The sequence below is a fragment of the Dermacentor silvarum genome, chromosome 3 (genome assembly GCF_013339745.2).
Source record: "Dermacentor silvarum isolate Dsil-2018 chromosome 3, BIME_Dsil_1.4, whole genome shotgun sequence".
In the NCBI taxonomy this organism is placed as follows: Eukaryota; Metazoa; Arthropoda; class Arachnida; order Ixodida; family Ixodidae; genus Dermacentor; species Dermacentor silvarum.
The window spans coordinates 88,970,774-89,042,862 of NC_051156.1; the positions used below are offsets into that span (position 1 = coordinate 88,970,774).

Consider the following 72,089-nt stretch of genomic DNA (forward strand, 5'->3'; position numbering starts at 1 on the left):
TATATATATATATATATATATATATATATATATATGCGAAGCAAGTCTTTCATCGAGCGATGTACTGTTGATCAAATCCTATACAACTAAGCGCGATGCGTGACATTGCGTTTAATTTCATGCTATAGAGTGTGCAATATCATGTAATGTTTGTTTATCTACCACGAGGTGGCAACTTTATTTTCCTGTGATCTTTTGTTTTTTTCGATTTCCGCAATACACAGCTCCCAAGCTATGCCGAAATGGGAACACCAAACCAGTCGGACGCACAGTATAAGGCGCGTGCGCAGCGGTGTCACACGTACGAATGCGATGCATGATGCTTGACGAGCAAAGAATGGTGACGACAGGGGTATGCACAGAGTATTATGTCATACATCCGGATACATTTAGGGATTCTGTACCTCTTGCGTCACAGTGACACATACTAGTTCCGGGAAATGGCCAACAATCGGCACACACCCAGCGGCGCATTGGATGGGCTAATTCAAAGAAAATCAACTAAATAAAAAGGCCGTTGAATGGAATGCGCAATTACATTAAAAAGTGTGTGCGCTTTAGAAATACCTAGTAGGAGACATTATATGTTAAAATTTTATGCAGGAATAATTTTTGTAATGCTCAACGAAGCGGCACTTACCCCTGCAACCTTGTTGGTCAGTATGCAGGTGTTATATAACGCCGTGTGCTGGTACTTGCAATCGGCACACGTAATCTTCCTATATATATATATATATATATATATATATATATATATATATATATAACTGCCGATATAATGACCTACCCAGCAGCTGCCGCTGTCCCGCAACCTGGCGGACTATGCAGAAACATTTACGCCTTAAAAGAAGCTGAAAAGGTCGCAAACAGTGTAAAATTCACCAAAGAGTCTCAGTTTCAAGAAAACATACAGGTGCTACAGATTTACCTTAGTTTCTGGGCCAGTCCGTTTCTTGTAGGCATTTAGATGAAGAGGCATCGTGTGCCTATAGTGTGTTCCATTTAGTGCCCCCACATCTCCCCTGGCCCCGCTTTCCGTCAGGATGTCGCGTAGAAGTCGGCATTGCCGTCTTCCATTGTAAGTATATCTTTCGGGCATTGCCGCGGAATATCCTTAATGTGCGTTTCGCGATGTCCAAAACTAAAGCATAATGCATAAGGCATGCAGTGTTGTTTCGTTCACTTCCGCTGGTTAGTAGACGCGTTCGCAGGGAATGCTTTCATACTTACTTTCCCTCGTATCGTTCGTTTCCACGAATACCGTTGCTAAGCTAAGCGAAACAGCTGTTGTGCTTCCATTGCCCACCATGTAGTGGTGTGTCTGTGCCAGGCTTATTCGAGAGTAAGAGACTCTCTCTAGTTCCGGCTGTAAAAAATGAGGGGGGGAGGGGGTGGCTGCACCTGCACGTTGCATGGGTACGGAACGAAACAAAAAATAAATTGTAAAACACGAAGTGCGCACGTTGCCTTTACTCGGAATGCGACCAATAAAAATCGTCCTGCTGTTTCAGATCTGATGACTGGTTCCACGGGGTAGCATCGCCACAATAATCCAGTGCAGCATTGTAGTAAGAAGACCGTGGATTCGGTTCCGGATCGCACCCGCCATGAGCGTTGTTCCTGACACGGTGTCTACTTTCAAACTAGAGCACTGCTGGAGCTGACAAAAGGTGCTATTCCTTTCTATATACGGGTGAAGCGTACGATACTGCGTCAATTTGGTTCAACGTTTATTACGGTAACAGTGGTCGCGGTTCACTGTTGCATAGTGCTCAGGGCAAAAAGGAACAGTGTACGAATGCGCCTAGAAGCTGTTGGCGCATTAAAATATTGTAGCAAAAACGCGCTGTCTAGTTGTGCACCGTACCCTACTATTTGTGCTTTTTTGACTACATTTTAACCACCGTGAAGTCGTATTTCATCCACTGTGACACAAACAAACATATGCCTCATTGTGTCCTCCAGGTGACCCTACTGAACTAATGGACTTTTAATGCATTCACCACTCCACTGACGGCCTCTAATGAGTCATCCACAGCGAAATACAGAAGCCAACGCTGGCGCAGCCGAATCCTATGGCGACTCAGTAAGTACATGCTGTCTTCTCTGCACATCATCGAAATACTTCTCATTTTCAAAAGACGATTTAACAATATCATTAAACTTCGAGCTGGGCCCCTTTAGAAAAATGATACAAGAACATTCGCAGCCAGGAAGGATGCCATAGGCCTGCAAAGGTCAAACAGAAAACACCTACGAATTCTTTATACACTTGATCCGAAACACCCATCAAATTATTTTTGATTATACCATGTGTACTGCATGTCTACATAATAAGAAATTAAAATTTTTGCCTTGATTGGCTGTCATTTGCTGTGTTATTGCAATAGAAGGCTTTAAAATTGACGCCCGTTTAAGGCGCAGGTGTCGGCGTATGCGAAACTGTTGCAGGATCATCATTGTCCTCGACTGCCGTCTTCCACACCCTTACTTAGCCCTGGGAACCCGACGCGCCAAAATTATGGTCGTTGACCTCGTTCTTTCTCTCTATCTCAATTTCTTTTTTACTTCCTAAAAGGCTGTAACATACCTTCTTTTCAGCTTGTAATTATTTTTTGCAGGGGTCGGTTAACAGAAAGCTTTTGCTCGGGGGCTCCTATCTAAATACGAGTACATAGGAAAACAGAAATAGTTCTTCTCGGCAACCACTGAACCAAATTTCATGAGGTTTGTTGCATTTAAAAGAAAAACTTAAGGTCAAATGAGTGTTTGCAGAGAATTTTTCACTTAAACCATGAATTGTTTAAGGAGACTTGTCGAAATCGCAAATTTCCAGAAAACTAATCTACCGAGTTAAAAAAAAAGATATCGCAATTCAGTAAATGGCATCTAGTAGTACACATAAACCTGGCAAAATGTTTGTATTATGCATGACTGTTGAATATGTCACTAATATGTGAGTAGCTCGTTTCGCAAAACCCTTGTTAGCAATGTAATAAATTCACGTCAGACATAAATTGAGGTATCAAATTTGTCCGCTTTCGGTGCTCTAATGGATGCAGTTTACAGAACGGCGATATCTGTTATTGGTGCAGAGCCACGAATTTATGAACGTCTTTCTTCAATTTTTTTTTCAGGAACACTAAATTCTAAAAATTACTTCTAAAAAATGCAGGCCTTAAATCGAAATTTCGCTTCCAACAGACACTAGAATTTACCTTTTTTCACTCAATTGCAACAAATCACATCAAAATCTCGGGGCAAGCTAGTTCACAGACAGGATGCGCGCTAATGAAAGCGGTGGTGGGGGCCACGATAGTGAAAAAGGCCCAGCGAGGCGACTAAGTACAAGCGCATTCTCCGGAAGGGCGTTGTGGCGTGTAGTAATAAGTACAGACACTGTCGGTAAATATACCCAGTAACGCTGGCATATGCGCGGCGTGCGCAATAGGCTAATATAAAATTTCGAGTATTTATGCCGCCAATAAATGTACTAAACATAATAAAGAATTTTCGTGTATATTTGCCAACGTTATGTATTGCTGTGCTCAGCCGCAACTTGACGTTCGAAAACGGGGCTACGGCGTGGACGTCCTAGCGTTCTCGCGAGTGTCCTGTTGTGGCCGCATCCTACTACTTTAAAGGACTCAGTGAACGTCGTGCTGCCATTCTCTTTGTAGCAGGAAATGCCTAGCTATCATGTGTGGCATGCTAGCTATGGTGCATATCATGGGTAACATTCGAGGACTACCGTCTTTTGGGGCTTTTATACGCCAAGTAGTCGCGGACTATATATTATGTACATCAGCCACAATCACGCGGCCTGTGACAGCGGCTGCGTGTGCCCTACTTTATGGTCGCCCTGAGAAACGTATGTCGGAGAGCTGGGTGCAAGATAATGCAATCTAATGACCCATGTTTTGCTCATTGAGAGATGACGTACAAGTCTTGAGCTAAACGCAATCTTCATCACGCTTTGCGGTGTAAGCAACACACGCTGTTTTTCTAGCATGTGAACATCATACTTGGTAGTGCAAAACTCGAAATAAAAGACAACAGAGAAAGACGAGAGGAAAGGAAAGACGTCTCGTCTTTCTCTCGTCTTTCTCTGTTGTGTTTTATTTCGAGTTTTGCGCTACCTAGTATCATGTTCAGTAAACACCAACTCGCCCAAGAAGAAGTTATTTTGAAGTACTTTTCTAGTATGTGGACGTCGCTTTTCGGACCAACATTTCATCCCTGGGAATCAATGGGGTAGAATGGCGGTTTGACGCACTCAATTGACGCATGTTTAGAAAGTGATAGGAACTGGCGAACGCATCCGTTGCTCATGGAATATATTAACTAGCACGTTTCACGCAGAAATAACATTCATTTTTTACTAAAGCCATTGTTTCTGATCTCCCTTCGTCACTTAATCATCAGCCACCTACCGCTGCCCCAGCATATGGCAATTGCGAACGAACATCGTACAGTACATACAGGAGGCAGCATTGCGGCCAAGTTGGTAATCCATTACTAAGGTATTATTGCGCAACAAAAGGACATGGACGGCAGAGAAGAACAAGCACACACCAAGCGCAAACTTTCAACTAAATTTATTGTGCCACTGAATCAGTTTATATGTGTGAAGCAGTATAGACTGCGCATGCGCTCACATGAACTAAAAAGGATTGCTTAGTCGTGTAACGTAGTTACGAGTCAAGTGATGCCGCCTCCAAGAAACTTAGTTCTTTTTCTGTGAGAGCCAGTGAAGGGAAACTAACACACTTATAACCCAATTTTGCAATCATTTGCGTTTCAGTTATTTCACGGATAAGCTGCGTCCTACCACGGGACACAATCGTGCACTAGTCCTCGATAGGTTTGCAGCCGTGATCGCGACAATGAATCGCCAAGAACCCACCGGTGCCATTTTTTTACATTATTGCGATGTTCGCGGAGCCGATCATTGAGGCAACGCCCAGTTTGCCCGATATATTGCTTCCCACATAAAAGCGGGAGATACTGCTTCACACATATAAACTGATTCAGTGGGACAATAACTTTAGTTGAAAGTTTGCGCTTGGTGTGTGTGTCCTTCTCTGCCGTCCATGTCCTTTTGTTGCGCAATAATACTTTAGTACATACAGGGATTACAATGAGGCTATTTAGAATTTGAAAAACAGAAACAAACAAAACATATGGTTGATTCCTTATCATATGAATCGGTCATATAAACGTGTCTTCACAGATGCTGTTGCATGCTTGCTTCGTGAACTCACGGTCCGCTGCAGTGAAAGGCGCACAATTTGCCGGTCGGCGACTGTGTTACACGTTTTGTAGGCGCGTGGCGTCCTGTTGGCGAGTGGCCTTCTGCTGCCGAGTCGTTTCGGTGAAGGTACGAACATTTTGGTTCGACTCCCTACTGTCTTAGGCAGCCAGTTGAGTTGCGACGCGCTCAGTTTCAGGGGAGGTATTCGGTAAGAGGTCATCTAGTGGACATATCCATTTTGTCTGCTCTTGAAGTTCTGATTGGCTGGGCTGGGGTGCGCGTCAGCAGGAGCCAGGCGCCACAGCCAATCAGCACTTCAGCAGCAGACGAAATGGACACGTCCACTAGGTGGACTCTTACAGAATGCGTCCCCAGGAATACGAGTGACAGAGTTCGCAGCGTGTGCCGCGAACGCGATGAAGGCGTTCTGCTTCACCGGACCAAAGCGAAATTCGCCCGTCCACGTCGTTGCCATTCTGCGCCGCTTTGCGCAGCCGTTTTCTTAGTTGGTGCCATCGCAAGCGAAGCAGTAGGCGACGTGTAAATACTGCTGATGCATTTTGAAGCTGCGCTCCGTTGGCGATGAAGCGTCATAGGCCAATCGGACGCGAAAGACAAACGATGCGCGGAAACTGCTTCGTCACCTCAGCAGAAAGCCTACACCAGCCTACAACGCGTTAGAGCCTCCGCTGCGCTGAGACTACCGAAGCACTCACTGTCGGGGGTTGCTATTGTCATGATGCAGTACTTGGCCTCACCGCTCCTAGATGGCGGCGCCATCCCTGTGAAGAGAGCATATTTCACACGTTCGTGCGGACGTCGCATCATTTACCGGAAGTTCAGGGTGGACCCCGGCGTAAAACACTTTCGTGTTAAAAAGAACAGGCCATCTCCTGAGTGCTAGTTGCATCTGGTACGTTTTCATTCAACAGCTGCCCCTTATGTAATGCCCCCAAATTGAGGGTCTTAAGGTAATAAAGTAATGTGATGTAATGTACGTCATGGTCCCGCTTACTATTTAGAGTTGCACGGGAGTTCGTTTGATGGGTCACAATAGTTCCAGGCATGCGGTGAATTCTACTGCCGTTAGAAAGGTGTAGTTACGAATGGTGTGTAGCGGCGTGTGGGCTGCAGTAACTAAAATAGGCCGATAATATTGATAAGCATAATTGTGACGGTGATAGAAATGATAAGCACGGTCTTCACTCATGTTTAGAATGCAGCTTTATGGGGCCCAATGAATACAGTCGAAACACTAACATTTTGTGCATTGCAAAATGTTTTACAGGGAAGCTATTAGGCTCTCGGTGATCAGAATTTTTCGTGTCCTCCGTGGTGGTGGAAAAGCATTTATTATCTATATATACAGAGAGAGAAGCGGGGTCAGCCTTAAGGACCGGTCCCTTGCAATATGTAGGAGGGGTCCCTAGTCTGGAGCCCCTGTGGCTTCCGCAGCAGCTCGGGCCCTAGCCACGAGGGCTCTTTGGCCCTCTGAGGTAGAGCAGCCGAGCAGGGCAGCCTCCCACCTCTCTCGGGTAGGGGGAGTGATAGGGGTGGGCGATAAGCCGGGTTAGAGGGGGATGCCCACACCATGTAGAACACATCCATGTCCGTTAGCAAAAAAATGGGGCAATCCGGCGGCAGTGCAAGGCAGCAGTGGCGGCTCATAAGGCAGATGCCCCCCTTAGGCAGATGCTCCAAGCACTCAGCAAAGCGAAGCGAAAAGTGCATTCGTTGTTTGGAAACACGCATACAACATGCAGAACAGCATTCGATTCAATGAAGAACAAGCACAAAGCAAGCATCCGAACCACATAATTGATGATAAGGTGCTCCTGCTAACAATTCGAAGTGCGTATCGCTCTCCGCAAACGTTTCCTTGTAAAGATTGCTGCTGAGCAATCTGCCGCGGTGACGCCAGCTTGTGACATGGCGAGTGACGTCTTTAGCCTTTCGTGTATGAAAGAACTAGCCTAGCATCTGTATTCATGGTTGTTGTAGCACCGCAATGGCTACCCAACGCACAGTTAGGACCCCCGAGGAGAAGGGTGAATACGAGGAGCAGTAAAGGGAAAAAAGAAACGGCAATACGACCAGCGGTGGCGTGCTGCCAAAATTACCATTCCTTCTAGTACTACAATTACTCTAAACTACCATTACCACCATTAGTGTAAAGCAATAAACCATTGCATAACCCCCTCAGCAGTTGTAGTGGTGGTTTTCAAGAGCTTCGCTGGAAATCCACTTTCGCAGGGCCAGGATGGCGAGTCAATTTTTATGACCATGTGATGTATAGCAAAAAAATCGAGGACACGTGACAAGGTAGTCCACGGGTGGAGGATTTTATTAAATATCACCGAATGGAAACATTAAAGATAGACAATGGTCGCGACAGAGAGAATCATTGAAATTTGGCTGATAAAATAATTGGCGTGAAGTAAAGCGTCGTTCGGGACAGCCTCCGCATACATGTGGACAATCTGAGCCTAACAAAAAGAAAGAAGAAATCGGTTACGAGCATTCAGAAAAAGTGAATTCTTTATGCATGCTCTAATTTTGCACAGTGCAACTGCACGGCGTAAACTAGGTGGTAAACAATGAAAGTAAGGAATGTCGGACTTCTGAATACCAGACGCTGCAGAAGAAAGCAGCTAATGCGACCAGGGACATTTATTTGATTTGAATTTTCACATAGGGGTCTATGTGAAAATACCATATTTATCGTGGAGGTGCGGGGCTTGCATCTAACGTGATGCATGGCGTGTAAACAAATGCGTTATGCAGATTGATTAAACCCTAGAAAAAAAACTCACCAATTGGGCCGCTGAACTTTGGTTCACGAGAAAACGAAGAGACAGATAAAGTATATGAGAAAATCCTGATTGGCAAAAAAATAAAAAATCACCGCCCAAGCACTCCGTACAGATGTTTACCCAGCGAAGCTGAAACGTGCGGCCTGATGTTTAGGACTGGGCTAATCCCGACTGATCATTAAAGTATTTCTCAATTATTGGTTACATCTTTGTGTTTCTTAATGAGGTTACACACACGTTCGGCTGCGACAGGAGAGAACGACGCCACTGACGACATGCCCGCTGTCTGCTGTTGTCGCTTGCGTTCGATGTCTCGAGTTTGCTTGGCGGCGTGGTTAGCAGCATTCGCACGCCATTGCCACTTGCGATTCTTCGAAATTAAATTGCTTCAAAATGAAATCTGTCCTTTACGTAAGACAATCAATGGCTCATACCCTCTTAAGCAATGGCTCATACCCCAGTAAACGCAGCCTCCCCATTACGACGGCAGAAGGCAACTGAAATTCTACGCTCAAATGATTAGCTGCAGTGGAGCCAGCCGTGGAAGAAGACGACGACGACGAACGCGGGAGCAGTAGCACGAGCGCGTGCCGTGCACGAGCATTACCCGAGGGTCAAACAAGTCAGTTGGAGCACGGCCGCTGGCACCTTTTTTTTTATCCAGCGGCCGTGGTTGGAGCAACGATCAAACGAACGATACGCACTAAAGAAACTTTTTTGCAAAACCTGAGCCGATAAATGCAAAGTTAGAGCCGCAGACTTTCTGATACATAATCTAGCTGTTTCTGTGAGAACTACATTCATGTAGCACTGATGCATTTAATCCCCAGATGAAGAATCTTTGTCGGCTCAATAATTTTTCTTGTCATTTGTTTTAGGGAACTTCGCGACCACCGTGCAGCCGAAATTGGCTGTACGGTGCGAGAGCTCCGCGCTCACGATGAAGTAATGGGGGACTCCCACACCGTGTCTCCCCCTCAAGGAGACAATATGCTGCGGTTAACGGGGCCCACGAAACAGCGCTTCACATTCTGCTCACAAAATTGATTTTTTAATTCCATTCTTTATAAAACCCATTGAATAAATCGTTACGATCTGAGTGCAGCAGTTTCACTAAATAGTTTCCATTTGTGGGCGTTCGCAAGCATTGCCGCAAGCATTGCCGTTCGCAAGCAATCTGTAATTAGTAAAACTTATTGCAATGAGTACCACGTCGATATTGAGAACACAGCAAGTGCCCAATAAAACACATCAACTCTAGAAAGGTGTAAATGTCGAAATAGGTGTACTCGTTACTTCACGAGAATCTGAAAGGCCCGGTCACTGTTCTTCGCATTTAAAACAAATGATTACTGCATAAAGCTTAGACAGCCCTAACGGTGGCTGCGTTCTATTGGACCTGCCGATTTGTCACGTAATCGTCACTACTGTGTTAACATGCCTAAACTGCGCCTCGCTTGAATTTCGTTCCTTCAAGAACATCGAACACTCAACATTTTGCAGGCGTAACAAGGGCTAAGTGTGTGTGTGCGCATGTAAATACTGTCACGTGTGTTCTTTTGAGCGGTGCTTTATTTGTAACCCTATAACTTTAGGTGAAACGCAGAACTTCAGCTATCGTCATCAGTTGTGTTGTAAATACAGTAGTAAAGTAAACGTCTTCTACGACTTACTGCTCAATTCACAGTTTATTTCGCACATGTATGGACAATAGGGATTCATCACGCCATGCTAGTTTACCGGGTGTTTCAGCGAACATTTTCAAAAACTTTTAAAAATTGCTTGTGGCAGATATCACAATTCTAGTTAATGAGCATATCTACTCCATGAGGCGGTGATAACTTGCACAAAAAATTGAAATGCATAATCACCTAATTATTAAAAATTCACCAATTAGGTTTTTAACTAATTACCTTGTGGTACATATAGCAATTTACAATTTCTAGTGGGAGAGTTCGCAAAGCGGATTCACTTGGAACAATTTCTCAGGATGACAGCAGTTTGTAGATGTTAATTCCCGAACTTTGCGGAAAAATGCATTTGCATTCAGGATACTTTGTGCTTCAATGCATAAAAGGATCTCTTGCTAAGAAAGTAAGCGGAACGAAAGTGCATTTTTACCACAAGTTTGACGGCGCATATCTCGTAAATTGTGTCAACCAAACATTTTCTTAAAGTGGATATGACTTTCAGTCTCACTCGATAGTTTATTAAATTGCAATATGTGCGATAAGGTATTTAGTTCAAAACTTAAATGGCAAATTTTCGGTAATCAGTCGATAATGCTTTTTCATTTTTTGTGCAAGTAATATCGGCTTTTTGGAGTAGACCTGCTCATGGACTACAATTGTGCTGTCTGCCGCAGGCAACTAAAAAAATTGTAAGTGTTCGCTCAAACACCCTGTGTACTATAACGTTCGAAACGACATACATAATATGAAGCTCAGTCGACAGCTTTAGTGATAAGTTAGCGACTTAGCAGCTCTATTATGCGAACGTTTAGCGACTTTAGCGAAGTTTAGTCAAATGCAAACAACGTTGGCTACACTTGGCGGCAGATTCTCTCTACAGTATTTCGGAGGCCTGGCACAGGGCAAGCGTGGACTGTGGAGTAAATTGAATGCGCCACGTTTTAGAGGGTACAGCCAGTAGAACTCGCCAGCTAAACATCCTCTTAGTTTTCTGCAAAGTGTGTATATTTCTTACGTGAAAATATCGCGTGCCCCTAAGTTTCGCGACATTTACCAATTGCTGAATTTGCTTAAACTAATGGTGCGCAAAAACAAAGCTGTACAGGATCTCGATGCAGACAGTTACTGTAGCAATGGTAACACTATGAATGGTTCACTTTTGTTCGAATTCGTTGTGTCTCGGGAGCTCTAATGAAACGCCAAATAGTTTTGTTATTTCTTCGTTGTTATTTTTCGCACCCCTATGGCCATGGCGATCGTCGTCAAGGAAAGTGCGCAGCTGCAGGAAGCATACGCAGGAAATATGACACGTGCTGAATACAATCGAAAATAGGCCGGTTCACAAAGAGCCTTTTGTGCAGATAATGGAAAAACAAATTCGTCCTCACCGCCATTCCACACCGTCTGTTCCCCAAATAACTAGCAATAGTCGCGGCATGGTTCGCTTTCGCACGGTTTTCGACCCTGTCTTCCTAATAAGGCTTGTGTAAAGCCACAGTGCCATTTAACCATTGCTATCCGGTGCCCTTTAATTAGGTCGCCTCACTTCTCGCATGACAGTTGTTTTCCGATATCGGTCACTTCCTTCCGCCACGATATAAAGCCCACGTGTATGTTACAGCAGGATGAAATGATTTGTGTTTCGTTTTTGTTTACTTTACGCCTGAATGTGAGATGGGTCATTTCAAAGAACTTCTGATGGAAAATGCTTATATTCTTCAGTAGAACTTTACCAATCGAAAATGTCTAAGGAAAGTTGCACACGTGACTCATGCGGCCCGAGCATGAGAGATGATATGGAGGTTTAAATGCGTTATTTTTTCCCGTATGGGTTGAATGCTCCATGCTGGATCACCTACGCACTATACTCCATTGTTTGCGACTATCAGTGAACGAGAGATAAGCGACGCTTTTTTTTTTGGTGTTGGGTTTGAGCCCGAGTGATAAATTAGACATTCATGCCATCTGCCAGAGCCTTACCGCTTAGGGTTCTGCCATGCTGTGGGTCGTATCTGCTCCAGGCGGGTTCCTCGCTTGCATATAACTTCGTTCTGGCCTCTAGGTGCGCCACTAACTCTTCATATCCGTTTCTTTTCACTGAGAGCGCGTATTTGTTAAGGCGCATATAAAAACCTGTCTAGGCACCTAACGGCTCTGCCATGTCACCTTTTACCTTTTATAAACTTCTTTTCCCGTTGGGGGACGATCTGACGACTGCATCTCTCCTGATGCTGGCAAGCGGATCACAGCTCTGCGGTTCCGCCTCAACTATCCAAGCTCCGTATTCACTGTAATGAACCTCGGCGTATCGTCTTAGCCGGTGACCTCCCGGTGCATCGGGGCTCGGGCAGCCAGATGTCATCTCTTTGTGACAGGATGATGGTGATCGTGTCCGTAGTCGCTGTCGAAGCCTTGTTTCTGTCAGGTGCGGTTGTGGCAGTCGTCCTTCCTCCAAGCCTTTTGGTAGACAGAATGGTGGCAGAGCGTTCCACGTATTAGCGGCAACCGGCTTCATAGCCCCCTCCCCGTCAAGAACTCATCGCTGTTCAGATGCGTCGTGCGGTAGCTAAACATAGAGAGATACGGGTCCTCTGACTTCTCCATAAGACTTTTCCGTCGTTCTGACCATTCTTTCTGCTTTCCCATTGGCTTGAGAGTAATGGGGGCTTCGGTTCAAATTAGCGACCTTGACGGAAAAACGACCGCTCACACGTTTTCATTTTGTTGTTATTCAAGAAGAACCGCTCCTTGACCGTATTATGATGACTCAAAGGACAATAACCTTCAAGCTGTTGTGCTGTACTTCAGCAGGAAGGTTTCTGAGCAGATTATCTGTTTAATCTTTTCAGAAACGGCACACTGTGGCAATACCGAGCACCACTCTAGGTTGTATCGAAGAAGGTCCCTCAGAGGTACAGTAGTTTAGGGGAACCCTGGAAGAAAGCGGGTGACATGGGTCACCAGCCCAAGAAGTCTTCGAACCGCAGAAATATTCTGCGTTGCTGGGAGGAGTTTCAATGCTTCCGTTGTTTTTGAGCCTACTATGATTCCACGTTGGGCGACCACGATTCCATGAAAAGTCACCATTGTCAAGCACAGGTACAATTTTTCTCCTTATCCAGCCTTATGCCTAGGTTCGGCAATTCTTTGAAGACGCCCTTCAGATATTCGCCAGGATCATCTTACGTCTTGCTATAAACAAGAATGCCGTTTATCATGTTCCGCACTACAAGCATGTTCTTTAGTATTTCGAGCATCTTCGTTTGAAAGAATTCAGGGACGGAATGCATTCCGAAAGGCAGGTGAAGGTAACATTATCTTCCGAAGGGGGTGATGAGTGTGGTCATCTCTTGGCAGTCCATGGTCAGCTTTATCTGGTGAAAGCCAGAGTTGGCATCAATCGTGGAGAAGTACTTGTATTCTCCCATGTTAGCCAATGCCTCTTCCACCGTTGGCAAAACATGAAATTCCCTTCGAACTGATTGGCTTACCTCGGTTAGGTCGACGCAAATGCTAATGTCACCAGACGCCTTTTGTTAAAGCACAATGGGCTCGCCCCAGTCCGTTGGGCCCTCCACTTTTCTGATAATACCTTCAGCATCCAGGAGCCTCCGCTCCTTCTGAATTGCTGGCCTCATGAGGAATAGTATGTTGTGCGGCGCTGAAACGACAAAAATCTGGACGCCCATGCACTTCCGGACAAATTCTGTATTTGCCAGGAAAACATCGTAGGCTTTCAAAACGACGGGGAAACATAGTTGCATAGCATTGCAGCCGGATGCTCTAACCATTAGGTCACTAACACACGCGTACTTGTCTCGTTGAAACACCGACTAGCTCATTGAGATGGTCGCCACGTGGTGATTACGCATGATTTTCATACTTTGACTGCGTACTCATAACGGGAGATTGACCAAGAAGGGGGTGGAACACGGAGAAAGGAAAAAAAAAACTAAGGAGAGGCTCTGACGTCACTCTTTATGAAGCCTCCGTGACGCCGGACGTTGGCGTTAGTCCGCTGCCTTGACGGGGCAGATTCTGCTCGCTTGTTTACACTTCTCGCCTTCGGCGCGCAGCCACACCGGGCCGCGCGGACGTTCACGCGTCATAGCGATCCGATCAACGGAGTCCAATCGCAATTTACCGTCGCGATACCGCTGCAAAATTAATTTCGTCCGAGTATTGTGCTCTAGCGTAGAAAGGAGTTCATAAAGAACTCCGCATGTTAGACCGTGAGACCGGTACCCGCTACTTTTGCCGGCTTTTCTGAAAATAAATCTGCTCATTCTCATTGCACTGAAAGAATGCACAGGCGATGACCGGCAGCACACTTTACGAATATCACAACACATCCCCCTATGGCTAGCTCATCTGCAGTCTATGAGAACAAACACGTATGTGCTGGTCATGCCTTGAGGAATCGTTTCGCTTTAATGAACAAGGTTCGGGCGGCCGCGCACCGCGGAGATGTAAAGAGCCTCAGCGCGTTGACGATGAGGCCAGCTGAAGAGAACGTCGTTTACCATTTAGATACACTGACTGCGGCCGGATGTACATTCTTCTCACGATAAGTAAACTTTACGAAAACAAAGTTCTCTGGTAGTCCACGCGCGATGCCGCACAGTATGCGCGTATGCGTGCGGCTAGCGCGTTGACTGGACCTACGTGCGACCGTAGCCGTTTGATGTGCCGACAGGCGTCCGTTCTTCTGTCGAGCGTTGTTCACTTTTTTTGCACCGCAACCACCAACGTTCCCTTCTCGGCGCCGTTCGGGCACACAAATAACATATCTGCGGTAAATAACCTTCTCCCCTTAATTATTCACAGCAGCCGCTTCTTTACGATCCTTCCACATGGCTGTTTTGCGTGCCACAAATGCATCGCCCGCTGTCAAAAGCAGGAACACTGTACAGTTGTCACTGTACCAGCAAGGGCTTTATCATATTCTGAAGCACTGTGGTTTCAGTCCGTGATGACACGCTAGCATGAATCAACCCGATCGCCCTTCGTCCGTGGCTTGACACGTGGTGTACGGTGTTGCATGCGCGCGCGTTTTACGCTTTTTTTTTTCTTCTTCGAGTCGCACCTGGCCGCAACAACTGCCGGGAGAGACGGTCTACATAACACAGAGGAAAAAACACAGAGGCTTGCACAAACCTGTACACATGCCTCAGACACGGTACGAGATCTACGGAACCGCACAAACATGAGCACACAATTCCATAACAAAACCGTCATTGTGACACGACAACATGGCTGTTACAGCAAAAAATTCCACGTGACTTCCTTCACACTTTTCTCCTAGCGAGCGGATTGGGAAGGGCCCCTCCTCAGTTTTCCTTCCTCCGTGGGGTGGTACACATCGCGCCACCAACGAGCCCTTTGAATTGATCTCCGTGTGTTGGTGATGATCATGATTGCCTAAGGCACCTACACACAAGGAGAGGATCGGCCAGGAAGCGTGTTCGTGTGTGAATATAATGATGATGACGATTTCCATACAATGGCACATACTTTATAGAAGCGGGCGGTACATTAGCGCATACTCACAGCGGGGGATCGGTTGAGTTGTGGCATGTATAGTTGTCGTGCCCCCGCCTAATATACCTCTGATATGATCCGTGCGTGTTGATGATTACGATTTCCATACTATACACATAGCCCCAACGGAGGACCGGCCAAGAAGGGCATCCACGTGTTGATAATTATGATAATGATTTCCATACAATCTCACATACTCGCAACGAGACATTTGTGAATGAACGGGATATACATATCGTGCCATCGCCATCTAGCTCTTTGAATTGATCGCCGCGGGTAGATAATTATTTTAATTTCCAGAATATGGTATATATACACAACGGGCGATCGGTCAAGAAGAGGCCGATACATTTGAGTCAGTGAATAGACGGCTTAATTAAAAACAATAAAATGAAAATAAATACTATTCATATGGCTTCAGGGCCTCCTATCCCTAATGAACTTACAAAGAGCGTTGTTCTTTATAAACCTTAAAAGTCTTGTGTAACATAAAGAACGAAAAATACAAGCCAATGTAAGATTTGTCACATTGCGTACCACTGGTGGGCGAGATCCCACACGCACGCTAGTTTCCGTTACGCGAAAGATACAGAACCGAAATGGGCAAATTTGCAGCATTTCATTACGCGCTTCATGACAGCTTCGCTTCAAATAAATTCCAAATGTGCGTTGCATCTGCATATTTTCTTTTTCCACAAATATAAAGCATCCGCTTTGTATAGGCCGGCATACTCACTCACTAGCACTGCCCCCGCCCTCCCTCCTCCCCTCACTCATACTCACTCCGCACTCATTCCACAGACTTAAGATAGAGCGTCAGTGAGTGAAGAAAGACGTGAGTAATAACGATAGTATTAGCAGGAGTGAGTACCGGTTAACGTGAGTACGAATGAAAGTCAATGACGGGGACATTGGGTTGACGTGAGTATGCATATGAATGTGAGTGATTGTCGGCGTGTGTTAGGGTACGCGCGTACTTATGCGAGTGATTGGGAGTGGATGCCAGTATGAACGTGGGTAGGAAAGTGTTAATGCAACGAATCCCGGCCGCGGCGGCCGCATTTCGATGGAGGCGAAATGCAAGAATGCCCGTGTGCATGCGCTGTAGTGCACGTTAAAGAACCCCAGGTGGTCAAAATTAATCTGGAGCTCTCCACTACGGCGTGCCTCATACTCAGGACTGGTTTTGGCATGTAAAACCCTGAGTGAGTAGAGAGCCTGGAAGTCTGAGTGAGTAGAGAGCATGCGAAATTATTGGTGGTTTATTATGAGCGAGTGTGCGCCTATTCTGCCGACCTATACTGCTTTGTGCGCAAGTGTTTGTGAAGAGATGTTAGCGTAAGACGACGCATCTTTGCCCTCAGAAATACGCCCCATAATACTCTACTGCAGCAAACAAATGGCCCTTAAAATGTTCCTCGTAGCGCATGACCTCACGTACCTGTTTTTAAGCACCTGAGGCAGCTGCAGCCAGCAAGGGACGTAGTCAGCAGAAGCCGATCGAAGGTTCGTCTTATTTTTTTATATCTTGCTTCCTCGCTTGAGGAAATATACGTCTGCGTATCGCCGCCACAGGTGCAGCGAATCGTGTTTCCATTTCGCCGTCAGGTCTCTCCGCAGCGAATAAAATTTCAATCACACAGTGCTCGTTTGTACCGACCCATAAAGTGACGCAGTGGAGCTTATCTTTGTGACCATACTGCCGTCTGAACAAAAAAGCGCTTTGCATTTTGTTTACCAGTTTTCTTGTTAGCTACAGTCACAATAGTTTGTACGTATTATTGAAGGGAAACGTTCATTTTGAAGGCATATATGTATGGCGTGTGAGTACTTTCTGTATTTTTTCTACTACATCCTTTAATATATCACATTGATTCAGCCAACTTTCCGTCATTCCATGATCTCAGCTTCGCATTCCTAATACCTTTAAACTTTTTGTGTCTCTAAAGGAGAATTCTGCAGCTGCAGTAGAGGAGCTCATTAATTCAATCAGGAAGAGTGTAAAGGGCTATTCAGTCGACATACTTGAGCAGCAGCGCGCTAAACAGCGAACGGGCCCGTGAATACGAAAATAGTGGAACCGGGAGATATATACTAATCGCCGAATCGCTTAAGATTTATGTTGTCGCAAATTTGTTCTCACGTTAGTGGTGCAGGCAAGAGGACTAAGCCGTACGATAATTTGTGACTGCCAGTGAACACGTCGTTTACTCAGCTCAAAATTTCCGTAAAAAGGTGTACAGCGCCCAGTTCAGAACGGTTCACTGCTGTGTAGAGCGTGCGAGCCCCCGGCTCTCTCCTCTTAGGGTTACTGTATATCGAAGTACGGCGGCGGCGCCTGGCGACGGCTGCAGGGTTGGCGATATAGCTGATATTGTGCCCAGAAGCCCGCGAAGCCATAAATACATGGAGGATTCCGCTTATCTCTTTTCGGAAGGACAGCATCGATAAATAATTTTTTTAACCGCGTGTGTGCTTAGGTCAAGTACACACTAAGAATGTCAAGTGCAACAAATTGTTTTCTACTAAACTTTCTAGAACGCATTGGGGCGCTGCGAATGTTCAGCTAGCATGTAAATGGTGGTTAATACATGGATGTTTGATCTTTGGGCTTGTGGCTTGAAACGTTCTTGCGGTTTGGTTTATTGTGTTTTGTCTTGCATTATCGGCTTAAATTTGAAGCAACCCTGCAGTTCTAAATGCAGGTGGCAATGAGACTCTGCGCACATGTATTTCGAATGGCCGCACTTTGAAACTCAACAATACATGTTTCATACAACACACATGAAACTCAACGTAGACATAAAGTCACAAAGTCGGTTGACGCCGGAAAAGAGAAGTTTAGGCAAATTCATCTACTAACCTTCATTCTCGTGCTAAATGAACAGCCACGTTTGCAGCTTCTTGAGACACAAGCACCATAATTCAATTTAGTAAGGTTTGTAGGCAACTTTGGAAGACGCACGCCAAGTAGAGTGATTAACGGCTGCCGTTAATCACTCGCACGCGCGTGATTCCATTTCTCTGCCTTGCAGTGAGACAGAGCCGTTGAGCCAAGCGAACTACTAAGAAAAACAATGGGGCTGACCAGCATCGGCGATTGTTAAAAGCTATTTGCGCGATCTACATGTATAACTGGCTGAGCATGCTCCTTGGCCCACTATGTTAGGTTAGGCAGCCGCCAACAGGCAACACCCAAGTACGGCAGAATGTACTTGAGCGAGTTATTAGAAACTAAGAAAATTCGGCTTGGGTGGCGTGAAAGCAGGATGAACCCTATCTATAAGGGCACATGTGATAAGGATAAGACGAGGTCGTGCAGGTCAGTCACAGTAACGTCGGTGACAAATAGAATGACAATGCAAGCCATAAAATTAGAGATGTCGCAATGGGTGGAGAAAAATTATATACTGAGCGAACTAACCACCCTGGTTCTGATCAGGCAGACGCTTACACCATAATATATGTGTATCAACACAGTGAAGATTTCAATACCTCAGAATACACCTTAATGGATAGCATTTATAGACATTAAGGGAGCTTACGACAACGTAGACAGGAAACCAATATGGGATATTTTCAAGCACGAATGCATAGACGACGATTCGTGGAGCTCTTGAGGTAGATCTACTAGGATAACCGAGTATATATCGTATTAGAAAACCGGAGATGCAATGAAGTTGTGGATAATTCACCGATGATTGAAGCAGGCATTCCCTCTCTACCCATTATTGTTTACACTTTATGTTGCGGGCATAGAAAGACGACTGGAAAACAGTGTACTGAGTTTGATGTGTCTTTTATCGGGTATGGGCAAAATTTGCAACAGAAAGTTGCTGGGCTGATGTATGCGGACGATATAGTGCTACTAGTGGACAATGCAAGGGTGTTACAGAGACTTGAAACTATAAGTATGAAAGCAGCAGCAAACGTAGTCTTCAACTTTAGCACAGAGATGTCGTGAATTATGATCTTTAATGAAGAGACCAGTGATGACGTGGTATCAATTCAACAGGAAGTCATACCCATAGTCAAGCAATACAAGTACGTGGTTGAATACATAAACGAAGGAAAGACCTACTCGAGCGCCTACCTAGATAATCTATTGCGAAGTGCAATGCAGCAATAATGAAACGTAGAGCACTTTGAGGTTACTATAAATATGAGATGGTGCGAAGAATCTGGAAAGGAGTAATGGTACTAGCACTAACGTTCGCAGGTGCAATTTTGTGCTGTAAATCAGAAAATTTGTCGGGGTTGGATTTTAAACAGAGGTCGTTGGGCCGACTGGTTTTGGGAGCCGAATAAAAAACATCGAATGAGGCTGTCCAAGGTGACATGAGTTGGACTTCTTTTGAAGTCAGTAAAGCGTTGAGCAAGGGTCTACTTCAATAATGAATAAGGAACATGGATAAAAACTATGACCGGCTTAAGTGTACAAACATCTGTACCTCGAATGGTACAGAACTACCTAGAGGTCGGAGACAATTAGCAACGAGTACATGGTAATTTATCGCGTAAATAGACAAGCAGGAGTCCTAAAACGCAAGTCACAGGAACTGAGACAGTAAATTGGATGCAAGGGATCGAAACAAGAGACTCCATGGTGATTTGCAAACACAAGCAAAAAATCAGAAGAGAATGTCTTTATGATAACGGAAAAGTGAGTGCCTTGCTATTTGAGCCCCGCGCTTGTTCCCTATGGACGAAACATACCAGGAGCAAGTATGCGCCACAGGTTGAGTCATTTGCGAAAAATACATGAAAAGACTGGGCACATTGCAATTGATTGACAAGATATTCACTCAGCGACACCCGCAAGGAGTATTCACCTTGAAGAACCGTTAGGATTTTAAGAAGGATTCACTGGTCAGCAGTGGAGACAAGCTGCAGACGATTAGAGTAATGATGAAAAAAGAAGCCGGGAAGGGCATTGATCGAAACGGAGTCGTTGCAAGCGTAGGTAGTGGTACAATATAGCGAGAGAAGTTTTAAAAACGAAATTTAGGATCGAAATCAGATACTAAACAGGCGAGATAGCGATAAATGTAGTAAATATTGAATAAATCAAACATGCTAGGTGAGCATTTGTCCCAGCCCTGTTCAAAGGGAATGACCCCCAAAAAACATGATCATCATCCTGTACCGCTCGACGTTGTACACTGTAGTGTACCGCACTGTAGACTTGTCTAAGAGAGAGAGAGAGAGTGAGCGGTGAGCTAAACAGAGCGTTTCAGTTGCGGGGCGCTCGATCCTGACGAATGTGGTTTGAGCATGCGTTCCCCAAGTAGGCTAATCGCCTCTAGTCTCGCTTTTGTTGTGTAAACGGTGTTCTGTGCTTTATTTCCCTAATGATACAGCCAGGTGAGTCTCTGCAGTCGCCAGCTGCAAAACGCAGCCATGCCTTATCGCCTTGCGTGGGCTATTGTTCATTGAAGTGGCTGTCCTTGCTGTAAATAAGGCAGCGCGACTGGCAGTCTGCAAGTGTAAGGCATCGCTTGCTCGAAGTGAAGCGGTCTCCAGCAAGCGACTTGCGCTGGAAGGCGGAGAAGGATGCGACCCTACACCACTGGGCGTGTGTGATGGGGACTTCAAATAGGCGAAACGCGTTGTTCACTTTATGAACGGCCCAGTAAACAGAAACACAATGAAAAGTCCGGTATTGCAAAATTTCACCATTCACTGCAAGGATTGGGCAGCAGGACTTAAACGTTTGTGGACCCCAGAAAACGTTTATTATCTGAGAAGTTTGTAAACGTAGCTAGTAAAACCACACATTATTATGTTCTTCACGTGGATTAGTAAAGGTTGCGTTGGCTGCGTAAATTGTTAGTGTTTTTTTTTCAAATATCGTGGTTCGTAAACTTTCGACGGCGACGGCTCGTGCCTTCCAACTTCTAGAAACGACTACTGTGAGCAAAAGATGGGGCAAAACCATATCATAATTTTTACTAGAACAATATAATGTATGACTTCTTTAGCATTTGAAGGTAAGGAATGGCGATTGTGATACACGCAGACAAAATAGGTTTATATCTAAATTTAGTGCTGTAGTATGGGATGATAGTTTCCTGCCAGTTTCGTGCTTAGGGTAGTGCTTATGTTGTGCTTTAACTTTGGCATACTTTCTCTAAGGACTATCCGGTATGAAGCAACAAAATTTCCCTTGTTAGTACACCGCACGCCTCCATTTTGTGTGCTCGCGTGTGTTTATCAGTGCGCTCTTCATATATAGTAACGGGATATCAGCTCGGACAGGGCAATAAATGAAAGCTTGTAATGCATGCTGAGGCCAGCTTACAGCACTGTCACTCTTTGTCTACTTCAGCGTTTATACTGCGGGAACCATGCATGCTCATACGAGACATAAAGTCAAAATAGAACTGGCGCTTTGGCTGAAAGCCGACACTATAGCTTGTAGCGCCGCTAAGACATTGATTGCATAGCGGATCGAAATGATGCCTTGAATGCTACACTGAGCTCCAAGCCTTAAGACAGTACGGTACAGACTTTTCTTTGATTTTTACATCAACATCGATTGCGTGCTCTATCAAACTTATTAACCATTGTGGTTCGACACTTTCCACGTCAATCTGGCCCAACCTTGCTATCCCAACACACCAATGGTGGAATGGTCGAGGATCCGCGGTTGCTGTGTTGCTGTGGGAGGCATACGAGTGCATCCACTAGGTATCTACCGGTCACACAGGTATAGGCACGCTCCCGGTCTGACCAGGATTGGCCGGTCGTAAACGGGGGATGACAAGACAGGAAGGGATTTGAGTGACATAATGGCAATAGAAATAGAATTACGGTCTTGTATCGGCATATTCATTGGAGTTCGTAGGACTGCGCTACGAGTCCAGCAGCACCACGACGTAGACTGGCTGGCGCCCCTGGTAGGTCTGTTGCTCAGTGAATTATCTGTTATGGAGGGTCAGCATAATAAGCTGGCTGAAAAATGATAGGAAGCATGTTATGAAGATTTATGCTTGGGCGCAACCGGAGGGCTTTAGGGACTGTCAAAGTAGCTGCAACATTACCTGCAGTCGAGGGGCTTGATATACGTTCGGCTCGGCCGGCGGCGATATGCTGATGCCAAGTCTAAGTGATGATCGAATCTGTCGATTCTTCTGGCTGTGAAAGAGCAGCTACAACTCCTTAAATCCCATCTTCGTATGTTTCTCATATGAAACCACTCTTTATACGCTTTTGTTCATTTCATTTATTGGGAATTGGGCGTCTCCATTCCTAAACTCGGTGACAGGCTTGGCTTGCTACTCCAGGTGAGATGGCTAAAAAAAGCAAACTTACATTATTACATTCACGCGTGCGTATATGGTCATAGAAATTATATACAGAGTTTCATTGAGGCCTGTATGCCGCAAGAATGTTGTGGTGCCTCAGTGGGGCATAGGTTGGAGTCCGGAAACTGCAGCGGTCCGAGAAACATAGTTCAAGTCGCATTTAAGGTTGAGTGCTGTGCTGCATATTTCACTAGACAAACCTTGAGGTTGTAAAGCATCTGCAAATACAAGCTAAACGGTCTAAGTCCTTGGAAACAGGAGCGACATAGTAGATAGCCGGTGGGACACAATAGCGTCCTTCATAAATGCAGCCTCGCATGTTGTGTGGCGCACAATGCCAACACGTGCCACATAATCCTTTCCACCCCAGCTGCAACTTCCATACGACACGTGCTTATGACAAGCCTTAGTCAAGTTCGTTTTGATGTCGCTTACACGAAACGCGATCCAAGTGTTTTTCAATTGATAGTGTGAAACTAGTATTGTTCCCATTGTGGTTCATGGTATGAACGAGGATTTCATTGATGAAGTGAAGTAAGGTCTTTTGGAGACCGCAGAGACCCTGTGAGCGTGTGATTTGATCTCATATTTAGAATTGCATTGGTTGGTTACGGGGAAGCGTCTTAATTTCCTTCATTCAAGTATTTTGTGTCTGCGTACAGTCAAAGTCTTCTCATATGCACAGAATTTTTAACATCCAGGTATGGCTTGCATCCACATTAAATAATGTAATACACTGTTCATGTTTACCTGTGGGAAGGTCGTCGGCGTTTGCCTTTCTTTTATTAAATATTTCCTACGATTACTGCTAAGAACTGGTTAGTCTCTTCCAAGACATGGAAGGTGCCTTTAAGGCATTCCTAGAGGTTCGTTTGCATTATACAATGCATGTCCGACAGCAACAGCTTCGAATTTCATTTTATTTAATTTTTTTCCATACCGCAGTTTAAGAATGGAGAAGCCGAGAGCATCGATTCCCAATAAATGAATTGAACAAAAGCTTCTAAAGACTGATTTCAAATGAGAATAAAACAAACGGCGACCTATTTCAGGCACAACGGTTGCGACTGTGAGTCAACAGCATTTTACAAATGTAGAGTGCTCTACATAGAAGGCAAACAGGACACATTTGGCACCTTTCTTCGTGAACTCGGCGTGGCAGAGTTGAAAGACCGGGCAATTTTCCATTTAATTTGCTTTTACCGGAACTGCTCTACTTGCGCCTTGCGCCGACAAAACCTGGCTGGTTAAATTCGCTTCGGTGTGAGAGAGGGCACACCGGAGTTGATGTTGTCGCCGCTTTTCTTTGTTTAAGGTTGAGTGAGGCTTTATTATGTAAAAACGTGTAAATTTTGTCGGATAGCGCACAATTCGGTTACCGCGTGATTTTAATTGTAATTAAATCACATTTAATTTGTTTGACTACCGAAACACGTATCATATTGTCGCATACTGGTCAAAGCGAAGACGGAAAAACTGACGGAACAGTGAGCTGGAAATCAAACTCTTTAATGGGTGAGCTTGTTCCCAGCAAGATATCAAACACTCAAATGACATCAATATCAGCAAGCAGAGTCGTCAGTCGTCGAACTTAACTTCCGGATTAAGTGTGGCTGCTATTTATGCATTGCGGACTTTACATTTAGTAAGCTAGTAACGCGTGTATTACGCTTCTTTCTCTTTTATGCATTGGTTGCTAGTGGGTGCGCATTAATGAAACTGTGTTTTCGTCTGCGTAGACCGCATTTGCCCATCTGTATGAGAAGGAATAAGGATAATCATTGCGATTTTCGTGATTCGCACGCATCTTCTTCGGCAATTACAAACTATGTGCCCGACGAAGATGACTGCGACGGGGTTTATTTGGATGCACCTTGCGTTGTCAATCTTTTGAGCTGGTATAGTCTTCAATGGCTTCGTTGAAAAAAAAAACAATCGAACAAATTTTTGCACCACTGTAACCATGGATGAGCGCACACATTTATTCCGGGCTTCGTTCGCGAACAACGCGGACGAGCAAAGTTGATCAACGATAGGTAGAGGCTTAATTAGGGAGGGTAGTTTCGTAAATTAAAGACTAAAACACGATATATATGAAGCATGAAATTACAAATCAATAATTTCTCATGTGGAAGACCTCAGCATGTTACGTGTCAGCGGCTGTTTCTTTTCGTTATAGCTCTACAAGAAAAATGAAGAAAATAGCAAGCAAGGCAATTTTAAGAACTTCCATACAGAAGCACACTACACGTGACCGAGACGAAGCACGTAAATGTCTAGACAAAATAAAAATGATAAAAACAACACCAGAAGCACTTTTATCCGCCCTTTCTTTCCCAATGGCGCTCTCTCGGTGCCTGTTGCGCATTGAAGAATAAATTGAAATTTGTTCCCTTCGATAAAAATTCTAACATAATATAATCTAGCTCAAAGGGGAAAAACTGTTGGGCTAGCTTGCTTTGAATAACGGCTTAGGCAATTAGCGATAAAAAAGAGGCGTAAAGGGTCCGCGCTTGCTTGTGTGAGGCTAATTTCCCTCAACGGTTAACATAAGCGAAACGTAAAGAAAAGTCACTTAAGTAACGGCGCGGTCTCCTTTATTTGTTTTTAGAGGGCAATGAAGCAAATTAGCTTGTTTTATTGCGGTAGCTTCTTTAAACTGAAACTGGCAAAACGTAATGAATAGTGTATCGGTTCAAATTGAGTCACTGTAACTGTAAAATTGGTATTACAAGCAGAAAAATTAATAATAAGGCACCATTTTATTGCGTCAAACGTTGTTTTGTTGAAGAGCTGCGCACGAGGTTACCATCTTGAGGCCCATAAAGCAGTTTGGATAGGTTCACTTTCATAATGGACGTTCGCCGAAAATGAGTTACTGAGTTTTATCGGATATCTCCCCCTGCTCTTTGGCGCATGCAATATTACACCGTAGTGGCGTCTCACCCTGCCATGAACGCCTTTCTGGTAGATGTCCCTTGGTCCAAAGGTATTTTGAGTGTCCGTGTGTCAGGGTATCTTTTCCCATCATCGCTTCACCACAGGCCCCTGGAGATGGAGACGGAGAAGGAGCAGGGGGAGGGGGAGGAGCTGATGTTGGCATCGATGCTCATGAAGATGGTGAGGCGACGGAACTTCGGTTACACTGGCACGTGATCCTAATAGCAGCTCTCATGGACTTTGGCCAATCGGCTGCCTTCCGGTCATCAGGCTTCATCTATGTGGCGCTGATGGACCACTTCGACGTCGACCATGGGACCGCATCGTGGCCCGTCAGCGTCCTTGGCACTGTCGTCGACGCAGGCGGTATGTACTTCGAGTGATTACCACTAGTGAAGGACTCTTTTAGAACCCGTTGTACATTCTGACTGTGTCAATGCGTCCCTTTTCCTGAAATTTAGTTCGGGTAGGCCAAATCAAGGAAATGGACACATTGGTTAATCTGCCACAGTAAACAACGCTGCCAGTTTTCGGCATATGCCTAATTGATTTCTGGTGGCCTCCTAATTTTTATTCGCGATTGCAAGAAAATACTGACAATGTAAGTAGACTTTCATCTGCGATTTGTTGACTTAAATTAGGCATTATAATAAATAGTATTCGGTGCCCAAGAGCGAGCCGTCTCTATGTCGCTGACACTAAATGTGAAAGCAGTGTCTCACTTGCAGTAGTCACGTCTTCAATGTGTCCTTCACCCGAGTTTCGGTTTCGACTAGCACCCATAAAATCTACATGTAATTAGAGGCCTGAAGGTCTTTAAGAAGAAGTAGAAACAAAGTCAAAACATAAAAAATGACCACAAAAGAAAGAAAGATGAGGAGGCATGTGAGAAGAGCTGCATAGTCTATATATACAACTGTTGAGAACACTGTATTCTAGAGCAAAATGAATATCATTATCAGCAAAAGCAGTTTCGTCTTTGCTTGCCTTGTCAGCAGTGGAGTAGAAAGCTTCTCTGAAACTTTGAAATTAAACTTCCGGATTCTTTTGCCCCACAGCCGCGATAAGATTATGACACACGTTGGAGTAGTGGACGGCCGATAATTTTCGACAACCTGGGGTTTTTTAACGTGCACCTGTTGATCGGTACATGGACCTTTTGGCATTTCGCTCTCACCAAAATGCTGCCACCGCTCCCGGGACGATCCTGTACCTTCGGGCTTATCAGCACAACGCCATAGCCACTCGGTCACCACGGCGTGCATTATATCATATTTAACAATGCACACTATAGCAAACTATAGTATACCACATAGTGTATTATACTGTAGTAGCTCTTTGTACTATATCATAGTCACCTGCTATCGACCTCTGCATTTTCCTGTTTGTCCCACTTACCCATACGCCAGTGAGGAGCAGCAGGCTAGAGGCACACTTTCCAGGCCGACCTCTCCTTCTTTCTATTCAGTAAATGCTTCACCCCTCCTTAACCTTAGCAAAGCTGTCAGTTAAAGGAAAGTAGTTCTGCTCAAAGTAATTTTTCCGATGACAAGAAAATTTCCACAACATACCACAACGGACTTTCTGCAACCTCATGGATGCCTAAAATTCACATTTTCATGTAGTAAAATGTGATACGCATAGAGTTATTATATCCAAGTCTAGAGGAAAGGCTCCAAATAGCGCCCATGCATCGAAATCGGTAATCGCAAGCGCGCCGCCAATTTCTACAATGCGGAGGTTCGCAGGCGCAGAGGGCAAGGCGTGGTAATGATGAGGGCCCCACTCAACGCATTCCCGAGCCTTTCTCAGTCTGGCGGCGCCATCTAGTTCAGACACCAGCAAATATTGTTCTTCACGCAGTAAACTTTTTACATCAAAATTTTATAAATAGCCATCGGAACTTTGATAAAGATATACGACATGAATTTTACGCATGGTCCATACATATGCGCTACATCTAAATGCGTGTTTTTTGCATCGTATTTTGAACATTTTTAGCGTTACAAAAGTTAGAGGTACCAACATGGCAGTGCCTTTGCGGTTGCCACTTCTTTCCCCCGAATTTTCCTCTAGACTAAGTAGACTAACTCTGTGGCGTAACGCACTTCACTCTCGGAAAACGCACTTTCTTAGCAGCACACAAAATATCTTAGTAGTCGCAGAGAAACTGCTGTTCCTGACTCATTCCCTCAGTCTCTAATTTACTCACTTACTCACTCACTCACTCATTCAATAAATAAATAAATAAATAAATAAATAAATAAATAAATAAATAAATAAATAAATAAATAAATAAATAAATAAAAATATTTAACGGCTAAAATAGCTTACTGCTAATTATTGATTGCACTGTGAAGCCTTAAAATGCGCGACTTCCGAACTCTGTTCGCAGTAGCACTTCGCTGAAGCAGTTTCAAAACTAAGGGCATTTAGTGGCTACTCAAGGATGGCATCATAAAAGCAAAACAAAGGTGCGAAACAATGATGCTATTCTGCAGCAAAGGTTACTCAGATGTATGATATTTGGGCGGTGATGTAATTTAATCCGCAGTAAGACGTGCTTAAGCCGTTTTCTTAGAGCGAGGAACAGGACAATTTTTTTTTCACGAGCCAGAATTCACAAAAACTTCTGACAGGACCCATATTGCGAGTAACAATAAATCAATGTAAGGATACACCGTGTTACCACCGCCGAAACGCATCATGTTTGAGACGTGCATTGTTGTCGGGCTCCGATCTTGCTCTACCCACTGGACATGTTGCGGCATGTAGAGGCGCCGCCGCAAAGCGAGTACGTTGCTACCGAGATGCGTGGCGCGCCGCTGCGAGTGAGCGATGGGAATTGTTTCTTCGCTGCCTGCGTGAATTCGTGGCGCAGCACTAAAGCGTCGAGCTACTGTGCTTCAGGAACCCGTATGACACGAGTTCGACTCCGTCCAGTGACGCAAAAATAGTTATTAATCTTTTTTTTTTTGGCGTTCAAGGTCAGCGTGAAACAGGTTAGATACAGCAGTACTGCGATACATTCATACAGGCATGCATACATACATGCGTAAATACACACCGAGAAGCGGGTTATATTTTCCCAGAGTGTTAATCGCATTGAAAGCCTGCGAAAAAGCGTGTGACAGAAGAGGCGTGCGCGGAGATTGCAAGAAAAATAGGGCTATGGTCGAGGTCAAAGTTCGCAGAAATACGGGCCCTCGCATGTCATCGACATGGGAGGTCTGCAAGACCCGAAGACATTTTGGGAGTCGCAAGAACTTAATAATATCACGCTAATTGCACATAATGTCCACAGCTAATTGTGTAACAGTTGTTGGATATCTGAAGGTCCGACGGCAATAAGATATTGAAAGAGGGAGGTGAGCATATTGCCAAATATCATGTTTCTCCTCTAATGATGTGGGGCGATTGGGGGAGTCGACATTAAGGATCAATGTGCATTGAAGTATCAATCCGGGGGACCACCAAAGAAAAAGGATCACCGGAAAAAATTGTAACTTGGTTCAGCATTAAAACACGAAGGACTTCAGGAGATAAAACATATCTACAGAATTAATAAGTGTGTTGAGGAATTTCAGGAAGCACAACAAAATTAAAATGATTACCACTAAGACGCTTCTAAGGAGACAAATTAGCTGAAAAACTACATTTAAGGCAGGGAAACAATGATGTGGAGATGAAGAAAAGTGGAAAGCTGAGCTAGTTGGTATTTTTCATTGGTATGGTTTCTGTCGCGCTGTCATATACGAATTAGAGATAAAGCGTTGCACAAAAATGGCATAATTCCATCTCTCTATGAGTGAGTAGGGGCATCTATATTTCTCCTATGAAGTTCAAAATAATTCCTTAGCATCGTAGTCAGAGTGGTCTGTACACAGCAACGGCGGCGGAGAACAAGAGATCGTGCGGCCAGCGTGTGTCGTGGGTATAAGATAAAATCCAGACTGTGCAGCAGACTATGTTGCGGAAGTAACTATGTGTGACAGCGTCACTGATGTTTGATAAATGATTCTGTGAGGTTTCGTAAGTTTCCACAAAGTTCTCCTTAGGCCCCGTGACGTGGCCTTTAAGCAATCGCACAGCGTTATCCAGCCTAAGAAGGCGGAGGGGTCACAGGAACACGAGCATTCTGATTGATGAACAACTGGCGAACGTTTTCCCGAGGAAGAGAAGTCTACCTAACAGAAACTTTGACTGTACACTGGGGCTTCACGCGCTATGCCATCATCATCGTCATTATCATCTTATCAATCCATCACTCACAATTGCATTTGTACAAGACAAGACATCGGAGGTCCCAAAGTGAAAAGGGTAAGGGGCACCTGGTAACAAACCGTACTCAGGAAAAAAATTACATTAGTCAATAGGCAATAGCGAGTTGCGGAAGAATACAATATGGAAGGCATACAACTATTACTGCTTTAAATAACAACAAACACAGATTCTTTAAAACAATGAGATTATAATTAGAACCACAAGGATAGCAAACCGTTAAACTATCGAATAAGCGAATTCTAATACGACGACAAAATGTACACAATGCACATGATTTTTAATCAGATGGGAACGTGTTCGAAAGCGATATACATGAAAACATTACGTTTAGTTTACAGAACTTAGAAGGTACATTTGACATTGATAGATTTTGCTATGTGGAAAGTCTAGTGCTCTTATTATTGAAAAGGCTAATAACAGCAGAAGTGTAAATACATCGTTCATGTTTTAAATAGCGAGATATAATGATGAATTATAGAAGTAAGAAGTAAAACGTTCAGGTTCTGAAAAATAGGTGCTAAATGAGATTAAAATGGCGATCGGATGTGAAGCATGCAGTTGTAGATGTTCAATTCGTGTAATATAAACTATTACGTATCGCCCCTCGAGGATAGGCAGTACATAAGATGACTATGAATAAAGCCACAATATAAGGATTTCAATTTAAATGTAAGACCTAGTTTTCTCATTAACATGAATGACGAAAGAAACTGAATCAGTGACTGAGCGTGGTAATGTAACTTTAGATTTATAACTCCAAGAACTTTTGTCATCTGAGACCTATGATTCAGGTATCAGTGAAGTGTCCCCGCTAATAAAAATGTGTTTCGTGATAACTGAGGGGAATAAAATACCATGAGTTTTGTCTGGAATTGAATGATGCGTAGTGCGTTTGTTTCGCACCGTCAGTGAATGTTCATTAAAAGGTTCCTTTTAGGTGCCGTCATCGATTAGCCAATACTTTCAAGCAAATTGCAGTCATTACTGACAAATCCAGCATATTCCTTACTGTTTATCAAAATTGCCTCTCTTGATACGTCTTACAAAGTTGTCTTTTCAATTCTTAATAAAAAACAGCTTTGTCACTCCTATTTCATTCTCCGTGGTTCCCTTGCAGGCATCCTAGCCGGACCCTTGTGCCAGTGGTTCGGCGCCAATGTTACGCTCAGAGCCGGAGCACTGGTAACTGCCTTGGGAATAATGGCATCTGTCTTTGCTCCAAATATAGCCTGGATGACCGTCACACTGGGAATCATTCATGGTGAGCAATATTCTAGAATCAAAGGAAAGGGCTCGAATGAAGTAGTGATGCAGAGCAGGCAAAAATTACGAATAGAGGAGCAGGTCGAAGCTCGAATGTTTTCGTTGGCCACTGAGCTCAATGGTTTCTCCTCGCAACAGCCTCTAACCAAAATTAACAGTTATTGGCAGACTAATATCAGAAACGATGGGTCAGGGTAACAAAATATATCTACAGGCCAATCAGACATTTTGGATCGCTTCCGCACTCTCAATTATCAGGCTTTATTGCAAAATATGCAAATGTTCGTTTTAGTCAGCCCTTGCAACGCGTGGTAACCATGTGGGCAGAGCCCATGGTGCTGCTATTACCATGCCCGAGCTGCTGTTGGTGGTTCTGGATCAGTAGTTTCCGGGTCTCTAGCTGCTGATGCAGTTGTTGCGCTTGCTGTTGAACGGTGACGAGAGCAGCATCAGAAAATTTAACGTTAATTACTCAGATTTATTCCGCCCCTTTTTTTGAAAACAGGAACTACTGCGGCAGTCCTCCAGTTATCAGGAAACTGTCCAGCCGATAGCGATAGACGAAGAATTTAAAAAAAAATTTAAAAACTGACTCAGCGTAACGCCGTAGGTCAGGCCCGTAGGACTTTTTTAGTTTCTTTGTAAAAAGGGGGAAAGCACTCCAGCATGCGAAGGGCAACTTGGCTGTGGCAAAAGGCACGATCCTGCACGGAGCGCGCAGACACTGGGAATCGAAAACTCGCTATGAGAATACTTATTAAAATGTACAGCAATTTGTTTCGTATTGGTTATCATTGTGCTGCCGACTGCGACCTGTGAAACCGGTTTCCTTATCTATGTAGCATAGTTTCATAACTTGGCACGATCATTTTCGATTAAGCAGGCTTTCGAAGTAGTAGTGATTTCAATTGCAAAGCGCACGTTCGAGCTGCTCTTGTCGTTCACGAATACGGGTTGCATGCGCATGCTGCTTTTATATTTGGTTCAATAAGCGCATAAGCTCGATGATGCTGCGCAACATAGGAGTGCTTGCTTGTGATTTTTTCCGGCTTATTCGGTACAAGATTCTTGATGCAGGGCTGGCATCTTTCTTTACACTTGTCGCTAAGAACGCAGATATCACTATAATTAGGGTGAAGAAGGCAGCTTTCTAAGTGCTGTAATATTCACTCATCATTGGCACACAAGGACATTTTTGACGGAAGGCAATTAGAATAATTAGGGGACAAAACTTGGTAGGACAGGTAATAACACGTTGACAAGATTTGTTCGAATAATTATCTCTCTATGGACACTTGTGACATGAAACCTTCCGAGAAGAAAATACTAGATTCAAAACAGTCAAGTGCACTGAAGACAAGTGAGGCATCGAGAGGCCTGTAAACATTGTATAGAATAACAGTAAGACCCCAGCAGCAGAATATTCTTCATAGGCATTCACGCTCCGTAAGGCCTTCGAGCAAAGAAGCGTTATCTTATTACTTACGAGGACGAATACGCTACCTTCCCTAGTAGATCGGCCCTTTCGGAGCACCTTGTGAGGGGAAGGAAAAACACCATGATCTCTTATTTCATCGCGTAGCCAGGTGTTATTTTGAGCAGCAATATAGGGGCCAGTGGGGGAAAGCGGGAAAAAAAAGTTGGGAAAATGCAAAAGTGGAGAAAAAGTAGGCTGGTGAGCAAGCAATTCGAAACTACGGCAACGGTTCGAGGAGCACTAGACGAGAGATGTTGGTAGAATTCCCGGTAAGGAATAGGCGCCGAGTAATGAATACCTTCTTCAGGAAGCGCAGCAACAGGAAGTGGACCTGGAAAAGCCCTAATGGAGAAACAAGGAATGAAATAGATTTCATACTCTCTGCCGATCCTATCATAGTGCAGGATGTAGTAGTGTTAGGTAGGGTAAATTTCAGTAACCATATGTTAGTCAAGTTTAGGATTTCTCTCAATTTCAAGAAAGAATAAAATTAGTCAAGAAAAAACAGCCCAACTTGGGCGCAGTAAGCGTAAAAGCAGACCAATTCAGGCTGGTGCTTCTCAAACAAATATGCAGCTTTTGAACAGGAAGATGAAGACAACATAGAGGTAATGAATGAAACCGCAACAAGGCTGATCTCAGAAGCCGCAATAGAAGTTGGAGGCAAGGCACCAAGGCAACCAGTAGGTGAGCTCTCCCAAGTAACAAAGGACATAATAAAGAAATGGCAAAACATTAGAGTGTCAAACTCGAGAGATCAGATAGAATTGGCTAAACAGCCGGAACTGATCAACAACAAGAAAGTAAGGGATATCCGAAATTATGAAATCAGTCAGAAGAAAACTTGGTATAGAACAAGGCAAAATGTATGCACTGAAATATAAGCAGGGTAATATCAGCAATTTCGATGACATATAAAAGCCGCGCAAGAATTCTGTGCTGACCTGTACAGTCCCCAGAACAACCAAGCTACATTCATTCGAAGTAGTGGTGAACAGGATACAGATGCTCCTTCTGTAACTAGCGATGAAGTTAGAAGGGCCTTGCAAGACATGACCGGGCGGAAAGCTGCTGGAGAAGATGGAATAACAGTCGATTTATTCAAAGCTAGAGAAGATATTATGCTTGAAAAGCTTGCGGCCCTTTATACGCAATGCCTCACAACTTCAACTGTACCAAAAAGCTGGAAGAACGCCAACATTACACTCATCCATAAGAAGGGAGACGTTAAAGAATAAAATAATTATAGACCCATTAACTTGCTTTCAGTATTGTATGAAATATTCACCAAGGTAATTTCAAATAGAATCAGGGCAACGCTTGACTTCAGCCAACCAAGAGAACAGGTTGGCTTCAGGAAGGGATATTCTACGATGGATCATATGCATGTCATAAATCAGGTAATACAGAAATCTGCGGAGTACAATCAAACTCTCTATATGGCATTCATAGATTATGAAAAAGCATTTGATTCAGTAGAGATACCAGCAGTCATAGAGGCATTGCGCAATCAAGGAGTACAGGAGGCATACATGAATACCTTGGCAAATATCTATAAGGATTGCACAGCAACCTTGGTTCTCCACAAGAAAAGTAGAAAGATATCTATCAAGAAAGGGTCAGGCAAGGAGACACAATCTCTCCAATGCTATTAACTGCATGCTTAGAAGAAGCATTCAAGCTTATAGACTGGGAAGGCTTAGGAGTGAGGATCAAGAGCGAATGTCTCAGCAACCTTCGGTTTGCAGATGACATTGTCCTATTCAGCAACAATGGGAACGAATTGCAGCGAATGATTGAGGACCTTAAGCGAAAAAGTGTAAGAGTGGGGTTGAATATTATTACTTCAGAAGACAAAGATAATGTTCAATAGTCAAGCAAAGAAACAGGAATTCAAGATCGCCAGTCAGCCTCTAGAGTATTCAAAGGAGTACGTTTATTAAGGTCAATTACTCACAGGGGACCCTGATCATGAGAAAGAAATTTACAGAAGAATAAAATTGTGTTGGCATGCACATGGCAGGAATTGCCAAATCTTGACTGGGAGCTTGCCACTGTCGTTGAAAAGAAAAGTGTACAATCATTGCATTCTGCCGGTGCTAACATACGGGGCAGAAATTTGGAGGGTAACAAAGAATGTCGAGAACAAGTTAAGGACCGCACAAAGAGCAATGGAACGAACAATGTTAGGCCTAACGTTAAGAGACAGGTGTGGATCCGATAGCAAACGGGAATAGCCGATATTCTAGTTGACATTAAGAGGAAAAAAAAACTGCGTATATCCACGGGGCGAATGATGATGAGTGGGCGAAGCTCCGGAGGGAATCATCGGTAAACCGTGAATCTTCCGTGTAATTCGGCCAGTCTCGCCGCACTAAATCGAACGATTGACTTCCACCAATGACACGCGCCATATGTGACGTCATTCCTATTTTATAACAGCGCCCTTCATTATAATTGCACCATCTCCCGCTTAAGGGGACGCTAGCACAAACGCATTAGAAACGTGCAGTACTCTCTAGTAAGGGGGAGAGGCCGCAGCGCCTTACGCAGCCGTTTACACATGCCGGAACGTGCACCGCGTTTGCCGACGCCATCAGCGTTTATGAATACGGGGGTAAGGCGGAGAGGCCACAGCGTCTTACACCAGCTTCTTACACGGGCCGTAACGCGCTAGCACAAACGCGTTAGAAACGCGCAGTCTTTCGTTAATGTTGGGTATTTATTGCCATCGTGGTGCGTGTGTCCTTGTGCGCTTCGTGGCGTAGTGGTTAGCGCCGCGCGTTCGGAAGCGAGGGGTCCCTGGTTCGATTCCACTACGGACACAACCTTCGGAATTTTTTTCCTCATAAAAGTAGACGTGGCTACCAACTACGACGACGACTACTACTACTACATACTACAGAGGAGGGACAGACCCACACCCTAAGGAGCTTCGCCCCTAAAATGGAGCTGGGCAGGCCATGTAATGCTTAGGATGTATAACAGGTGGACAATTAGAGTTACAGAATGGGTACCAAGAGAAGGGAAGCGCAGTCGAGGACGGCAGAAAACTAGGTGGGGGAGATGAAGTCAGGAAATTTGCAGGCGCAAGTTGGAATCAGCTTGCGCAAGACACGGGTAATTGGAGATCACAGAAAGAGGCCTTCGTCCTGCAGTGGACATAACATAGGCTGATGATGATTATGATGATAAGGATAGGTGGAAGGTTACAGAAATAAAGTTCTTATGATTTTGTTTCACAAAGAAAAGTGCTAGTGTTCATGTTGCATATACTCAGATGTTCTTGCCTAGATGATTTGTTGTGTCTCGAATGCTGGGGTGCTATAACGTAAAATGATTCCAAACTGTTTTGATTCCAATTGCTGCAATCAGCCCCCAAGTCAAAACATTTTCGGGCCACTCCCAACTTCGCCTGTCTCACGCGACGTCACGAAAACCGCGATAGCTCCCCATCTGATATAACGTGTACACAATGAGTATGAATGATTAAACCGCACAAAAGAAAAATAATCATTCCTGATTCAACCCCTTTTCACCATTAGCCCTTTGCTATTGGTCCGATATTTTCTGGCTACGCCCACTTCGCCTGTCTACCACGCGACCTCACAAGACCACGAAAGCTCACTACGTCAAAGTGGCGTGTCTTCGAAAAAATGCATTAATAGGCCGAACAAAACTGAAAATTTCTCTGAATAGCCACAGACTGCCCCGTTCCAAAAGGAATAAAAGATGCTGCCCGCCGATTGCTCTGGCCCTCGCTAGTCGCACCTACCGGTGGGCATGTATTTATTTGCGCATAATAAACCCTTTTGCGTGGCAGTAAAACGTTATCGAATCCTTTAGGCATGCATACGACATCGCTCTGCTAACTCTTCCTTGCTGAGGATCCGTTTTGGCCGCATTCTTATCCTTCCGTTGCACGCCACCACGATTTTCGACCAGCCACCGCAAGTTAAATAAGGCGAAGCGGACCAATCAGAGAAGCCGGCACCACCCTCTTCATGCGGTTATCTTCTTTCACTGTGCTGGCTCGGCCCCTTCGAAACCCTCTCCGCTAGAGCGTGCTCCTCGACTCTTGTCAGCCCATTAGCTAAGAAAAACCGCTGAGTGTAGACAAAGTTATTGGTCTTGAAAGCGAACAAAGGTGACCTATAAACGAGGAGAGTGTTTGATTGGGTTGTTCAGACAACGCAGCGGGTCACCGCCCGAGTCTTGCGTCGGTGGTTACGTAAATTTGACGTCAGGAGTTTGGAGTGAAAACACTTTGGGATCATTTTACGTTATAGCGCCACTGCTGACAAAAGCATTACGCGGCAATCCTAAAAGGTTTTACCGCGTTTTCATTCCATAAATAAATGTCCTTATCTGCCCTTAGTTTGCTTTAAATTAAAGTGACTTTTTTTCCTGGGAGATTTTCACTATTGACAATTTGCCACGGAAGCCTGCACGATTGTAGCCTAGACTATGAGTAGTTGTTTTTAATATAGATGGAAGACCATTCTAAATACCCAACATTGTTAAAGGTTGCCCCTTTTTTGTTGTAGTCTTGCGGGTAGACTATCACTGGTCGCTTTCCACCCTGTTTTTCCAAGACTATGAATCCACTCTTTCGAATTACATTTCACTTATAATTTATGTTGGAAAAGTTCTCCTACAGTGTTTTACTGTAGGCCTAATTTGGTTTAAGTTGGGATTTCTCGCATGCAGTGAATGATTAAGTTCAAAGGCCTATTTGTATATTTGAAGTCTGTCAAATTTCTGGTCGGAATTGCATAGCCTGTTTGATAAGCTTAAGATACAAATGTACCTGATTCGCGTGTATTGCGTCATCTAGACGGACAGGGAGCTTTTCTTCAAATGTATCGCGAAGGCCGCCTAATAGTTTAACATTATTCACAGCCTATGTTTTTAATGCTGCAACCTGTTGTTGAATGGCGGACTGACCCTAGGGAAACTGCTCCAATATTTCCTTTTGTGCCGGACTTTTATTCTCGTCCTTATATACGCATAGAAGCAGGTTGCACATAATTTAGCATCCAGATAAAAGATGACGACACTTTTGCGGGCAAGGCAGAAGCACAAGAAAGCGGTAATCACTGCGCCATGAACTTGTATCTAGACTAACCTGCACAATAAAGAGCTGAAGCTTAGGTCTATGTTGACACTGTTTCTGTAACGCCCGTAAATGATGAACTGCTGAGGCGAGTCATCATCATCATCATCATCATCAGCCTATATTTATGTCCACTGCAGGACGAAGGCCTTTCCCTGCGATCTCCAATTACCACTGTCTCGAAGACAGAGAGAGGCGCTTCTAATGGCCAATTTCTGGTGACGTCAGGCGACGTAGTTCAGTAGAGGACGCTGGCAGCGTTGTGATGAATGGTAATGCTGTTCCGGTAGTTGTGCTGATGTCCTTGTAAAACGAATCTGCGCAGCATCGCTGAAAGATAGCCTAGCGCATCCAAGTTCACGAAAAAATGGTGCGGTGATGCCAGACAGAAAGCCCTGCACAATTAAGATTAAGTGTAGAGGCTCAGTAAGGGCCATATTGCCACTGGTTCTGTCATGCCACTGGTGCAAGTGACATGGCGAAAATATTTGAATGTTCGTATCAGATATTAAGAAAAGATGAAGTATTTAGGGACAGCAATGAACCACTCTAATATTGTTTGAATGTTTGTTCTTCGAGAAAATATGATGGGCTCGTTATTTGAAATGCGCGATAGTAGGTGTCGAATAAACAACCGTTAGTTTCTTATAAAATGAGTGATTCGGCAGCGATAATCAGTGTTTCCGCCTGTATCAAAATATATTATGAATATTTAATTGAGTGCCATTGGTATTTATTGTCTGAAGTTACCCTGTATCTGTCGGTTAAATTCTTTATTTGCCGAAACGTTTTGTTACGTGCGCTGTTTTTTGTTACCTCAAAAATCACTATTGCAGTAAGAGATGTCAGTTATATAATTGGGTTTCTACACGTGAAACCGCAGTGCCCGCAAAAAGTATGCTAATGAGCAAATAGAAATCGAGGAGAGCCACTTGTTGTAGGACTCTGACTGGCCCTACTGTGCAGTTTCGCATATGCCTGCGCTTGTAATATTATGCGCCGCATTTTCATACCTTACGCAGGAGCCGGCGCTGGAACCGTGAGCATGATGCTGCAGGTGTTCCTCAGCATGCGCTTCGTCAAGTACCGAGGCACGGCACACGGTATCATGTTCATGGGATCGATACTCTCATCCCTCGTCATTCCTCAAGTGCTATTTTTTCTCGAGGACGCCTACGGATTCGATGGCTGCTTACTCATATTCGGCGCCCTGCTCTTGCACATGGTTCCCATAAGCTTTCTCCTTCGCTCTGACTCACCCACAATCACTTCGCCGCAGTATGACGCCGGGCAAAAAGCGCTAGTGGAGAGACGTGACGTCAACCTGAACATCAAGGAGATTGTTGAGTCTGAGCACCGTTCCCGCACAAGTTCGTCGAGCACAGAGCGAAAACCTGGTGTCCTCGAGAGTGCGGCTCAAGTGCTGCGCCTCCCCATGTTCTACGTCATTCTCGTCACGTGGACAGTAATGTGCTACAACGAGGACATTTTCTTGACGACTATAGTGGACTTCGCTGTCGACAAAGGCATCGCGAAGCATTTGGCGGTGCCACTGCTCTCATATCTATCCGTAACTGACGCGGTAGGACGCATCGGCCTTCCACTACTCGCGGATCGGAACATTATTCGGCGAAGTACGCTGGTTGGGTGCAACGCAGCTCTTACTGCGGCTTCCGTCGCCATTCTACCAGAAGCCAACTCGTATGCTTTTTTGGTGGTAGCCACCCTGCTTGCTGCCTGTTTCAACGGATGCGGCATGACAATGCATGGTGTCCTTATGGCCGACTACATAGGCATGGACAACCTTCCCGTTGGATACGGTGTCGCTGGAATCCTCGTCATACCGCTACTGCTGATCAAACCACTGCTAATAGGTAAGGAGCACTGTATCTACGTAAAAAATTAAAGACCGTGTATCAGAAAGCGCTTAACATAAATGGTTGACCAGTTTTATCAGCGACTAAAAGCGTTCTTCGAGTACCTTAGTATAGTAGTGTTCTTGGCTCAAAGTGAAATGCTGTACATCTAGAACCAGAACTTCAACCCATAGCACCCAATATTGGTTCCGTTATTTGCGGTCTTCACGCTTATGGGAGTAAACATTTCTCTTCACGCGCACATTTTAATAGTAAAGTGCTTAAAAGATATTGGAAATATTGAGGAACGAAAGCCAGGTCGGTGTAAAGCAAGAATTTCATTCCAATTGTTTTCCTTTCGGGCACTTTGCCAGTCGTGCGAGTCACGCTATGTCTTCATTGTCACGAGCACCGGCCGATTGTGAGTGACGAAAGATAACAGAAAACTAGAATGAATTAAAATTATTATATTATCGTTACCATAAAATTCAACTAGGGGATTGTTCCCAAATTCATCCGCCTTGTAACCGCAGCTAATCGACAGTGGCCGAAAAATTAGACTTGTAGGGCCTTTTGAAGGTATCCGTACAATGTTACGGTTAATTGTGACCTAAATCAACATGAGCAAAGTCTTTTCGAAGAACAGTAGTTCTATTCATTGAGGAACATAATTTCTTCACAATTTTGTTTACTTGCTAGGACCAGTAATTCGAGAAAGCTTACGTGAACCTGCTAAGCTCGCCTCACCAGAGAGGGTTCGCGTGTTCAACGTTCCCAGGTTGTTTCCAGCAGAGGCCTGTCCGGATTCATAAATTCTTAGCACCCACGGCCGCGTCGCAGGTCTAACCGCAGCGTAGGTCAGGTTCTCCGCAGCGCCTGGGCACTCAGGGCCGCAAGTTGAGTTATGAGAGATGCAGTGGCCGAATACACCACGAGGGAGGCCAGTTCCTGCTCTGGTGAGGGAGTATCTTTGTGGAAGCTTAGTGGACCTTCTTAATTTGGTTGCACCTGTACTAGTACAGCACCACTGGCTTTCGGAATTTTTTTGCCGGTGTCAGAAGCCACTTTTTGAAGCAGGACTCTCTGAACAATTATGAAGCATTGCCGGGGATATTATTAGACTTATTGAGGTTATAAGAATTGGTCAGGTTAACAGCCACGTCCTCTGCTACAGAAGTCCTCCAGATAAAATGGAAAACGTGGAAGGATTTCTAATTCATAAGGACATAACGGGCAACGTTGATGAATTCTACAGAATCAATAAGATGCGAGCAGTCGTCGTAATAAAACTAAATAAGAGATATAAACTAAGTGTAGCACAAGCCTACACTCCAACCTCCAGTCGTGATGATGAGGAAATGGAACAGTTTTATGAAGACGTTGAATTAGCAGTGAGAAAGGTGCAAACTCAGTATATACTGTAGTCATGGGTGACTTCAATGCAAAAGTGAGGAAAAGGAGGCTGGGCAACAAGCAATTAGCAACTACGGCAACCATTCTTGGAATGGTAGAGGAAATATAGTGGTAGAATTCGCGAAAGGAAATAGACTCCTAATAACGAATACTATCTTCAGGAAGCCCAGTAACTTGAAATGGAACTGGAAAAGTCCTAATGGAGAAAGACGAAATGAAATAGATTAGGTACACTCGCCGATTCCAGCATAGCGCAAGATATAGAAGTATTAGGTAGGGTAACGGGCAGTAAACATAGTTTATTGAGTTCTAGGACTTTTCTAAATTTTAAGAGAGAAAGAGTAAAATTAGCCAACAAAAAACAGGTCAACCTAGACGCAGTAAGGGTAAAAGCGGACTAGTTAAGACTGGTGCTCGAAAATAAATATGCAGCTTTCGATCAAGAAGGTGAAGATAACATGGAGGTAATGAATGAAAGCCTGACTAGGCTCATTTCAGAAGTACCAATTGAAGTGAAAGGGAAAGCAACAAGCAAATAGTAGGCAAGCTCTCCCAAGTAACAAAGGACCTAATTAAGAAACGACAAAGCATGAAAGTGTATAAATCAACAGATCAGATACAATTCGCTGTACTGTCAAAGCTTATAAACAAGAAAGTAAGTTATATCCGAACGTATAACGTCTGAAATATGCAGGAAGTGGTAAACAATTGCCACACAATGAAATTAGTAAGAAGCAAACTTGGTATTTGACAGGGCGAGATGTATGAAGTGAAAGATAAGCAGGATAATGTCATGCACAATTTAGATGATAAAGCAAGCACAGCAGATAAATTCTATACTGCCCTGTACAGTGCCCAGAGGAGCCACGCAACATTCATTGAAAGTAGTAAGGAACAGGATACACAGGCTCCTTCTGTAACTAGCGATGAGGTTAGGGGCCTTGCTAGACATGTCCCTGGAGAAATTGCAAGAGAAGATGGAGCAACAGTCGATTTAATTAAAAATGGAGGTGATAATGTGCTCGCAAATATTGCGGCCCTTTATATGCAATGCTTCACAAATTCAGCTGTACCAGAGAGGAAGAATTGCTAATGTTATACTAATCGATTAGAAGAGAGACCTTAAAGAATTAGAGAATTATGGGCCCATTAGCTTGCTTCCATCATTGCATTAAATATTCACCAATATAAATTCCAATAGAATTCAGACAACACTTGACTTCAATTAAACAAAAGAACAAGCTGGCTTCAGGAAGGGATATTGTACAATGGATCACATCGATGTACCATCAATCAGGTAATTTAGACATCTTCGGATTGCACTCAGCCTCTATATACAGGGTGTTTCAGCGAACACTTTCATAATTTATTTAGGGAGCCCTGTGGCAGATAGCCCAATTCCAGGTAATGAGCTGGTCTACCCGAAGAGGCGCACATTACTTGCACAAGAGATTAAGATACAGAATTGAATATGTAACAGAAATTCATTAATTAAATTTTAACTGATTACCTGATGGCCCATATTGCAATTCACAAATTGTAGCCGTGAAGTTCGCAAGGCGGATACACTAGGAATTAATTCTCGGGATGCCACCAGTTTCGAGATATTAATTCCCGAACTTTGCGGGGAAATGCATTGGCGTTCCAGTTAATTTTGTGCTTGAATGCATAAAGCGACGTTTTGTTAAGAATCTAACTGGAACGCCAATGCATTTCTCCGCAAAGTTCGGGAAATAATATCTGGAAACTGGTGTCATCTCGAGATTTCGTTCCAAGTGGATCCGCCTTGCGAACTTCACGGCTACAATTTGTAAATTGCAATATGGGCCATCAGGTAATTAGTTAAAATTTTAATTACTGAGACCAGCTTATGAACTAGGATTGTGCTATCTGCCACAGGCAACCTTTAAGAATTTTTGAAAGTGTCCGCTAAAACACCCTGTATATGGCTTTCATAGAATTTGAAAAGGCACTTGATTCAGTCGTAACACCAGCGGTCATGGAGGCATTGCGTAATGAAGTACAGCATGGCATACATGACTATTTTGGAAATATCTAGAAATATTGCACAGCTCCCTTGGTTATTCACATAAAAATCAGAAAATTACCTACCAAGAAAGTGGTAGGGTAAAGAGACACACCCTCAACAATGCTATGTGCTGCATGCTTAGAAGAAATATTCAGTGTATTACACTGGAAAGGCTTAGAAGTGATGGTCAATGGCGGATATTATAAGCATTCGGTTTGCAGATGACATTTTCCTATTCAGCAACAATGGGCGTGAATTTTCTTTTCTTGAAAAGAAAAGTGTACAATAATTGCATTCTACTGGCGCTAACAAATGGGGCAGAAACATGGAGGTTAACAAAGAAGCTCGAGAACAAGTTAAGGACCGCACAAAGAGCGAGTAAACGAAAAATGCTAGGCGTAACGTTAAGAGACCGGAACATAGGTTGTGGATAACAGCGCAAACGGGCGATAGCCGATATCTAGTTGGGAAAATATAGAGCTGGGCAGGTCATGTAACGCGTATGGTAAATACCCGGGGGACCATTAGAGTCACAGAATGTGTCACAATTAAGGGAAGGGAAGCGCCGTCGATTATGGCAGATAATTAGATTGGGTGATGAAATTTATAGGCGCAAGATGAAATAAGTTAGCGCAAGACAGCGGCAATGAGAGATCGAATTAGGGCTTCTTCCGGCAGTGGACAGAAAATAGGCTTCTGCCGGTGCTGCTGCTGTCGCCGCCGCTACTAGAGTGACCTAGAATATAGGGGAGTGTCCAAAGCGCCGGCTCCGGCGAGGGCCTTTTTCTGTGAACTGCCGCGCCGCGCCGCTGCGGCTCCGGAGACGTGCACGTGCTTTTCGCGCTCGCGAAGTGCGCGGGAAACGAGCGTCGTCTGCTACGCGCTGTAGTTTTTTGCGTTCAGTTCGCACGCAAAGCTCTTAGAGTATATTTAACTTCAACAGTGGGGTGCTGCATCGAGCTTACCCTTCTTTCTTTGAACGTTTGAACGTTGTCTTTGTGCTTCGGCAGCAAGAGAATGCAAAAACTAACGCGTCAATTTCATCAGCGCGGACCAGCTCCGGTGCGAGAGTTCGGGAACGGTAATGCGGTAACTGTGCGTTGAAACGCCCTAAATGAGCCCGCGCGAGGAAAGAACGTAAAAAACGGTATTCGTACGGGTACGCGGGCAATAGCACCATGCTTTCAAGAATAAGAGTAACGAAAAAAAGTAAATTACTCGCGCAGTCAAGTGAAATACTTACGTGCGTGCAGTGACCGCTTCGCTCACCACTGCGCGCTTTTCACTCACGGTGAGTAGTGGTTTACAGCCATATGCATCTGTATTTATTCCACAATTTTTTTCGCCTCGACGATACTTTATTATGAACAGAGCGCAATGAGACTGTGTAAGGGAAACAAGAGAAGGAGCAGAGACGACCCTAACGCCGCAACATTGTTGGCTTATTTCGCTTCAGAGATAGCATACACGAGAAATTCTTGCTGCAAGCTATCTCTTCAATACAAACTTCGCGCACTATGTACCTTAAGGTTCACCGTGAACGAAGCTTGTGTAAAATTCAGATATTCGAAAGAAAAGCCATTCCAGTCAACAGGTAAATAAATATTAAAAATAGGTCAACAAATATATATTTTCTACATTGAAATGAATAGATAAATACTACTGGCCTAGCCATTTACTCATTTCTTATGTAAAAGCTGTTGCTGTTTTAGCTTTGTTTTAATAATTCCTGAATATTCTTTGAAATTACCAACATGTATCTTCTCATGATATGATGGTTATTGCTTAACATGTGATTTTTTACGCAAACTAACAAGCATTCATGGCGCGTGACTATGTTTGTGCTTGCATTATATTGAGTGAGAAATCGTCTTGAACATTACTGTCTTTGACCCACTACAAATATCGCTATCGATTCTACATATCCATAAAATAGTTACCTTCAATAACAATAAAACACGAAAAGTTCATGTTCTGGTGATTATTGGCCTCTACAAGTAGGTAATTATTGATCAGTAGGTATATTTGGTGAGTACGAACGAGCGAGCACACGTAATAAGTATTCCGAATGTTACTTTCATGTCAAAATAACGTAGTGTTTGCGCTCTTGCAACACAAGAAGGTGAAAGATGAGTTGCACATCCAGTAATGCATCACGTTAGTTTTCTGGCCTTCGCTGGTAATTATGAAAGTGAGGCATACGTACACAATGTCGCACTGTTAGCAATTCATTTATTTTGGTTTGTCTTGTTTTTTGCCGCGCGTACTTCTTGCGTACCTTGTACGTACACGCCGTGGTAGCTTAGTGGCTTTGGTAGGTTGGACTGCTAAGCCCGAGGACGCGGGTTAGATTCCCTGCCACGGCGGCTTACATTTCGGTGGAGGCAAAATGCATATAAAAACGTGTACATAGATTTAGGTGCACGTTAAAGAACCCCAGGTGGTAAAAATTACCGGAGCCCTTCCTTACGGGGTCTCTCATAGTCATATTGTGATTTCTGCATGTCAAACCCCCCAAAATATCATTACTATTATTACCGTTTACCTGTTCTCTCAGTTCTTCATGATATATGGGTAAGTTCTACACGTTGAGATTGACATTGACATTCAACACGTTCTTATCGTAACACCCACATCATCAGAGGGATTTCTGGCCGAAGAATGCGAGCTTGAATAACACTTCATTCATATCGTTACCGTTAATCGTGACGTGAATAAAAGTATGTCAAGTTACTAATCACATGGCTCATCATTCATCTTAGTCAGACATTTGTGGCTTTCCACGCTATACTTTGGTATATATACCAACTGAACGAGACGCGAGAGTTACGCAGTTTGTATTTATTCTTGGTACCGCGGCCCCGCCGATGGCCACATTCCGCTTCCCAGGAGCCAGTTAAGGATTTCTTCTTAACAAAGAAACAGCAGAGCACGGGAGGCAGTCTTGTAAAACAAGTCGAATGCATGAAATAAAGGAAAGGAAACGATAGGGTGTAAAAGCGTTTGCATGAGCTAGGCGCATCAGCTGCGTTCTCCTGGTTATCGCGATATCCAGCTTAATTTCTTCTGCAGCACGTTCACATTGCTCATTCCACACATTACTGAATGAAGTAAGCGCGCGGAATTCTTTACTCAAACAGCCGCGTAAGCGCGGACCAAGCGAGCTAGAAGGATATAGACAAAATACCCATATTCACAGCCGGCAGACGCGTTCTCTGTGTGGTGAGTCACTGCGGTATTACCTTGTGGTGACGTGATGCTTAATATATCCCAAATTATCACGATGTTGGCTACGAGCAACCAAAATATCAGGATCGTAGCAGACGCCCGCCGCCTTGGCGCGGCTTCCGCAGCGGAGAAAGCCCACGATGATGATGATCATTTATTGGCATCCCCTTTAAAACGGGGCGGTGACAAAGTCACCTAGCCTGCTTGATTTAATCAGGTATACTATACATGTGCTTTATGTAGCATTTTTGTATACCTCTCATTATTCTTTTTCTTTTTTCAAAAATTTACCTTGTACCTCTACCTATGATTTTAAGAGATCAGGTCGTATCCATCTTTTCCCTACTTTTTTCCACCAGTACTCTAATCGTCTCTTGCTTATTGCTACGGCTGATCTGTTGATGTTTCCTTCCACTTTAAAGCCCAAACGCTTCTGGGAGTTGCACGTTACCTACGGTTCTCGCTGGGTGGATCCCGTCGCATTCCATTAGGATGTGCTGAGTGGTCTCAGGATCTTTACTGCAGCATACACAGATCTCATCTAGTTCCGAATATTTGTTCCGGTATGTTTGGGTCCTTAAGCAGCCGGCTCGAGCCTCAAATAGCAAGGCACTGCCCTTTGTGTTATCGCACAGATTTTCCCTTCTAATTTCTTTCTTCTCATTCTTGTAAATATCCATTGTCCTTTTTGCTTCCATTCTTTGCATGCAATTCACAGTCTCTATTTCTCTCACTTTCTTTCTGATGACTCCTGGTTGTCTATTTAGAGTTTCGATTATCCTGTACTTGGTTGCCAACTTCCTTGACCTCTTCCTCCATTCTGTGTCCACGCTTTTCATGTAGAGATACTTGTGCACTGAAGCCGCCCATTTATTTTCATCTATGTTCCTGAGCCTTTCTTCAAAACTAAATTTGCTCTGTGCTTCTTTGGCTTCAAAAGAGGCCCAACCCATGTCACCGTGCACTGCCTCATTTGTGGTATTACCGTGGCCTCCCAAAGCAAACCGGCCTACTGATCTTTGGTTAACTTCCAAACCAAACAAAATATCCGATCTTAAGCATAGAATGGCATGCTGCTGCTGCTGCTGCTGCTGCTGCTGCTGCTTCGCTGCTGCTGCTGCTGCTGCTGCTGCTGCTGCTGCTGCTGCTGCTGCTGCTGCTGCTGGCTGCTGCTGCTGCTGCGGCTGCTGCATGCTGCTGCTGCTGGCGCTGCTGCTGCTGCTGCTGCTGCTGCTGCTGCTGCTGCTGCTGCTGCTGCTGCTGCTGCTGCTGCTGCTGCGCTGCTGCTGCTGCTGCTGCTGCTAGCTGCTGGCTGCTGCTGCTAGCTGCTGCTGCTGCTGCTGCTGCTGCTGCTGCTGCTGCTGCTGCTGCTGCTGCTGCTGCTGCTGCTGCTGCTGCTGCTGCTGCTGCGGCTGCTGCTGCTGCTGCTGCTGCTGCTGCTGCTGCTGCGGCTGCTGCTGCTGCTGCTGCTGCTGCTGCGGCTGCTGCTGCTGCTGCTGCTGCTGCTGCTGCTGCTGCGCGCTGCTGCTGCTGCTGCTGCTGCTGCTGCTGCTGCTGCTGCTGCTGCTGCTGCTGCTGCTGCTGCTGCTGCTGCTGCTGCTGCTTGCTGCTGCTGCTGCTGCTGCTGCTGCTGCTGCTGCTGCTGCTGCTGCTGCTGCTGCTGCTGCTGCTGCTGCTGCTGCTGCTGCTGCTGCTGCTGCTGCTGCTGCTGCTGCTGCTGCTGCTGCTGCTGCTGCTGCTGCTGCTGCTGCTGCTGCTGCTGCTGCTGCTGCTGCTGCTGCTGCTGCTTGCTGCTGCTGCTGCTGCTGCTGCTGCTGCTGCTGCTGCTGCTGCTGCTGCTGCTGCTGCTGCTGCTGCTGCTGCTGCTGCTGCTGCTGCTGCTGCTGCTGCTGCTGCTGCTGCTGCTGCTGCTGCTGCTGCTTGCTGCTGCTGCGGCTTGTAATGATGATGAGGTCCTGCATAAGCGAGACTGCTCGTGAAGTAATGGTTCTACCGGAGGCAGTTGTTTTAGACGTCGCAAATAACGTATGTAGCCGAATAAACAAGATATAGCTTTCACTGCCTGAACAATAAATGCGATAACTTTCGTTAGCATTAGCCAGTCTTCACAATTGTTAAGTGTCTTATATAAAAGTTATATAAAATGACCAAATTAGCAAGGCACACTACGGACACTTGGTACCGCATTTACAAAACGTATCTTGCATAAAATATGTTGCCCAATTGCGCGCTGTGAATTTTAGGCCACGCAGATGAGTACCTAAAACATCTTGAAAAATATCGGGTAAAGGTACAGCGCGGTGTCAAACACCTTTATATTGTTATAGTCAGGCAGAACTGTAGGCCTACGAATAATGCCTCACTCCAACATGACAGGGTACATAACTGCTCCTTCGGCAAAGATTACCGTGCGCGATCTGCTCGAGCGCAAACGGTGCCGTTCCCAGAAAGACACGAAAGTCTTTTACCACGATACGCGGCCCAGATACCAAAAGACGCAATCTGATACTACGATGACAGGTTCCTCGAGTGCGTGATGTTAAATTGACGCTGAGCCTCAGTTCAGAAAAGACGAAGCCATTTTTCCCTAAAAGAAAGAACACACGAGGATATAAGCAGCACACAGATATTAAAGAAACAAAAAAAAGTACAGGTAGCCACGTTAGTCCACGCGAGAAGTTCAAACCACCCTCGGTCTAGAACAAACAAAGAAACACTTAATCATCGAAAGTTTTACTTACTAGGGCCGTGCCTTGACAGCATGCACTAGCACTTGCGTTGACGGCGGTAGCGGCGTGGCGGGCAGTGGCATACGAGGGACGCGGACGCACGGTAGAGCCAACCCGGACGTCCGATTCCAAGGCTCACGGAGTGACGGAGTCGAAGGCTGTCCAAGTGCGACGGCTACAGCTGAGCGGCACCCGTACTGGATCCTTGGCTCGCTGTTCCGCCCTGGCGCCTCTCACCAGCGTCGCTCCAGGCCTCAGGTCACCCTCCGTTGACATCTGCTCTCCGCACGAGGCTCAGGATCAGCACCAGGAGTAGGAACGCCAACAGCAGCAGGTGCAGCAGAAATAGCCGAACCCTACACTCGGCGGACCTCTCCAGGGGCAGCCGGGTTCATCCTGGTTCTGTCGAGGCTCTCGGGTTCGGGCCTGGACCCCGACGACACCGACCTCGACACCAGCAATCTTCGAGCCCCGCGTCTCCGAGAGATCTCTTCTCTCCCCTTCCCTCGACTGGATCTCGTACTACTCGTTTCGTGCCAACCCCTGATTGGTTGATGGTCTTACTCATTCATGCGACCACCCGTGCCACCACCCGCCAACATTGTCTTTTTCATCGGCCACTCGATGGTGTTGGGAGCTACCGCTGTTCCGCAGTGTTTCTTTGCCGCATTTTTAACAGTCTAGACTTTACGTCCCCACCACGACGCTCTCTACTCACTCATTAAAAATACGCGCTTAAATGACGTTAGACCACGGGCCTTTAAGCCTCAAAAAGATCCTAAACTTATGGCCAGCTGATTTAGAGTATTACAATGCGAAGCCCAGACGCTCTCCCGAGATTTCTGGAATGGAATAATATATTTGGCAATGGGCATTTGAAGTTTGTGTTCATTTCTGCGGTAGAGTTTGTTACGCTCTTTGTAACGACGTTTTTTGTGACCTGACTTCGAAAATTGTGTATTTAGAGCACCTGCGTAAGGTAGCTGACCTTACATTCAGTATTTTTGTGGCCTTCCTTGCGAAAGTCCTTAAAAAAATTCATGCGTCCTGGCTTTACGTTTTAGGATGTTTTATGTGACCTCTTTTGTGAGTTAACTGTCTTTTTTACCATGCATGTGAAAAAAGACGTTTCATTTTTATTGTGATACACTTGCCGTTAAGGCATAATTCTTGATGTGTATATGTGTATTAGATGTGTGTTGTGAGGCCTGTGTTGTGTATTAATTGAAGCAGTGTTTTGTGGAATCTGTTATCATGTATCCAGCGGTCATAGCTGGTTGTCACACTGTAGCGGAGGCCGGCTTGCAGTAGGAGACGCGAGCGTTGCGTTTGTAAACCAGTACATGTCCATATTAGGTGGTATGCATCTGCTTCCATCACAGGGACGGAGCAGTATGGACACGTACCACCAAATTATAAATGCGACCAGTTCCACCTTGAGATAACAGCCGGTGTAAGGGCCACCCCGGCCCGAAGCCTCCTAGACGTTACATTTTGGCAGACCGTTTTGAGGGCACTTGTGTCACCTGTCTTTAACTCTTAGTTTTGAAAGTATAGCATTCGGAGCTGCTTTCGGTGGCTTAGAAGGCATATTTTATCTAACCTCTATCCTCCGTGGAGGTGTACATTGCAGTCGAACCTGAATGCTCCCACAATTAATGGGAATTGTGGCACAACATATACAGTAATGTACCAGCTTATACTCGTATAGTGACCTGATCCGGACCAAGAACCTGCACCGTTTTCGCACTGTTATTTCTCATGAATATCGAGTCAGCCCGGGTCAACTGTGGCGTTTTTGTAAACGTTGTGCGCTACACGTTTTTTTTATTTGACTCACGTGTTTTATAACGCATGCGCTAGTAGAAAGCAACATAAACGCGTGGAAATCTTCTTCTCGGGATCTTTCGGCAGTAGCAAGAGCACTTATGTTTCGCAAATAGCTTGAAAACGGTATTCTGCACTACTAACAAATCAGAAAAAGGCCATTGAATCCATCAGACCTATGTAAAAGAGTCTCCAGAAGACTCTTTTCTTTTTTACCTTGGGAATGGCACCCCCTGTACTCGCTGACAAGTTTCTGTGGCAATGAAGGGAAAGCTATGGAGGCAAAGTGCCTACAAGAGAGAGCGCTTCTGAAAAGAGTCCCGCGTTTAAATCCGCAGTTAGTTTATGCTGGAGAAGAGAAAACATAAACACCTTATTAGGCAACAGTTAAATAAGACCGAACACACCACTGAGTGTAAAAATTTGCTTATCTTGCGACTGTTCCCTTCCGCATCTGAGCAAACGCACAACCATCGCACGTCAAAGCTGCGCCGATTCAGCGTCTGTTCCGAGCGATCAAAAGCACTGTCAAACGCTGCCGGTCTATTTGGCATGGTAACACATATGCAGCAGCCAACGCGCCCGTAGCTTTCGCTTCATTGCCACAGAAAATTGTCCGCGAGTATAGGAAGATCTACATAGCTGTGGAACAAAAAGAAAAGAACTACCCGAAGGCATGGAAAACTCGTTATGAGCAAGTAAAGAGACCTGGAGTTTGTACATATCCATTTATTGTGTTTGAATGCACCGTTCTTCAAAACTAAGAAACCTTCCCTTACATGAGACATAAGGGATGCGTTCTGCCAAATGTTTTTTTTTAAGCAGCGTCAGCTTGTGAATCATTTTTCTGACATACTCGTTCTTTCGAATAAGGAGTGGCCAGTGCCACCTAAAGGCATCGACAACCCTAAATACCATGCAATAAAAAAGGGGGCTATCTCCACCAGTGAAAAAGCGATAAAAGGGAAATCGTTCGGTTTATTTCATGTAAATGCATCTTTATTTTCTTCGGCACTGCGTTTTTTTCATACAGAGACGAGATTGTCAACGCCACACATGACGCAGTCGAAGTAAACCAAGCGCAAGGTATAGCTTGTATAAGTAGATTTGTACCCCTGTCACACTGGACGGTTTAATGTCATTCGAACTGAATGGCATTAGCATCGAATGACATTATTCGGCTACTACATACCGATATTTAATGCCATCCGAATCGTATGACTTCCGCAATCGAATGAATTAGATAAGCTTATTCGACATTGCCCTCGAAGCGAATCAAGGTTAAATAGGACATTGAGCGTTTGTCAATTCAGAAGCGTTCATGTGAAAAGTAATTATTTGCGTGTATTAAGGCATCTGTCATTTCAACAAGGGAAGAGCTGTACGGTGGGCTGTCACAAAAAGTTGTTACTGTCTACCTCAGTGGCGTCTGGCCACCGTCGCTTTACTAGCAATTGTTTGAGTTCAATTTATCGGCTATGAGTAATAAGCTGGCAAAGTCTTGTCCTTCCTTATGGTGGCCAGACATTCTGAAATAGAAGGTTTACATGCGTGTTATTTCAGTGAAGCGACGTCCCATATTTATTTTAAAATAAATACATTGACTTCTCAGACACTCACACATACCTTGTTTTACGTTTCTTGCAAATTTTTTGGAGTGATCGTGATTGATATCATGACCGAATGACATTAATTTTTCCTGTGTAGCACCACCCAGGGTCGGATGGCATTCCTTGCACCGAATGTCAGTCGAATCTAATGACATTAAAACGCCCAGTGGTACAGGAGTATTATATGCATATATACTTGTAAATATTAGCACGCACACACTGGGGGCTTGGCCAAGAACCGGGTATGTCAAACTAAAGTACAAAATAAAACGAAAAAAAATTATGATAGGTTAGTTAGCACGGAAACAGAGATTGCAGAGACTGCATGATTTTATGAAAATGAGAAATTATATGAGAACATTCATGAGGCCAGCGGTCAACGACTGGCTTGCATCGTCCTTTTCATCAGACTAGAAGTGACTACACATTATAAATTACTTGCTTGTATGACCAAGGTTCAATAATAAATTATGGCTAAGCTTTCGCGCCTTCAACACCTTCTTCATAGGGTGAAACAAGGACACTACCAATAGGTAAACAATTCAATAAACAATATTTAAAATGTAACCATTGAATGCAAGGTCGCATTGTCTGCGGTGTAAGCGTATAGAGTTCCCAATGCAGGAATGACGCGTCTTTACGCACTTCAGAATTAGTGTATATGTCACACAATTCCATTTTTTGCTGTTCTTTGTTTAACTTCCTAGTTGTTGCTGCCTGGAAGATACATGCTTCGGTTGTACTGTAATAGCTTCGCGAACCATGTGCCTAATGGGAGCAAGGGTTGCGCCAGAGAAAGTAACAGTTACTTTTGGTCGTGGTGGTATAAACATCTTTATTCAAAATCGGCATCAATACTTTCTCGGCGGCATTTCCTACAGCGTAGAATGCAACACGAATTTTAGTGGCATTCTCGATTGAAGATATTTTAGTCAATGTTATTTTGATATTCGCAAGATTGGCAGGGATTGACTGGTGTTTCTTATTTACTGAGAAGAAATCAAACACCGTTTTCGTATTTCTTGTTTCATGTTGTACGCAGGTTATTTCCGGGACACACTCGGATCTTACGACGACCTCTACAGAATGCTAGGAGGAATGCAGGTCGTTCTCGTTCTTATGTGGCTGTTCATATCGTACCGGGAGCGGCGCAAAGGACCTCCTCAGCATGCGTCACCTAATGAGGAAACAAAGATGCCGAAATCAAAGGACACATGCAGCGTGTCATACATCAAAGAGTGTCAACACTCATCGCTGAATCCCTGCTTTTGTCCAGGGGAAGAGAAGTGCCACTTTTCCAAGGCTTCCCAAGAGAGCAGAAACTCAGAACTGCCATGGATTGTGAATGCGGGCTCGGAACGTTTGTCGAATTTGGACGTAGCAAATGGAGGTTGTCAGCGGACAGCGAAGAAGTGTTATAGCCTAGAAAGCGCGAGAGTTGTGAACAAAAGAAAGCCTGTGGGTGCGCAGCGCGTTTCAAATTACGGCAGTGTGACCGATTTCAACAGTGAACAAAAGATGCTGGGCTCGCTTTGACCTGGACGCACGAAAAACATTTTACTAAGCAGGATTCCTAGACAGCGGACCTAGTGTACCATACACGTATCGTTTAAAAACTGGAGAAGTTTGGTGAAGAGAATGGAACGCAAAAGGTAATTATGGTTGTGAACGCGGCTTTCTATTGATTACAGTGTGACCAGCACTCATGAGGGCGTTAGGCATGCCTGCAGGTCATATCTTTGCAACCAGCATAAAAGATAACTTTTTTTTTGCGGAGACATAAACATCACAGCAGGAGTGTGCTTTGATGTGCTCTTTAGGCATTGAGGCAAAAGGGGTAACAAAATTTATTAAAACCATTCTTAAGGTTGTCGCTAGCATCAAAACAGCCTTCATAAGGAAAAGTTGGCTTTCCAGCAACTGCGTAATTAAAAAAAACGTTTTCTTATACTCTTAGCGCTCCATGTATATACAGAAGGAGCAAGTTTTGCACCAGAATTTGTAGCTGACAAAGTCTGTTTCCTTCACAGTTGATCGAGAAGGTCATAGAAGTGTTCATGTCGCGTTCGTTACCACAATGCGCCTTTCTGCGAAAAAGAAGTTGCAGGAAAGAGACCATACGAATATTCAACTTATCCACAGAAAATATTTTCCATTCTTCATTGTTACGTTCCCCACCTGATGCAATTCATCAGTAGTGACAAACGCACATTTAGGTAGGGAATTACTGTGCGAATACCAAGAAAGGGAGACCACTTGAGAAAGCACATAGAAAGTAGTGCAAGTGCAGTTAGTAGTCTGTGCTTTTACTATTTCTATGTATCGTCTCGTGTGCTGTTCCTTCCATTGCATTCGCGCAGTAATTACTAGCGAAATCTTCAGTACTACTTGATGTATTTGTACAGCTTGATGTACAGCTAACATATGTTAAACATTAACGACGCAGAACTACAGAGAAGAATGCTACACATATTTTTTTTCATTTGATTTGAATTATTTACTCTCAAGATTAACATCATTGGGTGATATGGTGTAATTACATGAAATGAGTGGAAATTTCAGCCTTAAAATTGCTGTCATCAATGACGGAGGCGAAGTCGGTGCCAAGGTGGTTCCAGTCTTGATTGTGGTTGGTACAAAAGAATTAAAACATGTATTAGTATAACAAGTACGCACACTTTCCTTGAACCGGTGGTCGTTGCATGACGAAATTTAAGTGACTGCTGCGAAGAATGAGTTACGTAGAATCGTAAACTACAGCGAAGCTGTTAAGGGCCAGGTTCTCCAGGTACGAGTCCGCATGTAGAAAAAAAATATCATCATCAGCATTGACTCGAGCATCGTCGTCTTTTTGAGCGCACGGCCCCTCCTCCCTCCAGATCGGCTGAGCCCCCACTATCTCCCTTCTCTTGTGCCAGTCGACCTTCTTTTATGCCGCATTCCCCCCTGAGTAGAGTTGGGCCCTGCTGCGAGGCTAGCGCGGCAAGCATGCTGGAAGCTGCGCCTGGCTAGTGTTGAACTCTGCTGGGAGGCTAGCGAGGGAAGGCCGGCGGCGCTCCTTCTTTGCTGGATGGATGGATAGATGGATGCTATGAGCGTCCCCTTTGAAATGGGGTGTGGGTTGCGCTGCCAAGCATCCCTCCGCCTCGGCGCCACCTCGTGGAATCGTATGAAAACGCCGGGTTGGCGGCGTTTTCAAACTTATGATTGGAAAAACGTGTGCGTTATACCGCGGTTCTCACCAGATCTTACGTTTGGTTGCTTACGTGACGTAGTCACCCTGGAGACCACGCGAGCGCATTAGCGCTTGTGTGCGCGTCGCGAATGGCGTAGTTTTCTCTAATAAAACGCTATGACGGTACGGTGATCGCGACTGTGTACGTTCCCCCTGCAACGCGTACAAAAGACATCGACACGTGTTTGAAAGACATGTTCGGTTGGTTGATGCCCAACGAGGATACACCGATTCTCATCGTGGGGGCAATATTGATTACAGCAGACCCACCATAGTCACACCTTTGCTGGCTTCCATCTTCACAGTAGTGGATGGGGTCTGAATTTTTTATGGAAAATAAAGCGCGAGCATATTTAATTTGAAGTGAATGATCAGGCAAATTAGGAGATGATTTTATTTATTTTATGCTTGAAGTGAGCCAATAATTGGATAAGATTAAACAAACAGAATGGTTCTGGATGACTTCGATGCAGAAGTATATCGACTGAACCTAGCAGAAAACGAAATTCAACTAAACAGCCAAGAGCAGCACTTCATGAATCCTTCCATGAAACACCTGAAGTGGCACGCATACTGCTAACACCATACGCTGAAGCAACCATTCATGTTCTTTGCTTGAATTCAGAAGCAATTACTGCACTCCGCCATTTATTTGGCTTTACACGTGCCCTACGCAGACCAACAGGTAATCCTCACGTTTGACAGAGCAAACGTCCAGTTTCCTGAAAATAATTCGGTAAACTTTGTGTCTTTTGTCCCGTTGTAGGAGCGAAAAGGTACCCTTGCAAATAATAACAGTGCGCAGATTAGAGTTTATACAACCGCCATAAAGATTTAATAATGTTATAAATGTTTTACCTAGAATCTAACGCTGAAAGAGAAGCAGTAAATGTAGAAAGGTCTAAACGGTTTTACGTTTTCTGGTACGAACAGCTCTAGTATTCTTACTGTGAAAAAGTACTTGCATATTCCGACGCCAGATACCACGGTTATGTCATATTACTCTAGCAAAGTCTTATCTACAGGGAAATTGTATTGTATGTGTAAAACCAAAAAAGGCACTCCCGGATTGGAAAACAATGTGGCCAGCACTATTAGTGACACTGATATTAGCGCCAGTGCCATTTAGGCATCGTACTTCAAAAATGACAGCTGAGCATTCATTATGTCGTCTTATATTTGGTCTTGTCATCGGAATACGTAAAATTAGTTCGGGAAGAGCAGTCTGCTTTTATAGACCGGTGAAGTGCTGGTCTTCTTTGGTGTATGCATACCTTGTCCTTTGGACAGGTGTCACGTCCAAAAATGTTGGTGGCTATTTCGAACCAATATAGCCTTACTTTTTTTGTCCGTCTTCTAAGTGTCCTCGTATTGTGCGCAATATTTTAACAACACACACCTTGAGACTTACTGTGGATATTTTATAAACATGTGTAAGGTCTGCGAAATTGACAATAGCAATAATGTTATGCGGTGTCGTAACGTTTGCGAGAAGCCGTACTGCGGAAATGAAATGTGTTGTTTAGAATTTTTTTCTTATCGCTTAACAGTGTATTCCCGATCACAATCTATAAATACTTTCACCCTGGTCTGTGAAGATGTTCAGGGTTAAAAGATAACGCATAGTCCACTACACAGCGTAGTTCGTTGCTTTGGTGTTGATATATTGTAGATATATCTTTTATAACAATAAAGAACTACTTACATGATTCTAATTATGTAATGTGATACCTAACTAGAACCTAATATGCTCTGTTTGGCCTAAAAATGATGTAGCGTTGCTAGTAGAGGCCGCCTACTACTGGTGACCTTGCTCAACTCTTCCTGACTGCTCGAAGATGGCAGGCTGGCCAAGCCCCCAGTTCGACCGGTTCCTTCCTCGGTTTCAGCCTCAAGCCATCGGCGGCTTGGTGGTGATGCTGGAGGAAACCTTAGCTGAGAACCTAATGCTCATTCAATCATTCAACTACGAGGCTCTCAGATATATCCTCCCAGTTGACGTCCTTTGCATCCTGCCGCTGCCGTCTCTGAGCTCAACGCCTAACGAAGCCGCACTTTTTGGCTTACTTTTGGCCTGCTAAACTCCCGAAGTCACCCTCCAACAATGCCTGCTTTCGGCGGGGTACTTTCCCTTGAAGCATCAGAGCGTGCGCCGCAAGACATCCCGTCGACGTCTTGTGCCATCGACACCACACACAACGCCGGTGAACGCGGCTATTGCGGCGCTCCGAGACGCCTCGTCCGAGCACTAATATGTCCGCGTAACAACGTCAGAGACTTCAGGCAGCACCAAGAGCCACTTCGCCGCCCTCTGACATTCGATATCCGCAACCATCCAGGCTGAAACCTCTACCACGGCCAAAGCGACGGTGCCATGTCGAGGCAGCCGACCTGGTTTACCAAGGCGGGCACTGCCAGATCCGGCCGGACCAACCTCTGAGGCGGACCATGTGCGCGGTGTTTAGCACGCATGATCTCCCAACCCGGCCACTTGAAGTGATTTGACGACCCCTCCACGACCGCCAAGTTCGTCGTCTGTCGTCCCCACTGCGCGTTTGCCTCAGCCTGCCGTGTTCGACACCAGGCACAAGGCGAGCTCTCAAAAAGCACGGTGGTCACGGTGGCCACGACGTTGCAGCTCACCTACCGTCCTCAGCTAGCCTCGTACGCGACCCTCGGACCCCGACATAACCACACCCGCCGCTTCTGTCACGCCCCGTTACTTAACCATCCGCCTGAGCACGAGATCGCGGGATCGAATCCCGGCCGCGGCAGCCGCATTTCGGTGGAGGCGAAATGCAAAAAAACGCCCGTGTGCTTGCGTGGCGGTGCACATTACAAAACCCTAGGTGGTCAAAATTAATCCGGGGCCCTCCACTACAGCGTGCCTCATAACCAGAACTGGTTTTGGCACGTAAAACCCCAGAAAGAAGGAGACTTAACCATCCGCGCAATAAGCCCTAGACTGCAGACACTCCCTTTAAGACAACGCAAGCATTGCGAATGTGGACGTTCGACTATCATCTGCTCCAACGGACGCTCCTTGATTGCACATACGGGACCGCCTTATCAACACCGGCGTCAGCGGTTCTGCGAAACAATATAGAGTCCAATGGTTTTAACTAACTGCTTGGAAACTACAAAATACTCTGGTAAACAGGTCACTTCATTGTAAATATGGCGCAACCCGATACCGCGCAAGATAGAGCAGGCTAAGCGCGCGCAACAAGAGAAAACACTTATTTACCATGAATGAACACGCCATCTCACTGTATATATGACTGCAAGCTGCTTTACTGTGCCGACGTACCGGGCTTGCTCCGCGGCGAAACGTGGGAGCGACACCATTTAAAGTTGCCAGTCGCACAATGCCACTATCAATCAAACAATCAATCTATCAATCAATCAGTCAATCTTTATTAGTCATGAAATAAGAATGCTACACAGTGAAACATGCAGGAGGTCTCCAGCTTACATACCACAGGCGGGCCCTCCTATGCTATTACACTAAAAATTATTGTAACGAACATATTGTACAAGCAAACTAAAAAGCTCATACGTGATAAACAGAGCATCAAAAATGTCAATTCTTGACATGCAAATCTTAACGGAACACACACATTTAACAGAACGCCCCAGTTATCCATTAAATAAAAACATTGTTAGCTTTCATCTAAATACATAAATGGATATTCTTTCTTTCATTAAAAGTGTAAGTGAATTCCATAATGAAATTGATGAGAAAGCAATGCTAACTTTCCCATCATTAGTACGTATTTTAGGCAATGGGAAGTTTTTAGGGAGAGATAACCTAGTTATCCTTGGCATTAGATAACATGAAGGCCGGAAAAATAGCGATTATAAGTATAGAATGAAAAACCATAAGTATGCGATGAAAAACTCGCCTTCCTTGCCAAGAAAATTCTTGGTGCGGTTACAGGACGTTCATCACTGCTGCAGTCGTTGACATTCGCGTCCTTTCCGCCCTTACTAGATCACTTTGAGGATGTCGTCAGTTGCACTACATCATCACGACGCCACCAACTTATGACGTATTCTTCAGCCTTCGCACCCGTTTCGGCGGTACACCAAACAGCGTATAGGTTGAGCGATTCCTGGAGCTTTGCAGCAGGACCGAAACACTCGTTGATGTCGGCACGCTCGTCAAGTGCGTTGCTAGCGCTGCCGCTAGCGCTGGTGCACTGCAAGGCACAGCTCTGTGGCGTCTGGAAAGGGCACTGTCGACACCGGTATGTGGCTTTCGTTGTAAAGCAACAAATGTGCCGTAGGAACGCCTAAATTACTTCGTTGTAGAGTCAAATTAGTTTTTGTGGCCTTCGTTGTACAGGCGTTCAGAATACATCTGAAAGATAGGAGTTCGGCTGGCACATAATCAATCATTCGTTATACAGGATATTTCGTAGTAGAGCCGTTCGTTGCACATGTGTTCGAGTTTACTTCCGTCCCTCGCCGAAGTGAACAAAGCGAAATGTCATCCACTCACAAGGCATTTGAACTCTCATATTGAGGAGACTGCTGGCACACTCGCGTTGAAGACGCATGTACTAGCGTAAATACGATCAACAAGATCGGACGCTCCCATAGAGCCAATTATTATCATGAAAAACATTTATTGGCCTCAATTTAGAGGTTTTTTGTGTGGTAACTCGTCAGGGTCTTATTAGACGCTTTTGATTGGGTTGAGCTGGGGATGGGGCCCGTAGTCCAGGGCTCCAACGGCCCTCAGCTGCCCTGTGCGCTCGCTGCACGAGACCAATTTGGACCTCGCAGCAGTCGCTGGCCAGCAGCGCCTCACAGTGCTCCGCATTTGGATTTATGATTTGGGGGCTGCTGTTATAAGTTGGCATTCCCATGTGGTGTGATACAAGGGGGGGGGGGGGGGGGGCTTTTGACCACTCCCTGGGCAGTTAGCTGCGTATCTGGTGGGGTACACCTTACTGAATAGGTTAAGTTGGGGAAAGTTCCTGTCTGTAGCTGTCTCCAATCAGCGGCCTCCGCCCTCGCGAGTGATTTATGTGGGGGGACGTTATCGTGCCCTTATTTTCTTGTTGTGTGCCAATAAAGCCGAGAATTCATTTGGAACAGACGGCGCACTTTTGAGTGTGGATTCATCGGGTGCTCAGGTTGCATACCTCGAGTGTCCGCCTCTTCGTTCCCCGGATATTCCTGCATTTCCTGGCCCTCACAGGGTAAGCGGCATGACACACCACACAATGTAACCACAGCCGACCCATAGAGCCCACCGGCCGAATTGATTGTAGTGCACCAAGCCGCCGGCATTAAAACTTACGGTTTCGGTTCTGGGCACGCACGTTTTAGAACGCTAGCTGGTACGCGCCACGCCGGCTGCGCTGATCGGTGCGGCATTTTTTTTCTGTTTCTGCTGCTCAACCGCACGCGGTCTTCATGCAAAATCGTTTATTATTTAGTAAAAACGATCGCTAACGATTTTTACAAGCCTCCATCAAATCAGTGTTACGTGCAATTTCATAAATATTCAGTTCAAGCAAAACTAACTGCGTCAGCGCCGCCGAGCTGATTTTAGCTAACTGCGTCACAACGCTGGGTGTCGACAACGTGCCTAAAAAGTACCGAAAAAAAAGGGCGTCACAGAAAGTGCCACAAACTTGCCCTGCATCACACAGCCGAGCTGCTTTTTGCTGACTGCGTCACAAAGCCAGGAGCGGCGACCGTGCCCAAAAACTACCGAAACAAGTTACAATAATGCTGAGGCCCATAGAAAACGTCACAAACATGTCCCAGGACCATTCATTAACTCAAATTACCTGCACCAGGACGACTGAGCTGTTTTTCGCTAACTGTGTCACAAGTGTCAGTTCCGTGCCGTAAGCCAAAATTGCTGAAAATGTGTCGCAGACTGTCAAACAAAATTTCTCACATTGCCATAGCCCAATATTGTGGTGGTTCCATGTCGAAATCAAGTCAAGTCAAATTTATTGCAACAGTCATGTTGGAGTTACAGGGTGACAGTATTACAGCAGGAGGTCCCAGAGTTTTGAAAAAAAAAAACTGAAAGAATGCAAGGATATGCCGGAAGTCCAACAAACCAGGCTACATCCCCCCGTCCTAAAAAATGGACCTACAGACACATGGGTCACCGAACAAGCGAACTATCACATGCGCAGCCATCTTTGCTCGCTGCGGTGGTGTGTCTGGCACATGACCCATGCATCTGGCGTGTCGGGCGTGTCATTGGCCTCTCGCTAGGTAACGCAAGAAAAATAAGTATAAATTCATTTATACGCAAAACTTTTTTTTGTTTTATCGGGAAAGACTAAAAAAATAAACAATGTCTGTTAACTTCATTTCACAATCTTGTTTTTTGTTTCGATGCTCGCGGCAGCTAACGGACGGCTATAGCACTAGTGTGACGTATTACCTGTTGCCAGTTTTCGCTGAGTGTGCCCTCTTGTTGAATTTATTTCTCTGTGGTACTAGGCCGACCGGCTTTAACCCGTCGTCGTGCACAATGGTCATGCGCTTCACCGCCATCCATGTCATGCGCCTTCGACTCCAAGGATCTGCGCAGAAGACTTTCTCAGTACACTCACAGAGGCTGCGCAAGCACTTACACGCCGTCTCTCAAGGTGTCTGGAAGACCGTTGAATCTGCTCCCCCACTGCCCCGACCCGCCAGCAGTTTGCCTCTTTTGCACAGCGAATCGCGGAACCCAGTGTTACGGCTTCGTGCCCCGCGCAACTGTCAGCGCCGCTTCCCTGAAAAAATTCTCGCCCACTGGAATTATCAAATGCTGTTGCCTCGGCTCCACTATACGCACGACGATGACGTCGTGCGTATACCATTGCTCACAGAAGAAACGGGTTGGTTCTGGTGGCGCCGCTGCCGCGGGCGGCGTTCCAAAACTTCATGGCAAGCACTGTACGGATTCTGTCTTACTACCTAAGTGTTTTCGCTAATCCATCGACGACACGTATGACCTGCATGAAAGTGGATACGCAGAAATACTTGACGATCCCTGACGTTGCTATCTTGTCCCGTGTCTAAGAGCCTCATGAGGAAGGAGTAAGATTGAATACTCGAACGGGAGAAAATTTTTCTTGTTTGACGGCATTGTGTGCCAAGTAAACATGACATTACGCAAGACTGACGCCAAGAAAACTGAATTAAAATCAACTTTATAGCTATCACTGTCAACCTCTTGTGTCAGATATTTCAGCACGCAGCAGATGATCAGAAATAGTAAACTGGTTTAAACTATGACTTCTCTATTTGCGGGTGTCGTTAGCGCTCGCTGTTGTACACAAAGAAGGTGTTGTTTTTATTTTTGTACCGCCTTAACCTTACGCTTGTTAGTGCTATTCCTTGCAGAAACCTTCTTCTCGAGAAAACAATGGTATGATACCAATGTATATAAATTGTGGTTCGATACATGCGAGTAATGCAGTCAGTAATCGCACCATCGTTGACGTCAGTAATTATGCCAATTAAAAAATTAATTCTACTGCTCGTATATTAGGTATGTACCACCAGAACATTCTTTGTTGTTATTGTTTTTAATATATGTGGCCTCATAACATTCGATGTTGTTTTATATAAGGAGTGATATGTTATTGTAAAGAACTAAAAAACGTGCGCTAATTACAATCGCAAGTGACCATTCGCGCAGCAGGCTTACACCATAGCTCGATGTTGTTTCGACGTCTGGCTCATGCGATTATTACAAGTTTCAGGAGAAGCATTTCCGGTAGAGTCTCCGCAATGAACATTTGCACTCTTTTAGTACCAGCGCATCATCTTGAGAATGACTTCTTCTTGGGCGAGTTGGTGTTTACTGAACATCATACTTAGTAGCGCAAAACTCGAAATCAAAGACAACAGTGAGAGGCGAGAGGAAAGGAAATACGAGCGCTACACTCACAACTGTTTATTCCGAAGCAGGGCTTGGTATATATGCACAATCATACGCATGCGCAAAAGCATAAAACACACAAAGGGAGCCAGTCAGCTGAAGGCATTGCAGGTCTTGTCCCGACTGTGAACCGCTGTTTTTAATGTCAGGATCCTAGGCAAAACCAAGAACAAGACTGCTCGGGAACTGTTAGAGGCCTACTAGATCCAAATCAATGGTCTAGCCTGCGTTAGTCAAACAACTGTGACACTTTATGATTCGGAAATGAGATTTATAAGCATACAATGCGACTACACTGCCTTCGGCTGACTGGGTCCCTTTGTGTGTTTGGTGCGTTTGCGCATGCGTATGATTGTGTATATACAGCAAGCCCTGCTTCGGAATAAACAGTCCTGAGTGTAGCGCTTGTCTTTCCTTTCCTCTCGCATCAACTTGAAACAACCCTTGAAAGAGCTTGACATTGCGCTCGCAAACACATTTATTTATTCATTTGTTTATTTATTTTACAGAACTCGTAAGGGCCCTCATTAGAAGATACTACATAGGGGGGGGGGGGACAAACTCGTGATATCATCTCGGTATCATCAAACATGATGATACCGAACAGCCACCGCAGTGTGGCTGTAATGAGGAGAAGGAAGACGACGTGTTCCCGCTTGATATAGCGTCGCCATTTTGGACTTCGTTAGCTTCCCTGTAAATAAATTGTAAATAACCTTGGGCATCAGCTAAACTTAACATTATTTGGTGCAGGTGCGGGGACAGCGCAACCCTTATGGACAGCGCAATCCATGTGAATGGCGAACCGTGGACGACAAGCCGATCTCTTTTCACTGTCCACGCATTGGACATATCGCTGGCTACAGCCGCAGCCGCTGGACTTCTCCGACGCGCTATTCTCCTGATGACTACCCTCGTCCCTCTAGCGCGTCCTTTTCCTTCGCTCCTTCTATGCCCGACCCATCATCTGACCCTGCGACACCTCTGACACGACCCCGCTACTCCCGCCCTCCTTCTCCCTCCCGCCGTCAAGCTCGTTCATCCCCGTTACGCCGTGCTCCTTCTCCGACCTACTCGCAGCAACCCCGACCGGAAAACTGGACAGTGCAGGTTCCGGAGGTGAAGCTGCATTGACGACATTGGCACTAAATCCTCACTTCACCTTACCCATGAACAAGAATCTTGTGGACGTGTTCTCGTCGGCAGTGTTCCTGTGTGCGCGTTGATCGACACCGGGGCACATGTGTCCATTATGAGTGCTGCTCTTCGCCGTCGGCTTAAGAAAGTTCTGAGGCCTGCCCCAACTGACGGGGCACCGTCGGTTCGGGGTAGGCCGGCGGTCGCCGACGGAGCGACTGTAGCTATTGTTGGCATGTGCTCTGGCCGACTTGCCTCTCCTTGCCGACCCTGTGGCCCGCCTCCAAGCCATTTGAGCTGCATGAATTTTATGCGCCTACCACCTCAATCTAAGACACACGTCCACTTGTTTTCCTCACCAGCTGTACCTGGCGGCAATTACGTGGTCGCACCAATTCCGGCCGTTATACATACACATGGTGTTACGGTGCCGCACACTGTGCTGACAATTACTTCAACCCCTCCTGCCTTCCCCTTGTCAATTTCGCGCTAACCGCGCAAGTCCTGCCTCAGGGGATCTCATTGGCTATAATTAGCGCTCTGCCGAATGATGAGGTCGAGCCCTTCACAGTCGATGATTGTTACAGCTCAGCCCATACCCTGTCGTCATCCATCCCACAGCAGTGACGTTGACATTGAGAAGATAGTTTCCTCTGATCTTACACCTGCTCAAGCTAAAGCCCTCTGCCGCGTTCTAGAAGGCTATCACGACATTTTTTACTTTGAATATCGACCCTTAGGTCAAACGTCCATCGTGACCCACCGCATAAATACTTGCGATGCGAACCCTATTCACCGACGTCCATATCGTGTCTCTGCGTCGGAACGAGCTGTTATCCAACAGGAATTAAAAAAGATGCTTGAAGAGGACATTATCGAGCCTTCCTGTCGTCCCTGGGCTTCTCCCGTAGTACTTGTCAAAAAGAAGGATGGAACGTGGCGCTTTTGTATAGATTATCACCACCTGAACAAAATCTCAAAAAAGGACGTTTACCCTTTGCCATATATTGATGACGCTGGAGACTGCTCGCACGGTAGTCTCGAGCAGTCGTTTTTCTTCTATCGACTTACGGTCCGGCTACTGGCAGATATCCGTCGACGACATGGACCGAGAGAAGACTGCATTTGTTACTCCTGACGGTCTTTATCAGTTCAAGGTGATGCCTTTCGGTCTCTGTAACACGCCCGCCACCTTCGAATGAATGATGGACTCTTTGCTTCAGGGGTTCAAGTAGTCCACCTGTTTGTACTATATGGACGACGTCATCGTTATTCGCCCTCATTCGACACGCATCTAGACCGTCTTTCAATGATTCTTGACGTGTTCCGCCGGGCCGGTCTCCAGTTGAACTCGTCAAAATGTCACTTCGCTCGCCGCCTAATCACCGTCCTCGGACCACTCGTGCATGCCAGAGGCGTGTGACCTGATCCGGACAAAATTCGCGCCGTTAGGACCTTTCCTGTTTCGAAGTCTACCAAGGACGTTCGTAGTTTCGTAGGGCTGTACTCTTATTTCCGACGCTTTGTAAAGGATTTTGGGACCATTGCACGTCCCCTTACCATCTTTTTGAAGAAAGACGTCCCTTTTTCTTGGGGTCCTGACCATGCCGCATCTTTTTCGCAGCTCACTACTCTCCTTACCCCGCCTCTAATCCTGACCCACTTTGACCCGTCTGCCTCAACGGAAGTTCGAACTTATGCCAGTGGTCACGGCATAGGAGCAGTGTTAGTACAACGCCAGCGTTGGCATGATCGCGTTATAGCCTATGCCAGCTGACTTCTATCACCTGCCGAGTGCAATTATTCAGTCACAGAGCGCGAGTGCCTCGCTCTTGTGTGGGCTGCTGGGACAAGTTCGGACGCCCATTCTGTGTCATCACTGATCACCACGCTCTTTGCTGGCTATACTCGCTCAAAGACCCCAGGGGTCGACTCGCTCGCTGAGCTTTACGCCTGCAAGAATATACCTTCTCCGTGGAGTATAAGACGGGGACGCTTGCACAAGCATGCAGATTGTTTGTCCCGCTACCCCTTCGACGAACCGGCTGATGCGGACACCATCGCTACCGTTTTCTCGGTGTCCCAGTTGCTTCAAATCAACAACGAGCAACGCCGCGATCCTTCGTTACGAGTCCTCATCGACCGTGTTGAATCAACGACTGGTGACGCCTCTCTTCGGATGTTTCTCCTCAACGAGGCGGCATTATACCGCCGCAATTTCGATCCCCACGGCCCTAACTTTCTGCTCGTCATTCCATCACACCAGCATTCGACTGTCCTCCGCCAACTTCACGACGCTCCCTTGGCGGCAGCACTTGGGCATCTCGCGCACATACGAACGTGTACACCGTCGCTTCTTTTGGCCACGTCTCGCCCGCTCCGTGCAGCGCTACGTTGCCGCTTGAGAGCCCTGTCAGCGTCGGAAGGAGCCCTCAACACTTCCAGCTTGATGTCTCCAGCCAATTGCCATCCCGCCCGAGCCCATTTTTCAGTGTTGGTCTAGACCTTCTTGGACCATTTCCTCTCTAGGGCTCCGGAAATAAATCGGTCGCCGTCGCTACTGATTACGCTACGCGGTACGCAATCACAAGAGCCCTCCCGACAAGCTGTGCTACTGACGTCGCTGACTTTCCTCTCTACGACATCATTTTAGGGCACGGTGCTCTGCGCCAATTACTCACTGACCATGGCCGTAGTTTTCTCTCGGCTGTTGTAAAGGACATCATCCGCTCTTGCTCAACAAAGCACAAGTTCAGCATGTCCTACCACCCACAGACCAACGGCCTCACGGAGCGCCTCAAGCGGGCCATCACCGACATGCTTTCGAAGTACGTTGCGGCCGACCACCACGACTGCGATCTTCATTTACTATATGTGACGTTCGCGTATAATTCATCGCGTCATGACACAGCCGGCTATTCACCATTCTATCTCCTATACGGCCGAGAACCCGCGTTGTCCTTGGATACTTAGCTGCCCTTGCCCGCACGTTCAGCCACTGAATACGCCCGAGACGCGATCGCACACGCCGACCCCGCGCGCCAGTTCGCCCGCACCCGTCTAGAGACCTCACAGGGGCATCAGAGACGCCTCTGTGATTGCCACCATCGCGACGTGCACTTTTCTCAGGGTTCTCTGGTGCTTCTCTGTTCACCTATCCGCCATGTGGGCCTTTCCGAAAAGCTGCTGTCGCGCTACACTGGCCCACCGTATGGTGCGACAAGTGACCGATGTAACGTATAAAATCATCCCCGCCGACCTCTCCGCGTCATCGTCAGCTGCAAGTGACATCGTTCACGTCTCGAGACTAAAGCCATACCACACCTTTAATCGCGGATGTGTAGCTTAAGCACCGGGCCGGTTCTTCTACTGCCGGGGGCGATGTTACGGAACAGCCGCCACAGTGTGGCTGTACTGAGGAGAAGGAAGACGACGTGTTCTCGCTTGATATAGCGTTGCCATTTTGGCCTCCGTTAGCTTCCCTGTAAATAAATTGTAAATAGCCTCGGGCACCAGCTACATGTAACAATATACAAGAAATAAAAATACACAAAATAAACACACAGAAGAACAAGAAATAAATAGATATGAACAGGGGGTATACAAAGTAATTCATAAAATGCAAGAAACTTTATACAGAATATGTTAATATGTACGAGTACATGTAACAATAAGCAATAACTAATCTCCTACCTTAAACAGTTTTCCTGCAACAAGGTTTTGAACGATGATATGTTAACATAAGTAGCTATGCGCAATGGTAAGTTATTACATCCTACTATTGTGCAAGGAATAAATGATCTTGCGTAAAGAGATGAGCGGCAAGTTATGCGTTTTACTTTGTTAGGGCAGTCACGGCGCGGGAAAACTGCCGGGGGTGGCGAAAAAAAGTCATCGTGAAGCGTGGAATGGTGATTCAGTTTATGAAATAATGTTAGGCGAGCAAAGTGGCATCGACGGGATAACGGTCCCAACTCGGCACGTTGTTTTAATGGTGTGACGCTGGTGAAGCGTGAATAATCTGTAAAGATGAAGCGAACGCCGCGATTTTGCAGGGATTAAATGTTGTTGATGACGTATGCTTGATCAGGATTCGATATGGCGAAAGCATATTCAATTTCTGGGCGAATCAGCGTGATATAAGCAAGTTTTATTACGTGCGAAGACGCGTGCTTGGGGTTACGTATAAAAAGACCGAATGCTCGGTTAGCAGCTACTAAGATGGTGTTAATATGGTAATGCCAAGGTAAATGAGACTCATACTAAAGATGAAGGCCGAGGTACTTGCAAGTCGGGGTACGTTCTAGGCTAGCATTATTGAGAAAGTAGGCTGTAGGAAGTCGACTGGAATGGGTGATAAATGACATTAGCTTTGTTTTAGGCGCATTTAGAGACTTTATCCACGAGGAACACCAAGCAGTCACCGTATCAAGATTAGTTTGTAGGGAAAGGCGGTCAGCGTCATTAGTTATATTACAATATATAACACAATCGTCTGCGAACAATCTAGTTTGAGATGAGACACATTTGGGCAAATAACTAATAAAAATTAAGAAATGTCGGGGACCAAGTAGGCTGCCATAGCGGGCACCAGTTAAGGGAACAGAAGGGGAGTTACTGCGATTAGCACAGGTTAATTGTTGTCTGTTGGAGAGGAACTCTTTAATCCATGCATAAACGTTTGGGTCATTATTTAGGTGTGTTAATTTTGTAGAAGCCTGTGTTGAGGAACGCGACAAAAAGCTTTAGAGAAATCAAGAAACGCCGTGTCAGCTTGAAATGCTTCGTTAAATGCGGCAAATTTATCGTTTGTAAATCCGGCGAGTTGGATGTCACATGAAAAACACCTGCGAAAACCGTGTTGTCATTGAAAATGATATCAGCTGTTCTAGGTAATTGATGACTTGTGTACGTATGACGTGCTCAAGAAGTTTACATATGTTGCTAATTAATGAGATAAGACGATAGTTAAGTGAAACAGAAGGATCACCCAATTTTAAATTTGGTGTTATTTTTGCTATTCGCCAGTCATGATGCATTATGCCTCATGACAATGATTATGAAAACAAGGCTGATAACACTTGATAAAGGTTTAGAGAGGCGTTTTTAGGTATCTTATTATTGAACTGTTACTGATGCCGTAACTGATGCCAAGAAAAGGGGAAAGAATACCGTCAAGTTGCTTTTATGCAGCTTTTTGTTCCTAGTCCTGCTTTTTTTTTCTTCTTTGTAAGAAAGAGAGGAAAAATGCGAAAATAAAGTTGAAGTTGAAGTTGAAACCAAGGTGATCAGAGCTAGTAGTAATTTTGAGATTATTTAACTGGGCAAGATCACCAGATTCACTGATGACAATTTCTGGCATGAAAAGTTTAGGCAATGGCTTCAATATCGGCGTAGAAGTTATGTCTTTATTGGTCAACACTGGTGACTATGCACCGTTAAGGAGCTGCGAACCCTCAGGTTCAGTGACTGGTTCTGCGTCAGCAATACTCAGTACTATATCAGGATAGGTATTCGGATTCGTGACGCACCAGAATCTATGAGAATTATTTGTTAACATAATATACAGGTCATTACTGAACAAATTACGACTGGTTGTTCGAAGCAGCGACTGATAAAATCGACTGATCGCAATTCTTGTACTTGTTCCAACATGACAGAAGATCTGCATGTGTTCACTGCTTGGTGGTACAAACATTTTTTTTTCTTATTCTTAGGACGACGAAGAGGATGTGTGAACCAGGTGAATTTTTATGATATCGGATGTTGATGATTGGCGCATATTTATCAACAAGGTTAGACAATGAGGTTTTGAGCGAAATACAGTTTAGTTCAATTGTGCGACATGAATTATGAGCCAGGAAGTTCTCAGAAATGGTATGTAATTGGGAGTTATTCACCTCAAAGTTAGCGCGCATGTAGCAATGAATTTGCGCAATGGTAGTTTTCGTTTAAGCGAATGGATGAGTGATGCAACCGGTGATAATGTCGTGATCGGATAAACCATTTAAATGCGATGTATCAGAAATAACGACTGTGTTGTTTGTTGGGACGAGATCAAGGATGTTTGCCGTGGTAGCGGAGCGACTGGTAGGACTAATATTAAGTTGAGCCAGAGAAATATCTAAGCAGGAATGAAGGTGTCGGCTTCTTTTATGACTGGATTTAACACAAATAGTAGGCCAATGAATGTTTGGAAAAATAAAGCCGCCAAACACGATGAAAATATAGTTTGGAAAACGCACATGTAAGTCACTGATCAGTCTATGAGATTCACGAGAAAATTCGTGAGACATATTGCCGGCTGGTAGAAAGCGCCAATAATAACATCAGTAACTCTTAATTTACGCCGTTTCCCTACACATTCAAGGAGCAACAACAAGGAGAAAATCAGATAATTGTTTCTTTGTGGCTATCAGGACACTATCCCCTTTTCTATTTCTTCTGTCACAACGAAAAAAGGCTAAATTCAGATTCACTGAGAAGAATGCTATCATCCGGAATGGAATCATCCAGCCAAGTTTCAGTCAATACCAGAAGTGAAGCGCACGCAGAATCCACGAGAGAATAAAGGGCGACCATTTTGGAAGGAATACTTCTAGTGTTTGTGAAAAGTAAATTGGTATCACTCTTGCGTTGCGCCAGCAACTTCAACTCATTGAATATCCATTGTAAGCAACCTAGCACATCGGCGTCACTAGCCTTGTCTCTGAGGTGTTTGCCTTGTAGTCGGACTAAACGACGAACATTTATTTAAACATGCTGAGTTCAGCCTTTGGCTTTTTTATTACAGAATGTAGACTGTCTCTACCACGAAAAACGTCTCTACGGGCCAGCGGACGCCGACGAAATGCATTACCTCTTGGCGAGCTGTTGCTTGAATTCCAGGGTGGCGTGAACACCCTGCTTTCGTTCTTTTGCCTTTGCGATGTTACTGAGCTTCTATTTACTGTAACAATGTTTTTTTAAGGATTGTAGAAGGGTGGTCCAATAATGCAGGTTTGTTCTTATTTCCATTTACTCTCCCCTTTACCGTACGTTACCAAACATTTCATCAAGCGAGCGTCAAGCTGTGAAATTGCAATTAGGATCCTTAAAGCATTCCGGGGAGTCGGGTTGGCACATGACCTTGAGCAAATTCTTGCACAGCTGTACTCAGCACCACAAATCAGACCGCTTTATCTTGAACAACCGCTATTTCTATGTCCTCGGAGAAGGTGTAGCGTTTCTGAACGGGTCGCGTACTTTCTGCGGAACTAGGCCTTTACCTGTCACACAAACTAACTTAAGAAGCACCGCATGTGACGATCGTGACGAAGGAAAGAAGTCCACTCAGCTGAAGAAAATGGACACAAAAGCAATGGTTACTAAGAATGTGCTTAAGAAGAACATGTTCTTGGGCAAGTCGGCATACAAAAGATGGCATA

The 72,089-nt window shown here is 45.1% G+C and overlaps 1 protein-coding gene across 1 annotated transcript; it reads left to right on the top strand.

Annotated features, from left to right (window-relative positions):
- The first annotated feature begins 1,482 nt into the window (after positions 1-1,482).
- Positions 1,483-57,305, top strand: LOC119445569 (monocarboxylate transporter 9). Its single transcript, XM_037709837.2, has 6 exons — positions 1,483-1,670; positions 1,966-2,086; positions 25,651-25,912; positions 30,948-31,091; positions 38,709-39,560; positions 53,421-57,305. Exons 2-6 carry the CDS (start codon positions 2,024-2,026, stop codon positions 53,912-53,914), a joined length of 1,815 nt encoding a protein of 604 aa, XP_037565765.1. The 5' UTR covers positions 1,483-1,670; positions 1,966-2,023; the 3' UTR covers positions 53,915-57,305.
- The last annotated feature ends 14,784 nt before the right edge of the window (positions 57,306-72,089 follow it).

Excerpts from the sequence above, each read along its gene's own strand:
- LOC119445569 (XM_037709837.2), top strand. The coding sequence starts at position 2,024 with ATGAGTCATCCACAGCGAAATACAGAAGCCAACGCTGGCGCAGCCGAA. Across the intron at positions 2,087-25,650 it reads CCGAATCCTATGGCGACTCA|GCCCCTGGAGATGGAGACGG; the intron begins GTAAGTACATGC and ends GCTTCACCACAG. Across the intron at positions 39,561-53,420 it reads GATCAAACCACTGCTAATAG|GTTATTTCCGGGACACACTC; the intron begins GTAAGGAGCACT and ends TGTTGTACGCAG.